This window comes from Sturnus vulgaris, chromosome 2 (assembly GCF_052056855.1).
Source record: "Sturnus vulgaris isolate bStuVul1 chromosome 2, bStuVul1.hap1, whole genome shotgun sequence".
In the NCBI taxonomy this organism is placed as follows: domain Eukaryota; kingdom Metazoa; phylum Chordata; class Aves; order Passeriformes; family Sturnidae; genus Sturnus; species Sturnus vulgaris.
The window spans coordinates 72114976-72187064 of record NC_142244.1 but is presented as its reverse complement, the minus strand read 5'-3'; the positions used below and the strand labels follow the sequence as shown (position 1 = coordinate 72187064).

Here is a 72089-nt window from a genome sequence, read left to right as displayed (position 1 = left end):
ATTTCTAGAAATCATAAGTAAGGAGGCTTTGGTCCAATTAGGAGAAACATTCTCGCTTTTAAATGTTTGTCCAAAATGAGACACAGCTCAGAACTTTAAGAATTTAGCTCACTATTGTTCTTTGGAGGTCTGATTCATGAATCAATGAGTGCTATACAAAGACTCCTTTTGATTTTAGCAGACTTCAGATCAATCCCCATGTGAAATGCAGGAGACATCATATCAGCTCATAACGAAATGGCGATAAGCATCCGGATACATTCACCTTATTTGCAGGAAGATAATACGCCTATGTTTGACATATTGAAATTGAATACTGTGACATTTTAGACTCTATGGTTCAAATAATTTTCTCTTATCAGAGTTTCTCTACTGTAAGCTAGGTCTTGATGGTTATTGTTCTTTTGTTCCCTACACCATTTATAAGAGACCAGTTCATGGGTCTATGCTCTTGATAATCTCATTCACCCCTCGTGGCATCATTCTATGGGTTGTTGGAAAGAAACATTCTGGCTTCATTGAATGCAGATTCTCTATGAAAATTTGCAGAATCATGTAAAGAGAAAGTAGAAACAAAATGGTCCTTTTCTTTCTCCACAAGTGCAAACACTTATGGACCAAAACAAGATCCCAGTGGTCATCTCCACTAATGTCAGTGGGTAAGTTGGATATGGAGTACACCTAGGAATGGCAGGACACAGAGAGGGGGGAAACAATACATCTATGCCAGGTTGACTGAGGTTTACTAATTGCAGAAGTTCTTATTGAGCTGTGCTTGAAGTAGCATACAGACAGTAACATTTTACATCCCAATCCCTAAATCACGCTTTAACTCATGCCCATGGGGCTCATTCTGTACATTACTGCTGCAACAGAAAGCATCTCATAACAGCCCAACTCTCTGAAACAGACAGAGACCTGAAAGATCAATGGAAAAGGCCCTTAAAAGTCCTGGGAGTGCTCCTTGCTTTTGACGAGACCGCTTACACACAGTTTAAGGGACAGTAGGTCTGGTTACTGTAAAATTAGTTCATAATAAAGCACCATATGCAAATGCATAAAGACTGGAAAAATGACTCCTATCCTTCAATTCATATTAGTGACTATGTTTTCTTCAAAGAATGAGGTTTGGCAATTGTTTAATTTTTAACATTAGAAGCAATATGTAATTTCTTATTGAAGTTGCTTGCTCTAGAGTATTTGTTTATCTGTAGCTCTGAACAAGAACTAACCCCCAAAACTATCATTTTTCTTTAACTGTGGTTGGCTTGAGTATTCAGAGTCCTTGAAACATAGTTCACTGCTGTGTGAGTATCTAAAGAGATCTTAATACTTTATAGATGTTACCACATATAGCTTTTCTTTCTCCTTTGTTTTGAATGAGACTCAACAAAGTGTAGTTTAAGAAAACAAAATGTACCTGGGTCATTTCTTTTCCATGGCAGTATTCCAAGTCAAGACAGCTATTGCTTTTTAGTTTCTCAGATACTTGCTAGGCACTAACTGTTCATATGCTATTACTGAAATGAGAAAAAAAAGAAAGCATAAAATGAAATATGCATATGGTTGTCTTTTAAAATCCTTAGTATTCCTGCTAGACCCAAATTCATTGAGTAAATGGCAAGACAATTTTCATTATAAGAAGTAATTTATTTGTAAACCATTCAAGTCATTCCTCCAGGTTTTGTTGTGTGTATGCGTGTCTGATTTTGTTCAGGTTTTTTGGGGTTTCTTTGTTTGTTTTCAGAAGAGAAAATGTCAAGAATAGACCACTATTTGCTTATTTAAATGTTGGAGTCTTCATACACTGTAATTCTAATTTGTTTCTCTCATTAAAAAAAAAAAAAAAAAAAAAAAAAAGACTTTTCACTGTGCACTAGTTAAAAATTCAATTACATAAGCTAGAAAATTAGAGGTTTCCCTTTGGCTGGGTACAGATGACCACAATTACAGACCATGTAAACTCTTCCTATCCTTCCTGTACTAACCAAATTTATGTTTACTCCCACTTTCAAAAGAGAAATCTGTCACAGACTGTACAAAGAGTTACCAAGACTGCCATGACAAGCTTTATGTGTGTGTGATGTGTGAAATACAGGTCAGACTGAAAAAAGTGGCAATACTTTTTAGGATTATTACTAATAAGAGAGATGAAGTAATAAAGGAATTTATGCATAAAATAGCCATGTTCAGCTTGATCTAATTGTGATTATTATTACTCCACTCCTGGAATCTCTCTGCAGGACAGCCCTGAAGCAGATGCTTCATTTGAAGTGTGTGCTTGTCCTTGTGAAATCAATGAACATAATAAGCATGTGCTTAAATTCAGTCATAACATTAAGTGTTAATCTGAAAGGGACAGATTTCAGTGCAAACCTCAGCATTTTCCGAATCAAGTCCAGGCTATGTTTTAACAGAAGAAATGTTTTCATGACTGTGAGTAAGATTTGTAGGAATAAATAATGGATTTTATTAGATTAATTGTTTGAGCTTCTCTGCCCAAAAGCCAAACTGCTCTTTAATTAATAGTAAACAAACTATTGCTGCAAATATAAAAAAGAGCAATGGGACCTGTTTTTCTTATACAACAGACTTACTTCTTACTGTGCTAACTGTTGGGACAACCCACAGAGGCAAGCTTCTTATTTTTCTGCACATATTCCCAATTGACTGCTGTCCAGGTGTTTCTCAGATGACCCAGAAAGCAAGCTTTATATTATTATTATGTCATACTCCATTAAACTTGATTTCTGAGACAGAGGTAGTGTGTGTGGGCTTCATATCTGGTGCTTCTAAATCTCATCATTTAATATGTACACTGAACCTTTCTATTGGAATATTTTACACAATGAACAAAAGAATGCCATTTGCAAAAAGCATAAAAACCTATTTCTACTGTATGCTATTCCATCCTCTCTTATCTAGCCACTTTATCCACATGGATTTCTTCCAGAAGATAAATCTTTCAATCAGGATTTCTTTATGAGCTGCAGCCCTTGTATTGTGAGGTGTATATCAAAATTTCAAGACAAATTCTGTTCTCTTGATTTTGGTAAACAGTACAAAAGCTTTAAAAACATGAAACCTTAGATGTCTATTCATTCGAGTTAGAAAAACCTTTTGTAATTTTTTTTCTGCTCAAGACAAGTGAACAAGGCTACTCTGTGTATTACCCTAAATATATAGAAAGTCCCATATATTAGATCAAATTAATGCACTAGAAAGAGTTTAGACTGGCCATAAAGGCTGTTTTAAATCAATTTCTGATGTATCTTTTTAATTTATTTATTCATTACACTGTTATGTGAGAGTGCACAAAGGATGCTCTCTTAAAAGCTGTACGAAAAATAGTCATAATGAATCTTAAATCTCCCTTAATGAAGCTAAATGTAAGGGCCATTATTGTTTACATTCAGGTACACATACCTCCTGTATCTTTCTTTGAAATTTTCTCCCTCCTTTCTCCCAACCAGATTTGTTCTGCCATTTCCAGAGTTCTGCTTTGTTGTTACCAATCAAGACTAGCTACTACAGCTGGATAAAAATAATATTTTTCATTCTATTAGAAATTCACATATTTTTGTCTTGTAAACTCTTCATTTTCATGTATTTAAAATAAACCAGAAACCTCTACAAAATCCAAACTACCAAGCCTATCTGGAAATAGTTGTACATACCTCGTATTTGCATTACGTATCTAAACTTAAATATTTAATTTTAACAAAAAGTCTGATATAAAATACACCCCTCTACTTTTCTAGAGCATTGCATACAAACTGATGTTATTTCCAGTTGTGTCAGGTGGGCTGTGCTAGCTGTCCATGCAATGGCTACACTCAACAAGCCCACATCTCATCATTCACACTTCTGTTCAGGATCTCTGACAAAATCCCACAGGGCAACAAGATCTTCAAGGATCTCTGTTTCCCTTTGTGTGCTTCATGAAGGTTTGAGTTATTTCCCCTCTCATCTCAAATTTAACTTGGAAGGTGTAACTGACAGCCAAACCACCTGAAATGCCAGGCTCAGAACAAAACCAAGGTGTGCCCTAAAGTCTGTGTGCCTCACCTTTTGTCCCAGCTGTGGAACAGTGGGAGTCAGTTCAACAGTGTTTCTGCAAAGAGAATAACAACCAATCAGACAATAGAGGAAATGGTGAGGAAATCTGTTTGACCTGTTCTTCAATGGGTTGTGACAAAGGTAAATATAATTTATTTTAATTTTCTTTTAACAACTGAACCTTGAAAAGGAGTATTCATATTGTATCCTAATATGAAATTAGTCATGCTTAAATGAACAGGAGGAGGTTTTTTTCGCAATTAAGCAAATTCTTTAGCTACGCTAAAATTTTAGGTTTTATAAACCTTGCAGAATTTGGTCTCAGACTAAATCTGACACATGCTGACAAGTGCCCCTTGGAGCTGTGTTTTAACATGAAAGCCTTTGTCTACAACAAAAAAACCTCAGGAATTACTAAAAATCTAATTGTGTATCTGTCCAAAGTGCAAAAATTTTCCGCACAATGCAATTACTTAATTATGGCGTTTTAATTTTATTAAAGATGGCAAGTTTATTATGGTGCTTACAGTAAGCCACAGCAGAAGGATATCGACTCTTTGAAAGATCTTTCAAAATTATGTAAACATCACTTTATTTGCAGTGCACAGGCCAATCTTTCCTATTAATGAAAGATTCCTTTACCAATTTCCCATAGTAAAGTACTTTATGGTATTTTCTAAATGAACTGAGCAACATCAGCTTTCAATGAAACAGTGTTATTTTGAAACCTTAGGAACTTTTTTTTCATATTCCACATGGGAGCTGATTTAAGAACTGCTCTTTTAAGAGCTATGTCTTTCTTAATATTTTAACAAGTTTAAAGACCTCCTGGGGTGTTCTGTAATATTGAAGTCACTTCAAGAAAATGTTCTTGTTTCAGTTTTAGAGTTACTCAGGCAGCTTTGTGAAATCTTACTGAGCTGAAGCAAGGTGAGTAGTGTCTGTTTCATTCCTTTACACACTTATCTCCGCTAACTATTTTTTTTTCTTTCCACCTTCTTTTCCAAAGTTGTATATTTTAGTACTCATCCAGTTTTAAGAGTTAATTATTGAGCCTAACATTTCCTTTCCTAATCAGGTCCTGTTGAAATTCTCATCAATGTCAGTGGACCTAGACAAGTAATTCTGCTTGTGCTCTGAGTTAAGATGACAAATATCCAACCTCAACTTGTAAACAAGTGGCTACTGTCTTTCTTTTATCCCTTTCCATGTCCAGATTGTGTAAGAAAGTTGTTGTATAGGAGGGAAATTTCAAAACAAATGATGTACAATCCAATTTACATGATGACGAAGGGGGGAAAAAAAAAGAAAAATATCTCGGTGATGTGTTTATTGCAAAATATTTTAATATCAGGTGTTCAGATCACTAGAGAAGATACATTAATAATTGGTTTGCACACCATAGTCACTTATCTTTACACAAAACTTAGTGGAAAATTATTATGAAGACTTTTTTGCAAATATATTGATCAGGTGTACCTGACTGTATGAAAAACATGATGTAGTCACTCATATGCAGTGTGTTCTCAGACTTGAAATCATAAAAAAGTGTTAAACTTTTGCTCTGTGTTACAGAGCACAATAATTCATTTCTTATGTGAACTTTCTAAACTGGGTCCTTTTATATGTCTAAAGTAAAATTGTATCAGGCATATTCATCAGATTTTCTAATCAGAAAACACATATGAAGTGAAAATTTTAACTCACCTCTTGGAAAATAGAAGGACCAGTGCTGTTAAGAAACAATGTTCTCTCAATTATGAGAACAAATATAGAAACATAGGAATTACCCAACTCTGATATGGACTGTATTGAGTTTTTCACCTCATAGATACAACAAGGAAGTGAGTTAACTACTCTGGCAAATATACTTTTTTTCTTCCTCCTAAATATAAACTGGAAGAAATTCTGGAAGCATAGATCCAAGAGGGACAGGAAATTACTGTGATATTTAGATTAACTGTACGGAAGTGAATTTCTTTGTTTAAGGCTACTTGCTGAAAGAATACACCTGGCAGCCCACTCTCGTTCAGGTGAGTGCCTGCACTCAGAGACAAGGTCTGATCCACTGTCAGAGTATGTGAACAGCATTTGAGCCAAGTGAGTGTCACAAACTCAGAAAAAATTTCTTAGACTTTACTCATGATTCAATAACGAGCCACTGTGCATCAGATTATTGGTGTCATATGTACAGCAAGAACTGCAACCTAGTCTTTCACAAATGTATTCATGTATTGCTCTACAGTCGTTTTTGTAGCTATATGTAAACTTCATCTCTTGCTACTTTTCACAGCATATTTTTTGGCTTTTCACTCAGGCCATCTTTTTTGCCAACCTTCATGGAGTGTGTCTTTGCTCCCACTGGAGCCACACTCTTAAATTTATTCTGTACAGGACTTCACACACATATGTAAGTGTGGTAGGGTATTTATTTGGTGTATATATAGTTTATATCTGTCTGTGCCTGTACATGAAGATGTGTGTGTGTTTGATGTGTGTACTGTGTATACGTATTTACATTGTGCTGGTGCACACCAGGAACTCACTGCTGAATGTAGCTTAGGCTAGTGAGGACACACACTCAGCCAGGAAGAGACATAATCTGAGGTGATATAACATGTAATTCTATGAAAACCAATTAGCAATCAAATATAGAGGCAAATCACATCAGCTTTTTTTTTTTTTCTGGCAGGAACAATGTTTTGGCAAATGCACAAGAAAACAAAACCTTCTGGTCACTGCTTCTGAATTATTTCCCACCCATTCCTCTCTTTTAGCAGAGCTGAACCAGGACATTTATTGGGTTCCAAACTCTTGAAATAAATAGATGTTACAACATTTCTTTTACTGACAAATTCATTCTCTTCAGCTCAAGCCTCCCAACCAACAAACATCAGCCCCTCCTCATGCAAGTCCAAAGCCCTTGCAAGAAACACTCAACCACTTGTTGAGCCCACTAGCTGAATTCTCTATACTAAGTAGAAACTACTATCAACGGCTCCCTGAAAATATTTACACAGAATGATACAGGAACATAAGTACTGGTTTATCCAATTATATTTCTATGTTGAATTTAATATAATGACAGATGCTTTTTGCTGTTGCAGACTGAGTAATAACTTGTCTTTACCATCTAGGTCATAATGATACCTATTTATTGGCTGACAGAGGCTAAACCAATCCATGCCAACCACCAAAAAGCATTTAAGTGAATCCCAATGAAGTCTGGAATATTCAATTCTAGATAAAGTCATTTTTAGACATAAGAGCCTATGCAATCTTTCCTTCCCAGAGATAAAAATGTCTCACACTGGAGGAGCAGACAGGTACACAAGCTCTCCATCATCAACAATGTTTATTACCAGTTGCTTCAGTGGTAGAAGCAAAAAACCTCAGAATGCCCTGTTACAAGTTATTCTTGGTCCTGAGAAAGCTTTATTTTAATATCCCATAGTTAGAGTTTGGCTATTGTCCATAAGTATGAAGCCATACTTGCCTTCCGAAACATCTTTAATTGATTTTATTTTTGGACACCTACTCTTAGAAAGTAATATCTGGCAGTCTAAGCCTAGTGATAGAACCATTGACAGTGGCTTCAAATAATAGAACTCTTTCTTCCCCACAGGTCATTAGATGCCAAGAATATGTGAATGACCAATTTAATTAAAGAAAACTCAGTACTACGTTCCAGTACCCACAACTCAGCCAGTGAAACCAGGAAATTAGGGCTATGTCCTGGCCTGCAAAGCACAAGATTTTGCATGCTGCCTCTATCCTTCACACTCATGGTGAATGATCTAGCTTGAAAAAATTTTACCTTGACAGGATGTCTGCTGTAATTGTAAAAAAAAAAAAATTCAGAGCAATTGCAAAAAAATCCAGAGCAATTTTTTAAAAATTCAGAACAATTGGAAAAAAAAATTCAGAGCAATTGCATTCAATGCCAGAGTCAGGCACAATTCTCATTTGGTTGTGTTTCAGGATTATGAATAAGAATTTCCTTAAGTTCCAGTTAAGTCAGTAGAGAAGCCCGACCTTTCAGGTAGGACTCTCAATGTGGACAGAGCCTTAAAGGATTGTGCAGCAAAAAGTCTCTTCTGTCTTTTCACAACCCATAGAAAGAAGAGCCATAATTATAAGAAATTTGCAGAAAGGAATCCATTTCAAGGGAAGACTTAAAAGTCTAAGGAGAAAAGACGCCTAGAAAAAGCAGAGACTAAGACATGTGTGGATGCAAATGTGCAGCAAATTCACCATTTTGATGCTATTGGTTATCAACTACAGATGCAGGTTTCCATTTCTGTGATCAGCATAAGAGAGTAGTAATTTATGGGAGGAGCTTCAGGAGGTTGGAAGAGGCCTCAGGTAAATCAACGGAATGCCCAGTGACTGAAGGGGAAGCTGGCTTCAAGGATGCTATAATTTCTTAGAAGATTCTTGAGGAAGAAAAGTCTTCTGGTTGCTGGTGGAGAACAATTAGGACATTAATGCCTTAAAAACGTTGTAGATGCAGCATAAATTGATGGGGACAAAATATGGAAAGAATAAATTTTCCCACTCTTCCCTTTTTCACCCATCCCACCCAGATGTCTGTCCATCTATGTAATTTTCTCTTTCTTTTCCCCAGTCATCTTCACACCCTGGTCCTTGCTATCAATATTTGTAGGGTCAATCTGCATGATTGATAGCTACCATTTGTCCTCTTCCTTTGAGTCATGAAAAGTCTTAAGAATGAGGCATTGTCCCAACTAAGGTGCAAAATAGCCATTTTGAAGGGCCCTTAAATAGCATTAATCACAAAAAGCCAAAGCAAATGTTCCAGGAGAAACTCGCGTCACAGTTTCCTGGCTGTGCCAAAAATCTCCAAACTGCTGCTACAATAAATGGAGCATTTACTTCTAATGTATTATTTTGTGTGCAGGGAGGAAGAAATGCCAGTCGTTCTTTAAATTATTTTTTACCGAATTCCCAAAGTAAATTCATCTAGTTAATAAAAAAAAAAAAAAAAAAAAAAAAAAAAAGGCAGGAAGTCATTTATCTTCCTTCTTGATTACATATCTTCTATTAAAAGGGAAAGATAGAACTACAAGTTGACCTAAGTCAAGTACATCTGTTATTTTCTTGCCATATACTATTGCTCTGGTTTATGTTCAGTTTGGTAGAGTTCCAAAGATCATTCCAGAGAAAATTTTAGAGAAAAACACACTTATAATCTGTGTATGTTGATTGCAGGGAGATGGGAGAAAGGGACATATTGTTTTGAGAAATTATAAGCTTGCCTTTATTCCTGATGCTTGTTGGATGTAATGAGGACTTACTTTCTATGTTAGCATTTTCCCATTCTTAATTTGCTGTGTGAATAGCTGATTATTTGTGCTAATTTTATCACCACTTTGCATTAATAAAACTCAGCATATGTTCCATAATATTCCCTGGGGAAGGTGCTTACAGCATTGACTAGTAAACATGAATGTAACAAAGAATTGAAGACAACCAATTACTTTTGGAGTTTTTCTCTCTCTCTCTTTTCTTTTTTTAAATTCGTCAGTAAAAAGAGGAAAACAAGAAATTTGGCATTGAAAACTGAGACTTCAAATTTCTTATTTTTTAGGGGGAACAAAAGCTGTCATTAAAAGATTAGATGAAGGAGTCGACTTTCTCAGCTAAAAGAACTATAAAATTTCAAATAGCTTAACCCATCATCTCTCTACTTTTCAGAAAGAAAATATGGAAGTTGTTAGTTCATCTGTAATACAAATGAAACATAAGTTTCCATTTATGATAAGTAAAAGATTAATTTTTCTTTTCTGCTTTTAATTCTTCTGTAATTCTTTTCCTATTGAGACTGTCCAAGGCCAATTGTCCACATTCAACTGAATATAACTTTTATAAAGTTATAAAGTCATAAATACAAGAGTGTTTTGGTTTTTTCCCAGGAGAATAAGCGAAGAACACAAAGGAAAACTCTGATATTATATATGTCAATCTCAAAAACCAAATTTTCCAAACAATTTATTTCTTTCTCTTTTTGCCTTCCCTTCCCTCCAAAAAACAGAAGGCTAGACAAAGCTTTGTCTAGAATGTATGTTCCTTTGAACTCATGTATATTTTATTAGCCAAAGATTGACAACATGCTTTGTCAATTGAATCTGAGGCATATCCCAATTTCTATCATAAGTCTCCTAAGGAAAAAAAAAAGGTGCAGAATCCTTCAAAAGCCACTCATAGTATTTTCATGTTGGAAAATGCAGTGTTTTCCTCTCTGTATCAGTAGATCCCAGATTATTTTCCCCAAGGTTATAAAAATGCAAGTCAGAACTCAGCCTGGCATCTCTGCTATAAAAGTCATTCAGATTCTGTTAGTATAATACTGTGCCACTATGTCACCTCGATGCAATGACTAACCCAGGGTATTTTCTTCATTTTTTCTGGATATTTCTGGACAGATAATGTGTAATTATCACATTCTCTTCCAGCATTTTAATGTATTTTTATCAAAGAAAGTTATGACAGGTTGATATATCCATGTGCTTTTTACTTATCTGTACTCTTTTCCATAGTGAAATGTCATTCCCAATTCATGGTTTGAAGCTTCTGGAGAGAAAAAAATTAGCTCAGTCAAAGCTCAAACATAATGGAGTAATCAGAAAGAAAAAAGCTAATGGTTATAGCCAAAGCCATTTATTTTGTTCCCCTAAGCAATACTGCAGGCTCAGTTGCATTAAGCAAGGTTAAATCAAATAGTCATGGTGTCTGTATGTTCAATTATGCATAGCCCAAGCCAGAGACTCCTTCTGAGCCAATCTTCCACAAAGCTGTGCCAGTTTACATCTGTCAGAATCTGGACATGCCTTAAATCTACCCAGATCTCCCAGGTATCTCTCTCTTTGTGGTTTTTTTTTGTTTGTTTTGTTTTTCGGGGGGGGGCGGGTTGGGGTTTGTTTTTTGGGGTTTGGGTTTTTTTTTTTTGGTTGTTGTTTTTTATTTTCAGCTGCAGACCATGTTATAAAAAATAATACCTGAATAATATGATGATCCAAAGACAATATTTTTTCTTAAAATAGCTTGAATGTGATTTTTATAGTATCTTATATCACAGTTTAAACTACTCTTTTCTAAGCCTTTAGTGCTCTCATACTCTCATATATATGAAGAATGGGTTACTTTCCATGTTACATCTCTGGGCTTGTTCTTTGTTCAATGTCTTTGGGTGTCTGACAAGAGTCCAACTGCCACAGCTTGGAGCAAAAAGGCAAAAAGGCTCAGCTATGGAAATTTTTATAGGACAGGTATTTTTAAAGAAATAATTTTAGGTGGTTATTTACATGGGAAGTTAAAATATGTCAATAAATTTATTGAAACTGTTTTATAGGTCTCAAATCAGACACAATACATTTTATCACCTGAAGAATTAATAAAAATTATTATATTAAAGTAAGTTAATTAATTAAGCAGTTTGACTTTATATATGTCAAACACCTAATAACAACTATATCACAATAGCATGATTTATCTTAAAAACAGATAGACAAACAGGACTAAGAGGAGAGTCTTTTTATACTCTTAAAATTTGAAGGGAGCAAATTATGGAAAGATGTCTCAATAACCACCTCTCAATCTGATGTTCAGATCTCAGCTTTAATCTACCAGTGATAGTGTAATAGTTTGAATTGTAATTTAATTGCTCATATAATAAATATTTTACAATCATCACATATTTCAAGATAAAATAATCTTGTAGTTACACCACTTAAAAAGGCACTTGTTCAAAATAAAGAACTGAAACTTTTCCTTATGTGTTTCTTTTTTCTGCATTTTGCTTGTTTCAAAATTCCAAATTTCATCAAAGCAGCTTTGTTACAAAATTATAAAGGTCTCATTAAAAAAATAAGTTATTTTTAATTTCTTGAGATATCTAATTACAAGGCTGAAGAAGAAGAAAACATTTTATTTCAAATTTCTAGTTAAATATCCACATATAATATTTATCCATTCATTCATTTGACTTAAGCTATGCATTCATATAAAACCATCCATGGGCTATGCTGTGTAGCATGCAAAAATCACCTGGACAGTTACTTTAGCAAGGATATACCCTCATTTTGTCTCAAGGGTTAATACACATTCTACTTTATTTTCTCTGATTGTTTCCCCTAAAGAGGACTTGACTATTAATTTCTCCATGCATTTCATATACATACCTGGGTAAAAAGGATAGTTGGGGTTTTCTAATTCTACTTCAATAAGATAACTATAATTCCAAATGCATATTGTGTATTGTGTGTTAATCGGATGCCTTTTGCTACTAAAGGAATGAGATCTGACCCCAAGAAACTTTAGGCTTTCCACTGGAAGCACCTTTGTATGGCAAAGGTATCTTACTGCCTTGGGAAAATATTGTTATTAAACTCATAATAGGGATTAAAAGTTTGAAAACACATATCTTTTTTACATTTTGCTATGTCCAGTTTGACATGCACTTTTAAGATAAACTTTCAACAACATTCATCTTGAATTATGAAACTTATTATTTGTTGCTCTTTAATTACTAATGCTACTCAATTTCATTAATATTACTATTAAACTCTCCTCTGCAACATAATTAATACATAAACTTATTGATGAATCTTACATTCTGTTTGCCCTCTTTTAATTAATTTTTAGAAGTCACACTTTACAACTGTCAAAATGAAAGATGAGTCTGAACCACGCTCCTGGACCCTAAAGAGAAAATTCCTTGGCATCACCTCCTTTGCCCACCACTGCTAATGAGCACTACACAGCAGTGCATGGAACAGGATTACTAAAAGATTACTGATATATTCTACCTTTCCTTAGTGTGATGACCCTCGTTATTTTCCTGGAACCCATAAGATCATGCCTCTGGAAGCAAGCTGTTGCCAAAAGCACTTAGTCTCCAAATGCTGCCAATGTGCAGTTTACATCTCTGTTCTGTCCTGGATACCACAATGGCTGAAAACCTTTCTTGCATGAGCATGTGGAAAAACAAAATAGTCAAAGTATTTTGAAATCTATTTTCCTGCTAATTTCAAGTTTCTGTTCTTTTTTAATAATGGCATAGTCCTCTAAGTACTTTCACAGTCATGATTAAAAGAAAAGAAGAAATTATAATCTTCTACAGCTGTCAACTGCATGTGGCTTCTCACCTGTAAATTCTCTTGACTAGCAGCTTTGTCACTGGGCGGGTTATAAGTAGACACTTGAGACAGGAAAACAGAGAACAAGAGAGAATATTCCTTACTCTTACAGGAATTTTTTTCCAAGACCATCATTATTAATAAAACTCTGGGACCTGTAGACCAGGGGAATATCTTAAATTTTGGGTTAATAATGTTGTTTCTATTCCAAGACCAATTTATGGACATTTCATTTTTGAGAAAATGCAGTTAAAAAAAATCAAGTTGGCATAATCTTTGATAATTCCTCTTGGTTTTGCATTATGATATCTTGTGGCATGTCACCAACATCATTCAGTTTCCCTAAACTCTGCAAAAAACTTTAGCAATCAAGAGGATTTGGAGTACAGTCAAGCCACAGAAGGTCATATTTCCTGGTGGAATCACACCCAATCAGTCTGCAACACTCAATATTTTAACAGCCCTATCAGTGCTACCAATTCAAAGGCAATTCTGACTATAGCACAACTTAAAGACAAGAGTGAAAAAATATTTTAGTAACGGAAAATGAGAAATTTATCCAGGATAATTTTATATACTATAATTTTAATGGTCTAATTTTAGATCTAAACCAATAAATTATCCACTACTACTATTAAAATAATCACACATATACACTTAGGTAAAATAACTAGCACTCTTCTTTTTTTAGAAAATTGACTGCTCCAATAAATTGACAAACAGAAGAGCTGGTGTAGTAAAAGAGAACACAGAGATTTAAAGTCTAACATCAAAATATCGCAAGTTCCATGCTTGCTTCCTTCACTTTACCATTTTGGTAAAGTGTGCTTAATTTTCAATCATAAGAACTTTTCCCCTTCTGCTAATTCTTTTCAAAATGCAATAGTCAGCACATGGCTATGGATTGACAAAAGTGCTGAGGTGTAGGACCACAGCAAGTATGGAATGAGTGGTGTACCCCACATACTGTGCCTGCATCTAGAAGCCATCAAATGGAGAAAATGTGGAATTTTGAGAACAAATAGGATGACTGTGCTTGATCCTTCCCAGGAGACAGAAGCCTTTGCTCTGCCTCACTGTCCTCCAGTTGGGAGTGACAGGAGGGGCCTGGTCCCTGATGTGTATCCTGTCCCACTTTCTGAGAACATACACAGAAAAGGTGTCCGTGTGCTAAAATATCCCTGTTCAGCTTTGTTGATGCGCCTGCTATGATACAAACCAGTTATTTTACAGAAACATAAGCTCAGTCCATATTTATCTTCAGATTATGCACTGTTACACACTGCCTAGCAATCTGAACATCTTCAGTGCTGCCCTGGTTTTGGCTGGGGTAGAGTGGCTGCATTTTGGATTTGTGCTGAGCATGGGGTTGATAATGCAGAACTGGTTTTGTTATTGCTGAGCAGGACTTATATAGAGCCAAGGCCTCTGCAGCTTTTCCTACTGCCATATGGATGAGGAAATTTGGGTTGCATGGGAAGTTGAGAGGAAACGCAGCCAGGACAGGTGACCCCAGTCAACCAAAGGGGTATTCCAGACAATATGTTACCATGCTCAGTATATAAAGTGGAGGGAAGAAGGAGGAGAAGAGGGGGCTTTGGAGTTACAGTGTTTGTCTTCCCAAATGCCCAGGTCTTCTGGACATGGCTGAACACCTGCTTATCCATGGGAAGCAGTAAATTAATTCCTCCTTTTACTTTGCTTTTATGCACAGTTTTTGTTTTTCCAATTAAATTGTCTTTATCTCCGCCCATGGTTTCTCTAGCTTTTATCCTCTGATAGTGTCCTCAGTCCTGCTGGTGGAGGAGTGAGCGAGAGGTAATTGTTTGTTGGCTGGGGTTAAACCACAACAAATGTAAAAATAAAGTGATAGAAAGTGTGATCTTTAGGAGCCCTGCAAACCCATAGAGAAAGGGCAGTGTATAGATGTGCCAGTTAATTGATCTCAGTATGTTATTCAGGAGGATATAGAGATGAGGAGGAAGAACACTGAAAGACTGTGTTAATGCTGCTACAGGGGAAGTAACAAAGGATGAAAAAGGATAAAATTCATATCCCATGCCTTGATAGTCAACAAGAGAAGAAATATATTCTATCAGTCCAAGCAGTCCTAGCTCTTAGAACCTTCCACCATTCCCAGTAGCTTCCTTCATAGCACAGATTGCCTTACTTTCCTTCATCTCTGCTTGTTCAGCATTTTCAAACTACTGTGTTTGACCAGACAAACCTTTGTTCCACTTCATACTCAATCTTTGCCTCATATCCAGAGTCCTGAGCCATTTTCAACAGGTGTATGAAAGATAAAGATGAAAAAAGGACAGTAGAAAGTTTTGGTAAACATGCAAAGCTTGAAAAATCAGTCACAGATACCAAATTATTTGTACCATATTACAAAAAACTAAAGCCATTATGTAGATAGATGCTTCCACAGACCCAGTCTTGAATCAGATTTCTCTCTATTTGGCCTGGTTTCCAGGGCAGCCAATAAATAGCCATAGCTGTACTCAAGCTATTCTGCTCTGTGCCCCATGCATTGCTACCAACAGAGACACATTTTTCCACATAAACACCATCAGGCTGCAGCTAGGCCAATGGCTTGTAGTCAGCCCCCACTTTCTTTGGAAAAGCTCTCTGCCTGTGGGGAACACAATATGCAGCAATATAATCAAAGTCAGTGAAATTCAAATGATTCTGGTTTGTCTTGTTTTTCCATCAGGCACATTCTGACTGGTAAAAATTAAAAGTTTATTGACAGTCCCACTGAAACAAGTACTCAAGTGAGTTAAAAAATTCTAACAAACAAAAACAATAATATTAAATGTTTGATAATAAATATAAAGGAAAAGGGTCCGTTGTCTTTGAGTAATGACTTTGGATGCTTGAGTCATGACTTATATACAGAGCCTGAGAAAAGTGTCATTGCAGAAGACTACAGAAAGAACCCTTGCTGTGAACATCTTGCAGGTTTCCTGGAACCAGGCAGTTGTCAGAAAAGTGATAATGCTAAGAGAACACAGAAACTATAATGATCCAGAAGTAATTGAAAAAGAAAACTGAAGAATAAATCATAATAGTAGTACTAACATCCAAAAACTCTTCCTTGTTTTCCAGAGTAATTAGGTGGATCATTTTCAGAATTCTTTAATTTAGAAGTTGCATAGAGACATTTTTATATGCAAAGGTCATAATTGGGAAAGCATTATAAATCTTCTAAATACAACGATGAAAATAAAAGTGAATTTACTTGTATATAATAATATGATATGATTTATGTACACAAGTAACTGATGGTAAGAGAGCCTGGTAGTCTATCTCAAAGAGCTGCAACTTTATACAAAGAAGAAACTGCATTTTAACTGAAGACAAAACGTGGTGGGAGTCATTTTACAGCAAGAATAATTTTCTTAGTAAGAGAAAGAATGACACATTGTATTTACTGTCACTCATGCTTCATTTAAAACACTGACAAAAAATACATATTCCATGATTTAAGAGTCTGCCAGTTCATAAGTTGCCACAATGTTAAGTTTTTGTGGTCTTACAGTGATGTTTTTAAACATGTAGTTGTGTCATAAGTGATAATCCAGGAAATCCAGACTGTTTCTATTTGTTTATTTTTTATAAGTTAGACTGATTATAATCCTGTCTTTGTGCCATCAACTCTACATCAGACAATCATAGATCATAATGCAGTATTCAGTGCCACAGTTTGCACTGAGGATTAATGCTTTTGGTACCCTGGAACAAAACAATGGTTGAATGGGACTTCTCTTTACATTTTACTTTTCGTTTGAGGGAGGGTGACTGCAGTCTCTTCTGTTTAAAAGTCTAAACCAGGCCTTTAAATTCAAGATAGAAGGGGAAATGTGTTATGTCATTTAACCAAATACCATATATTTCTCCCCCCAGAAAAGTATTTGGCTTTATCTACTGAACTCTTACCTCTGATAGCAGTTGTTGTCTTGGCATTGTGCTGTAGTAAAGAAAAAGAGAGAAAGAAAATAGAAAATAAATAAGAGGGGTAATTAAAAGGGGGGGGAAGAAAAGAAAAAAAGGGGAAAGGAAGAGAGCATAAAAAAGAAAAGAAAAAGAAGGAAAAAAGAAAAAAAAAAGAAAAAGAAAAAAGAAAAAGAAAAAGAAAAAGAAAAAGAAAAAGAAAAAGAAAAAGAAAAAGAAAAAGAAAAAGAAAAAGAAAAAGAAAAAGATGAAAAAGAATCAATATTTGTAAATGTTTTAGACATGTAGTTTATGCATTGGTGAATGGTTCTTTATACATTATATTTATGGGATATTTGGTTTGTTTTGTGATTTTGTTTCAACTTTTAAGGAGTGCCGTTAATGTGATTAATTAACAAGAATTTATTGGCTAAAAAATCTGCACAGCCAAACATATGTGATTTTTAAAATGTATTTTTTCAGGTGAAACTATAAAATAGGGTCCTAATTAAGCCCTGCTGTTTCCTGAGATTTTGTGTGCACTACTCTGGGAAGGAAAGTTACATGGAACTTTACTTGATCATGGAAGAAAAATCTGGAGAGTAAATTCAAGCATTCTATTCAGTTTTTAAATATAGTCTTCACTTGAGGGCTACAGTGAATTTATGCCCATGTTAAACATTAAAGCTCTGTTATGGGGCCAAATAAGGGGAAAACTCAAATCAGCTCAAACATCACGAGGGCAAAACTTCAGCACCACTGCAGCAGACACCACTAGCACATCTACATTTGCTCTGAAATGCTGTGACTGATCACAGAGTTTGTTATTTTTACATTCTATTACATGCATTCTCTTCCCATTACTTTGCTAAATTGGGAAGCTTATTTTCTATAATGTAAAACAATTTGTAATAAACATAGTGTATTATGAAAGGGATTGGAAGCTTTGGAATTTGCTTTTCCAGGGAACTGAAACTATACTATACTCCACTGAGATCTTAACCCACTTCAGAGGGAAGTTCTTTATAAAAACTGGGGGAGATGTTTAGCATAATCAATGATTTGTGCAAATTTCTGACAGAATCTGGTTTGTGTCTCTTGTGAGGTATCTGCATAGTTAAGACTCAGATATACAAGTACAAACATAGGCACTTGAACCCTGTCAAAAAGCACTGCCACTTTAACAAAGTGCCATAAATTACCATAGAATCAGCAGAAAATGATAAGTAGATATTCTGGAATTGCACAGAACCTTTTTTTACTTTTTCAGTAATTCAGGGAGAAACTATTCTATTCCCTTTTAGTAAAGGGGTCAACTTCAACTCACGTGTGTGTACTTGTAAGAAAAATAAGCTCACCAAAAAAATTTTTAAATAGATCTTTTAATGCAAACAGTAAAACATTCTTGTTGACATTTTCAGCTGTAAATCCTCTCTCAGTTATTTTTCACTGAAATACAGAAAAGGAGTCTGGATGAAAATAAATTGTGTACATGCAAATGTCCTTTTATATGTTCTTCTGCAGCCGAATACCTGACTCTTAAATGATTTAGGTTAGAAAAAGTGACCATGACTTGTGTTATTTGCACATCATTGCCTTTCCATTCTCCTTGCTCCATACATATCATATTTTGGGAAAATGCAAATTATTTCCATTTTCTTTCATGTACTTATTTCCATTTTATCCCTTCTACACAGAACTTCTAGATGTAGATTACATCCAGGATGCAGCTTTTGGCTTAGAAATTAACAGTCATATAGACTTCATATAGACATTCATCCCCTTCATTTTAATTTTCTTTTTTTAATATCTTTGTACCTGACATGACCCCATATAATCTAGGCAAGAATTCCTTCAGGTATCTCCCACTGTTCATAGTCCTCTTTATGCACCAAGGTAAACTCCAAAAATCCCACCCCTTGACTTTTCAAGTGTGTCATGCAAAATGCTGCCATCTTCTCTCAGCTTGAAGAATGGGACTTGTACAAGAGCACATCATTGAACAATAGCACTGTGACAGCCAGACACCCTCCTCCACAATGGTGTGCCTTGACTAAAATCTTTGCTGACCCCCCTTCAGCACAGTTAAAATTGCCATGTCATGGTAGCCATGTCAATGAAAGACATATTCCAATGAATAAAACATTAGGATGTACCTAGTCCATCCAGCTGCACTGGAGAGGTACACATAAACTGCTTTTGCTGGAAGTGATATCTGTAGCACATGAAAACACATTGAAGAAATTATTTTTCAGTGGATTTCTGAAATCCCTTTACCTGTTTACATCAGTAAATCTTTTAATAGCAAGCTTTTATAATGAGATCAGAAGGCATTTTGCACACCAAATGTCCTATAGAAATAAAATCCAACTTTAAAAATATTTTTCCAGTTGTCTTGTCTGCAAAAAGCCTTCAACGACTATGAAGGATGGTTTTTGCTTACGTTTCCCCCCCTTTCCAGCAGGTTTTAGGCCTTGGGGTATTGGTATCCAAGTAGTTAAAACTACATCAGCACTAATAGCTATGAGCTCATCTTGTATAAGCACATTTTTAGTTAAACACCGCAATCTTGGAAAAAAAATGTTAGTGTGCTTAAACAGCCTGGCTCAGAATAGCTCACAATATGACGCATACCACAGGAAATAAAGTGGTATGAGGCACCTACAAAATATTTTTCAAACAAGTCATTGAAGCTGTAAGCCCCATGCCTCAGCTTTAGGAAGTCACTTATTAAGAATCAACACCAGCCGTGCCAAGCTAAGCTCTTGCTCTTGGTGATTTTCCAATTGAATATTCAGGGCCCTGTCTCGGTCTTGTTTTCAGGGAAGTACATGCCTGGAATGTTAGCAAGCTATTTGCTGGAAAAAATGCCCACAACAGGCCCAATGTTGATCACATTAATGCATTTGAGTGGGTATAGAGTGCAAATGATTGAAAGTGCTTCCAGATCTTGGTTGCCGGGGACAAAGCAGGCTCTGTTCTCTGATCTGATGGTCATTTTTTTCAGTGGAGGATGTGGTGCAGGAAGAGGGAGCAGTGCCAATCTCTGTCTAATGGCTCCAAACAGGGCCTGGGCCTGGCTCTTTGGATGCTGATGAGTGGGAAATGAAACACAGATGGGTCAGATGGGTAAGGAGAGGGGGGATTACAGGTCAGGCCAAAGAGTTGGAATAAATTAAGTGCTTATGAGGTACAGAATGGCACATTGTTAAAGCAAACAGACAGGGGGAAAGCATTTCGGCCATTGTTAGGCACAGTGTGCAGAAAAAAATATCCCATCTTCCCAGACCCCTTTCACATATCACATCCTCATTGGGATTATCGCCTGCTTGATATAGGAATTGCTTTCTTTAGCATGGGTACTTCAAGGCTGTGGTGCTCTGCAGCACCTAAGAGGAGGTAATTTTCCAGTAAACACTTCAGACGTCATTTACTGGGAGGAATACTTTGGCTCATGCTCCTGATCATAAGATAGCCAGCTTCCAGAGATTTCCAACAAAAGGGGATGTAAACACATACAAATACTCCAGGGAAATTAAGTGACGGAGTATTTCATGCATTCTCAGACTGCTGGGTCCATGTTTGTGTCAATTGCTTTCGAATCTTTACATCTGTATGAAAGAAAATTATTTGGGTTAAAGGAACATTTCTAAAGGATTCTGGTTAAGAAATAAAACTGAGAGATTTTCCTGGAAACATGCAATAGCAATTTTACCTCTTATACAAAAGAAACTCCCTCACCACACTGATATAAAAAGTGTTTCTATTAAATAATATGGACAGAGGTTCACTGCACTTATTTTTGGCATCCCTATTCCCTACATAATAACCAAAAATGCATTGCCGAACTCTCAAACTCTCCATCTGCACACATGTAGGGGTACAGATTTAAAAACCATCACATTAATTAAACTTAAAAGAGAAAGCCATGCCCATGACTTGAAGTTTTCACCAGCTATTCTTCTTCAGTCCTCAAGTCCAGGTTCTTTCTTGACCTATGAGCATTTGTCCCTCCTGCAAAGATGATAAAGTAGGACAGGTAAAATAAATTATGGTCCTTCCACACAGCATGGCTAGAAATCAGGTGAGAGTCATCACAATGTGTTACACGTGTGTATCAAATTGAGATCAAAGCTATAAATTGTCTGTGCTAGTAACAGGATGGACAAAAGAAGTCCTGAATAACATGGAAGGAACCTCTTAAGTCCTTTTAGGCACAGAAAACTAGTTATCTCTTGAGCAGCACAAATGGCTGTATTTATGCATCTTCTCATCTTCCATCAGTTTTCACACCATGATCCACCTGAGGTGTTGCCCATGGGTAATATCATAGAATTTCTCACTATTTCTCACCTCAGTATTTCTTTTCTTTTCCTGCTTTCCTCCTTCCCAGATGATAGCACAGCCTTCTGTTTTACTTGTGCTGATGAGTGAGACAGAAGACATGTATGGAGAGGCCAACTGGAATGCCAGAGCAGATATTGTGGAGTTCACAGCTTTTTCATGGGTGGAAGCACTGAGGGCAGAAAAAGATATTAGACCATCTGGAGTGTTTGACCCTTAATCCATTGACCATTAGAAAACTTGAGTGAACTTTGTATTTTTAAGGCAATGTTTTATTGAATTTTGTTGAGGCTGATTCCAAGAAGTATTGTGAGTGGAGCATCAGGGGATCTAAAGAAACAGATATACTGATGGTCAGGATTATGCAGGAAATAATGCCCAAAAGAATTAAGGCAATATAAATAGAAATAATGGAGGAAGAAAATAAGAAACACAAATTTGTGAAAGTAAGAATAGAAACACAGTTATAAGAAACAATCTTCATATAGCAAAAAAAAAGCACAGTCTTCTGAGGGAGGAGAAAGGGAAGGCGGGGCATGGCAACATTCAGATGAGAAGCTTTCATGAAAGGTAGCCTGCTAGAAGGACAAGGTAGATAATTTCTAAAAATTGCTTTCTGAAATTCTCTGCTCCTTCCTGATCATGGGAGGGGGCTTAGATTTGGTGGGAAGAAGAACAGAGTAGGCACCAGACCCGTCTGAAAGACTGGTATTTACACAGTCAGAAGGGAACCAGGAGAGCTCAGGCTGGAATGCAGCATGCCTTGTGCTCCTATACAGTACCACACTGTCTGAGCTCTGCAGTGTTTCTCACAGCCAATGGGAACGATTTCTTTTCCTTTTAGTTACTCTTCTGAGCAAGTGTCAAGACATATAGCAAGACAACATGCAAACCCATGGATGTCTCTGTCTTTCAAATTTCTGTTCAATCTAAATAGCTATTTTCTAATTAACTGCAATAAGCCTTTTCTTCACCCAAACTTTTTAATTTAAAGCAGCATTTCCATTAGTTTCAGTCCTAGTTCAGATTGAAAGGAGATTCAATTTTAGAAAAAAATTGTAGGATGAAGAGACTACATCATATTTGCAAAGAATAAAAGTGTGAGAGTTAATTCAAAGCATGAGCCACTGCAAATGTGCTTTGCCATATCCCATCACTTCTTGAATTATTTAATACAAGCCCCTATTAGTAAGACACTTATATAACTTGCTTGCCTGACCCTGACCATATGACATCCCCACAAGTCATCACCTAGTACAGGGTGAATGGCTTTGCTGAACAACCCTGGCTGTGGTTATGCCCTGTCCAAGCAGGACATCCTTGGGCTTGGGTCATCTTTCAAGGTGGAAGGCAGAAGTGTCCATCTAGGTCGTCTTGCAGAAAGCACGCTCAGAAATGTGTGGACTGTAAGCAATTAAAAATTACAGAAGTTAAATTATGATCAGAAGAGCCCTAAGGCAGTGTAGACATAGGTACTGTAGTCTCAGAGAAGGCAAAATGTGCCCTCGTGATCCTACAAAGGAAGTTTTGGCAAAGAGATCTCCCTCATCATAGCATAGCATTAGGTGGTAGCCATCAGAATTACAGTGAGGGAAAGTGAGACCATTTTGCATGGTTGAAAATACAATGTGGGAATTGAAAAAAAAAAAAATTTCACCTTGCTTCGATATCTCCAACCTGCCTGTTCTTCTGGCACATAAGGACTTTTCTAGGATGAAACATGACTGAATTCTTCCTCACCTTTGAGGACAAAGTTTTCCTTACCGAGCTGGAAAGTTCAGTGTAGAAGGAAACCCACATCAGAGCTAAATTTGTCTACTGCTCAGAAGCACCTTTTGGTTTAACAATAAATGATATTGTTTATTATTAGGCAAAATATTATATCTCACTGGGAAGCTGCTGTTTGTATCGCTCTCAGGATTCTTTATGAAACCTTTCCAGTGGTTTCAAATGCTGTTAAGAAACCTAGACCTCAGAAATTAAAAAAGCTTTCAATCTTCCAGAGCAAATGTAGATTTAGCTTTAATATTTATTCATGATGAATTCATGATATTAAATAGGCAACCTCTAAATGACTCACTAAGATAATGAGAGGTATTAGGTACTTAGGGTGATGGAGCTACTTAGGTAATGAAGTGAAAGAACCTAGATGGAAAAATAGATCTGAGTCTCAAAACCAGTGGTTTGTAAGGAGTGTTTTTCTAAATAAGAAGGGTAACTCAGTATGTAAAAACAGCAATGGAAAGGGAATCTGGTCCAACTTATGCAAAAAAGCCTCACTCTTCAGTATTTGCTAATTCTCAACCCTGCCTCTCTGGCCTTTACTTTTAGAACAAGGCTTCTTTAACTCCTGCTGATGCAATAACTAAAAGCAGAGCTCAGCCTTAATGTCTGGTGTTAAACTGGTGCTGTGCTGCTAATGTGCTGCATTGTATGGCACTGCAAAGAGTAAGGCCCTCATGCAGTAAGCACCCTTACAGGAAATTATTCCATTATCTGATACATGTCGCAAAGGATTTCCTCCTATGTAAGACATTGACACAAATTGCTGAGCTACAAGATTTATCCATTTACTGTGCCACATTTTTCACAGGATTTTACCTTCTTGCACACAGACATTACTGTACAAACCTATTTCTGTACAAAGAAAATTCATTTAAAAATATAAAAAAATCAGTATAGCACTTATTCTGTCAAGAAGTGTTTTTCCTAGAGTGGGAGTTTCTTGAAGCAGATTTGGCTGAATACAGTACATTATGACCTTTGGAATAAAATGAAAAGCCTGTGGGACAATACTAGATTTTGGCAGGATACAGTTGTCGCTTTTCAGTTTTCACTTCAGCCACTGGCCAAACGCCACACCACAGCCTTGTTCTAACAGTGTAACTCACACCACAGCCATCGCCATCCCATGTCCTGAATGCCCTAGACCAACCACTACCTACTCTGAAATAAAACATTACCTAACATCTCTTGCTGCATATTTCTCATAGAATAGTAGTAGGGGTATTCTGAATGTACAAGTTGTAGATGCATCTGAAATATTCATGCAGTTCCACTTTTGCATCCTATGTCCAGGATCTCCACTCTCTGTTTGCCTTTTAATTTGTTGATATAGTGTTGCTGGATAGATTGTCTGGTGCAGAGAACTGTGAATAAAGAGAAAAAATCATATTTTTAAGGATTAATTTTACTTCTTTTACATGTTCATCTGGGTAACCGGCAATTTATGAAAATATCACCCCAAAGTTCTGAACCTACCATTCACTACAGAAACACAGAAAATGCATCCTTAGAAATTCCTAATAATCTTTGATCTCAAAATTATGCAACTATTCCACAGAACATACTCTGTCTCTGCCTGCTACTTTTCCCAAAAACATTTGGCTAATAACTTAATTCTGAGTTACTGTGGAACAAGTTCCGAGGATCTTACTCAGATTTTACTCAGATATGACTCACAGAATTTCTCTTGAAGGGACATGAGCTAGCCAGCTTATGTTAAACCAGAATGAAAATAATGGGATTTTCCTGGAGTTATTAACTTATTTTTCCCTTCCTTATTGTGGCACTTTGTTCTAGGTACATGGAAAAGGTTAGTAGTTTTCAGATATATGCAGTTTTGATGAAAAGCACTCAGTAAGGAAGTTCAAAAAATTGCTTTTGGAATCTCAGGCTTTCTGGAAGTGGAGTGTTCTTTATGTTCTGATAGATGTGTGAGGACCAGGAACCAGATGGCTGCAGGGAGATCATCAAGACCTTCAGCTTGAGAAAAAAGCAGATGCCAGTTACTGACTTCAGGATTTGCTAGGCATACCAGGACATCCATTGTTTTCCTCACCAGACAAAATCTACCATCCAACCTGAGAAATGGCAGGAAAAAGGGATCAGGTACAGGTTTGTTCTTCCAATGCCACATCCAGTATGTTTGGTCTTTTCTCATACTTTGCTGAAGATGATACATGTAATTGTTGGCTTGCTGACATTTTCTAACTTAAATTAATTCCAGAAAATTAATCAGTTGATTAATAACTAAAGGAAGTAGTAGATAGGACTTCAGCATCTGGCTGGTGGACAGGTGTCACATGCAAAAGATGTACAAATAGATGAGGATTAAGATGATAAAGATAAAAAAAACCCAAAAGTTTTTGTCTTAATATTGCAGAATAAAATTATGAACTCAAAACCTTTACATTTGGCAGAAGGGATTGATGGAAATCATTGGAGAGATATAAACAGGGAGGAAGGTTGAAGCTCAAAGTGCAAAATAAATACAAATCAAAGATATGATCAAATAATAAGGGATTTTCTCCCTATGATACATTTTCAGAAATGCTGATTATTAATATTGGAGAATAATAATGGGTTGTTACACCCTGTGTCTTTGAGGTTGCAGTACCAGAGGGACCAGGAGTCCATGAATGATTCTGTCAAGACTGATCAGATTCTAACATGTGGCAAAGTTAATTGTTGTTTCTCATATGGCCAAAAAAAGGGGTAGCAGCAGCAGTGAGCCACATTGTCAGTTGTGTAGCACCAGTTCTTTGCCAGCAAAGTTTCAGTAAAGTTCAGTTGCACTGGTATAAAACTGGTGTAAAACGTTGAAAGCCATGCCTAATATACCTACCTCTCTTGCTTGAAAATCAATAGTAGCAAGGTTTTCCAGACGTTGTAGTGCCTGTACAAGCTGCTTTTCTTGGACCACTCTTGGGCTGCACAGGATCACTGCAGAGGAGGAGGGGAGAGACTGTTCAGATCCACCCCGAGGCCTGAACTCTGTTCCCCAGTCAGCACCATGCTCTGATTTATAACCTGATCCAAGAATCTTACCTACAATGCAGCTATATCAACACCTGCATCCTGGGAAAACAAATACTTTTTAAGGTGAGATTGTTGGGTACAAATAAGCTGCAAAGCATAAAGCTGGCTCAGAGCCAGGCCCAACAAAGGGCATCAGGCACTGCAATGTTCAGTGTTGCTGGTTTCAGAATTAACTATTAAAAAGATCATTAAAATGACACGTAAAATCAGTCTGTTACTATGAGGTGCTAAGTGCTTCCATTGAAATGCTTTAAGAGAGTTGAGCCTTCTCTGCATCTTATAAGATTGGACCCATATTTTCCAAAAATGTGATTAAATTATGCAATTTTTTTTACATTTTGACAAATTAATTTCCTGAATAAGTGTTGGGTTCACAGAAGGGGCAGCATATGTTGCATTCCATTAAAAAATTGTACTAACCGTTTTTTCTTTTTCTTTTCCAGCTGATGTGCATGGTGTGCTGTGAACATCAAAAATTATTGTTAATTTATTTATAATTAAAAATAAGGAAATGAGGCTAAGCAGCAAGAAGCAAAAGTCTGGAAAGTGTGAAAGTTTGTTCTATATTCATTACTTACTATAGAAAGAAAGATATAGAAAGGTACTATTTTTGTTTCACTCGATAATCTCAAAGGGACACCAAATAAATTGAGGGTGACTGAACTATTAAAATTGCTTATTTAATGGCTTCTCTCTTACTTGGGGAAAAACTTTTCAGTCTGTTTAGACTGAAACAATCTAGGTGGAAAAATCTGGTCCCATAGATTTATTTTGGCGCGAGCTATAAACCCCTCTGCCTCAGCTGCTTCATTTTGATCTTAGTTACATTTCCATCAAGATGAACAGGACAACTTCAGTGGAGACTATCTCTAGCAGAGATTAGAAGGTAATTGTCCTCGTATGTAAAACTATTTCAGGCTCAATGGTTGTCTATCAGATAGGTATCTAACTATGTTTGGTTTTTACCATAATCCAAACAGTGATCATATCCCTAAAGTAGACATTCACTTAAATATTTCTCTCCTTAAGGAAATGCTTTGCTCTCTTTGCACAAACAAAATGCCTAAGCGGGCTTGGAGAAAGGATCTGGAGAAGCTCTTTACAGAGATGCTAATACAGGGTGGAAGGAAGATTGCTATGGAGTGAGGAAAGACAAGGAGACAAGCTGGATTTTTAGAACAGGGGAAGGCAATGAAAGGGACCCTAGGAAACAAGGGGCTGCTTTTCTAGCACCTGAAGTGGAGTTTTTCTTCTGGCTAAATTGGTGCATAATATTTTTCTGTATTTGGGGAATAGATGGCTCCTAGCTCAGGTTTCGTTTTATAAACATACTCTAATCTCAGCTGTTATTGTATCTTGTACTTATTTTATGCTTAGAAAAATTAGATGAGTTGTTTCAGAGAATCCCAAACATGAGTGCTAGACTTTCATTAGCCAAAGGACATGGATTTTACTAGGTGCTTACTAATAAGATGACTGACTAGTTTCACCAAAAGATCAAACAAGACCAAATATTTAATATGCTTCTATTCATAGGCTGGTTTTCCCAATCTGCAAAAACAGAAAGTGGAAGAGTTTTTCATATTGCTGAAATTACTATAATCACTGTTAGAGTTTATCTTTTCAAGTGCAGCCAGATTATCTCTTCAATCATAACCATTAATTTAAATACAATACATAGTGTCAGCTTTCCAAACTAAACTAAATGGAATTGTTTCAACGGAATGAGAATTCAGGAATTTTCCAAACCAGAAGGACAGTATGGAAATACAACATCGAAATCTGGAAAGTTAGTGAGATTTAGCTTAGTAGGAAATATCTTATTACCAGAGGGAGGTTTAAAATCGCTTCAGTAAAATAGAAGTGCAGGAGTCATTTCTCTTTTAAATAATATGCCACAGTCAGTAGTCACGAAAAAGATGATTTATTGCAGGATTCTATGCCTAAGTTTTAGGTGTTTAACTGCAAGTGTGTGCTTACGTGCTTTTCCAAATAGATGCGTATTTAAGCAAGTGCATAAATTCAGAATTGAACTAGTGCCTTGAAGGTCTAAAAGGATACCCCTCAAGCTTGGATTTATCTACCTACTTTCAACAACTTAGCATAGACATACCTAAAATTGGAGCCTTGTCATCCTACTCTCTACTGAGAGATTTATTGAATATAGATGGAGTTTGGGGCGATGTAGCCTTCACAGTTAAATTCTTAGGTTCAGTGGGATGAATCTAGCTCAGTCCTGAACTGAATCTAATCTAAATAAATGGTCTTCCTGCTTTCAAGACACTTCACTGGGAAATGTGGGAGGAGACTGAGTCCACAGTATGATATGAAATCACCTAAAAAATATGAAACCAGCACTAAGATGATACAATCACCAACAGTTAAAATATTTGTCTGGAAAATGAGAAAACAGGAATAAAATATTCTACGTGAGGGGATTCAAAACTTCCTGCTTTTTGTTGCTCAGATTATGGTCTCAGCCACTGCAGTAAAGGACTTGGCAAGCCAGGATAAGATCACAACACATTGTTCCTCATGAAGCTCTGTCATTATTCAGAGAAGAATTCAATGTTTATAGGTCAAAGAGAAAATAAGGAGATATATTGTTATTGTGTTGCTCTGTGATTGCAACAGTCATCTGCAAAGGAAGTTGTAAGTTCTCATCCTTGCTGGTCATGCTCATTATGCTTTTTAAAAGTTAGTGAGACTTTAATGGAAAATAGTAGTAATGGAAATGCTGCTATCCTGACTTGTGCATTCACTGCATTGTTGCTCATATGTTGTACAATTTTTTCAATAGCAACATGTCACAAAAGGGTTTGTATCTAAGCATGACTTAACTATCTACATCTAAAAATTAGGAAACTAAAATTCCTGTAAGCTGCAAATGGAAATTTTCATGTTTGACTTGGACGTGAGTTAAATGTTACATCGCTTGTAAATCTGCTCACTGATTATCATATGGGTATCACATGTTAAAGAAATAAGAACTTATCAGAATGCACCATGTGAATGTTGGCATAGTGCAACAGTCAGAACCTGTGTCAAACCTGTAGCTCTGGAAAACTGGGATGTAGCTGGATAAAGTTGAAACAGACCAATCATTCTGTGTCTCTCAGATATGAGTGACAGTCAAGACAATGAAATTCAGAAAGCAATCTTCTCTTTTACAACACATGGTTCTGAATGGTTTTCAGTCAGCTAAGGTAATTAGAAACCTAAGATTCACTGAAACATGTATCTCATCTAAGAGATGATGCAGGAGGAGGGAAAAACCAACAGAACAATTTGTGTCTGATCTGAGACTAAAAAGCTTGCAATATTAGCTGGCAACTCCCTGATAGAAAACAGGTCACATGAACATGGAGGAAAAGGTGAGGGGGAATAAAGAAAGCATGATCCATAAGATGAATCTAGAAGTCATTATTAGCAAAACAGCTGACATTTGACAAGCAACAAAAACTTTAACTTAAGAATGAAATTTCCCAAAGACATTGTCTGACACTTTAGTGCGAGGTTTCAAACCACTATAAGAAAAGGAAGTAAGAATAGGAAAATTGCTGAATGAGCCAAAAAAACAACAGCTCATACACAAATGAAAGATCCTCTTACCCTAAAACAGATGATGATGTTTATTGCTCTGGAAGTAACAAAAAAGAGCTACTAGTGTGTATTCATTTGCTAGCCATTTAGATTAAAAAAGAGACAAATCTCTGCCTGTTTTAAGTTCTGAAGATATCTTTCAATCTATCTATATATAAAATGTGACAACTTTCCTCTGCCTATGAGAGGAGACATATTGGGGAACATGGATAATGCCAAATAGCTTTCAACAGGGTGCCCTAAGAAAAACAGAAGGTATTTGTTCACACTCAACAGTCCCTTTGAGAAATATTGTTTCTGCAGACTACCATTTGGGCTCTTTCCAACCCCTGAGGGGTTTGACTGCAAAATATAACATTTTTGTTGGTAGGGAGGATACAAAAAAACTATAAACATGATGTTTAACTATGAGAAGAAAAAGTTGTATGGCATAACCAGAAGCTTTGGAAAACATGGATCAGCTGAGATAAATCTGAACAAGCAGAAATGTAGCTTCTGTGGGAAGACAATAATATATGTGTGTAAGACAGTAAGTGGCAGGTCACATCAGAGTTGAGGCTTTCAATAGCAGGCATGTTTCACTAGATGCGAAATTGATACAAAATGATTTGAAAATATGATTCATGTATAGACTATTGTTCTAACAGCCTAAATTGGCTACCTGGGTATGTTACAATAAAAAGTTATTCAACATGAGAAACTGAAGCAAATAAGCTCTGATCCTGAAATATTATGACATGAGGAGCAACATTAAATTCTTAGAAAATGCTGCAAATGGGCTACTGACTTGGTCTTCATGTAACAGCACAGCTGAAACTGGCAACCAGTGTTTTATCCATCACAGATTCTAACAAAGAACAATTTTTCATCTGCTCAAATCTTTGGCCTTGATCAGTGGTGGAAAAATTTTCATGCTTTTGTTCATGTGAGGGTTCTAGCTGCTTAAACTGTCTGTAAAGTTGTTCTCAAGGCTAGAAAGTGGCCTAGAAATACTCATCCTAAAAGGGAATATTCTTTCAGTTAAAAATGGCTGACTTTCACAACAGTCTGACAATCACCAGCACCCTTTCCAGAGGACTCAACAGAAGTGATGGGATCACCATTCATCAAAAAAATTGCTTATCCATCTCTTTATTTGAAAGTGTGCAATCTCTATTTGAAATTGAAAGAAGGTCACTGGTGACTTGACAGTATAAAAGGCAATTATGGCAAAAGACACATATCCTTTATCACCAAATATGGTTCAGTGTCTGGCCATACTTTGTGAAAATAATACCGTAACGGAGGGGGAAATTACCATGAACAGAAGTAGTGAGTAATGCCAGCACAATGTCTGGCAATCTTAAGAAATTGGTACCTTAAAAGAGGCATGCAGAAACTGTGACATGTTTTCCACCTGTCTGAAAGGGGAGAATTCAGACATCTTGCAGGTAATTATCCCAACAGTTGAGGCATAAGACGTGAAAGTAAAAAAAAAACAAGAGTAGTGCTATCTTCTGAAAGCAATGATCTTTATTACTTAGAGAGCCTCAGTGAGCCTTAACTGCCTCACAGTCCAGCTGAACATCCTCAGAGATTTTAATTATTTGATTAATTACTTGTATGTGCAAAAGTGTATTAAGTAACACTTTTTTTTAAGTGATCTTATTCCACACCTTGACTTCACAGACACCAGGCCTTTAAAAGTCTGTGAGTAGTGTACTGTGAAGTTCTCAACATTGTTTGGCAAAGGCAGTTAGACCCAAGTACAGAAAAAATGGATTTTATGAAACCTTCAAGTCAGAAATTCACAATAGTGTTCACTGTGTGTGAGCGAATAAAAAAAACTTTGTATTTGGATCCTTTGGGGATGTCAAAAATGAGTTTATCTGCCTTTCAGTCCCTGTTACATCAGCAACATACATCTATGAAATATACCATTACATGATTTTTCGTCTTGGGATGCAGTACCTCCCCAAACACCCTCTGGAGGAATTGAGTGGTCTCTAGAAAGACTTTGTACAATGTCCTCTTTTCCAGCAAAACAAATATATAGCCCCAAAATACTCAGTTTGTCCTCTGAATTATGAAGGGTTAATCTGAGGAGTTTGCCTCTCTGATCTTCTTTGTTTCAAAGATTAAGCACTATGCTGTGTTTTGCTTGGGTCTTCTGTACGTGAGGGGTATGTGGGCAATGGGAACACATCCCAGTAAAGGAAGCATGTGCGTCAATCAGGAAAGAAGGAATATGGAGAAACTTAACCAAAAAAGCACAGGAGTGCCAAATCCTTACTCAACTACTTTGTTCTCCTTGTTAACTATCACTGCATCAGAGCTAAGTGGAAGCTGACAAATACAAACTGTTGTTTTGGTATAAACATAATTTCAGCTTTTACCATTTTCCTTTGCTTGGTTCCTGTCACATTACAGCAATACGTGTTCATCGTGAACCAGGTGTTCACACAGGGAAAAAGAGGCAGAAAGTCTTGCAAGTCCTAGGGCTGCGGGGACTTTAAGAATAAAAGGCATAACTTTTCAGATTTTATACATTCTAAAACCTTTCACAAACATAGCTAACACTATCGCACAAATACTTTCACTTCCTCTCAGCATCATTTTACAGCTTTCAGCTTATGGAAATATTTGTCCAAGTTTGGTTCAAATAGTCCTTCAGAAACTTTTTAATAGTCTAATGAAATCCTGAGAGGAGGGGGTGGGCAGGCTATTACTCCAATCCCTGTTGTTAAAAAACACCTTTTGTGTGGAATTTGTGTGAATCCCTCCCCAGAGGTGCAGAATGCAATAAAGATAAGAAGGACTACACCTTGCAGCACAGATCCGTGGGGCTGTATGAAAAGGGCTGCACACTTGCCAGCTGTCTGCTCTGGTCTCTTTCTGGAGAACAGCTGGAAATGCATTCTCCAGAGATTGCATCTGGCTGGATTCCTCTGCACTCAAATCCCATTGATCTGGTTCCGTCCTAGCCCTCTGTACTTGCAGTTCAAAGAACAGCGAGGTCTGTAAAGAAATTATTGCCATATTGTTCAATCGGCCACAGTGAGCAATATATAGGATTATAATTAGGAACACATTAAGGAAAACAGCTCACTGGAGATAAGCTGTTTGACTGCATACACTTTTTGATGAGGGCTTAGTGCCAATCCCAGAATAAAAAAGATTAAATGTTTGTTACCAATTCTTTTGAACTGCTGGCAGAACATGTGGTAAAGCATTTTTGATTCAAATTAAAAGCATCCTAGGATAAAAATAACCCTGTTCTGTTAGACCTTTCCAAGTGAAACCATTTGTAAGCTGATTTATTGTCTTTTCCTTCACCTCCTTCCACCAGCATGATTAACATATGCATTTCTGAATCACATGTAAGCCTGGACAGGTATTTGTCTTGTTACACATCTGTGGAACAAATGCCAATACAAATTGTATACAGAACAGATGTAGATTTTCAAAGTCTCGGTAAATTGTATTTGACCAAGTGCAGAGATAAAAGTTTTATTTATCAAACAAGTTTTATTGTTTCTTTCCGGTGGAGACATTTCTATGAGGAGTCAGCAGTCTGCAGGTGACAGTATTGATGCAGACCCACGGTAGATAAGGCAGACAGGTTTATAATCAGTGAAAAACCTGTAGGAAGTAAAACACTACCAAAGAAGAAAGCAGATACCCACTAATATCCTTATGAAATGCTTATCACTGCATTTTGTGGTGTTTATTTTTTATATCTGGGAGATATTATTTTTAGAATTCTTTTTTCAGTCTCTAAAAGATTTTAAACTGGCACCAAGTGTACCAGAGAGACTGGAATTTGACAGATTCATGCTATGTTCATGGAGCCTCCCACATAAAGACAGGTTTATGATGTTACTCCATGTAAATCACCAGGGCTGAGGGAAAGAGCTACATTCTCACTTACATCCTCCTGCACATAGAAATACCATATTTTACATCGTTTTTGAGCTCCATTTTTAGTAAGCTGCCTAAAGATATGCAATTGGTTAGGTACTGATTGCCTGGACTGTAAAATATATGAAATAACATTAACAGAAATATCCACAGACTGTTCAGCTCTGTTGAAGAAACAGAGGTTGGGAAAAAAAGTCAGGAAATTTGTAACAAGTAGATGGATTTAGGAGGCTAAAAACATAAAGTGATCGTACATTCAGAACATATTTCTTCTTTTGGGAAATCCAGTCTAATAATACTAAATGCTTTTAAGCAGTACTATTTTTACCAGATGTGGAACTTCATGGAATTTCTTCAATTCCCATCTATTTGGGATTTAGAGAATTTGTGCTAGGTCTAACATATCATAGGAACACATTTGTACTGAGTGAGGAACACTCATTTCACACATGATGTAGTCAGGAGATGGCAGCCTGTTGTGGGGACAGACTTCCAGGAGGTTGCTGACCAAAACTGCCGATTGCTTTGACAGAATCAACTCTTATTCATTACTTTCTCAAGGAAAATCCAATTTAATTCTTTAGGAGATTTCACTCAAAGGATGCATCCAAAGGACTGCAGAAACTGACATGTATTTTCTGAAGTCTGACAGGTTTTTTGAGATCACTGAAAGTTGCAGTAGATGACATGAAATTATTTTAAGATGTGAAATAGAATATATGGGACTTAAATTGAACAGGAGACATTGGCATTAGAGAAATATTTACTGTAGTAGATGCTTATGGTAATCATACTCAAGCTTTAGGCCAAAGCTTTTGTTAATTACTGGCAGAGCAGAGTCAAGCTTGGTAAGGATCTCAAGAGCAACAAAACAGGGTGTATCAGCCTGGGGCCTGGCCTGGGTCCCAAAGGCAGAGAAGGACTGCTTTGGTAGCAGAATTCAGGAATTAAGACCCATCCTACCATAGGAGCCTGTGCTTCCTTGGCCAAGAGGCATTCCTTTGCCTGGAGGTGGGATTCTGATTCTCCATTTCCTGCTTCTGTCTTTTTCAAAGAAAGCCTTAGTTACGTGCTCCCCAGGTTTACCCACACATTTCCTTTGAAGGTACAATCAACCCATGCTGCAGTTCTTATCAAAAGCCTGTGTCTGCTGGGATGTGTTAAGAGAAAAAGTCATCCAGACTCACTGATTTGATTTACCTGGCAAACTAGCGTTAGTCATGTTTTGGGGGATAGAAAGAGATGTAATTTGATTAGAAAGAAATGTAATATTAAAACGTTCATATGCCATATATCCAGTAGGACAGTAAAAGGAATAATGAAAATCAAATTCAACAGCCTCTGTTACTGTGGCTGCAATGGTAATATTGCTGCAAGATGATGATAACAAAAAAGTTTAGATGTGACTCTGGCAAAAAGGATTAAAAAATAAAAGCCAGGGAAAAAAAAAGAGGAGAGTGACTTCTTAAAGAAGGAAAATAAGAACAGAGAAGAGAGCTAGCACTTACCCAGTGAAGCCCTTCTGAAAATTATAATTTTAGAATTATAGTTTAGAATGGATTTTTTTTTTATTTGATAATTTTTTTAAAAACAAATGAGGAGTAGCTTTAGAATGGAGAGTAGAATAATTTTTTTTCACTTAAGAATGGCAAAATGTTGTTTTAAAATTAAAATTAATTTATTATCTCCAATGCTAAAGTGCCAAAAATAATTTTGTAAGCTAATTTTTTTCTTAGATACACAGCAGAAAGCACACATTGAATGTACTGCACAGGGAAAGTTAAATAATTACTCCTTTTTATAAAAACAACTAACTGAAAAGTTAATATATTTTTGGGTCCTCTTGTTCTTTTTTTCATCTCTGAAATCCTTTCTTTCTCTCCTCATCACCTAGAAAATGTCCCAAAATAAGATTTATTTATTCATTCTCAGTTTTAGAATACTTGGCACTACTCCTATTCTTCAGAGAACCAGCTAAAAAGCAAAATAAAACACCTTCAAAGAAACCACATCACACATTTTTTTCTCTTGGCTTCTAAAGAGGAAGATACATACCTGCCTACCTGAGGAGCCTGATTATCCATTGTCTTGCTTGTATACATGCTCACTCAAAATTATCCAAAGGAATTGCAAGATGAGAGCCAGACACCACTAGTTTGGGTTTCCATTTGGCACCCAATTTGCACCGTCTTTCCAAAGGAACAAAGAGCTATAGACTTGCAACAATAAAGGTGTAACTTCACAAGTGTTTTCTTCACAAACATTGCTCTCTCCCAGACTCTCCCTATGTCTCCATCTTCCCTTCAGCATAGCACTCCTTGGCCATGAGTGAGCACACCCCACTCCCCAAGGGGCTCTTCCTGCAGACTCACAGACCAGACCACCTGCGAGGCCAGGACAGGCACACAGGGCAGCAGCCGGCTCTGGGGATGCAGGAGGAGGGTGCATTAACACTGCTGCTGGCTACCCTGCTTCTGCATGCAAGCTGACTTCTATTTATACTGAAAGAGATTTTGTACTGGGATCTGCTGTCCTTCCAGTGAAAAACTCTAGCCAAAGCACAGCTGTCATGAGTAGCAAGTCTCCTCAAAGGCCATTAGTAGTAAAAGAGAGCTAAGGAAAATGTCTCCCAGCCTCATTTCTATTGTCCCACAATGCCGATGGAACTTGCCCACTGAGAATGAGCTGCATTTAGATGGCTGTTGTGGAAATTGTGGATAAGACTGCTGGTTGATAAAGCAGATGGTGGGCTTCTTGGACATGTCTTTTATCATATAACACATATTAGACTTCAGCAAGTGAGCAAACAGTCCTAACCAAATGAAGAACAAATACTAGAAAAATCTAGACTACTTGGAAAGCATACTTAGAATGTTTTGTGCACAGTGACACTTGGCCAGTGTTTGCCTGGAGAGGTCTCACACTGTGTAACTTTGATTTACAATTAGCTTGATTTACAATTTTTCTCACCAACATTTCCTACCCTTTCTCTTTCTTAAGAGAATTTGTAGGTTTTTATTCAAATGCCACAGAGATGTCACTTCATGCCACAGTAACTGCATCTCTTACTTGAGAAAGTTTCTGCTCTTGTTCATTGCTGTACAAATTGTGTTCTCCACAAGATTCCATTAACCTTATATGAGTCAACTATAAAGTTGTTCAGACTCTAAAATAGATGCAGCCATAAAAAGGTGCTTAATCTAAGAAAATAGGGAGCACTTCTGAGCCAAGTTTGTATTATGCTTAGTGTTCCTTTGTGTGTTTAGGATAGCACAACCATCAAAGGACATGTTTACAGACAAGGCAGAGGACCTCAGGAGTCCAAGCAGGGAGGTTATGTGCACATCCATAGACACTAATTTACTGAATCTATGCTGTGCAAAGGGACACAGTTTCAGAACTCTCCTCACATAAGAGCCTCCATGAAAACCATGGGCACACATGCATGCTTTTGGCCTGGTCTCCCTGCAGCTCCTGCCTGCCTGAGGCTGGCAAGCACCCAGCAAAAGCCAGGGTTTAACTTAGCTCCTCTCCAAAGCAAAGAATGGCATCTTCAGTGGCATGTATTCAAGAAAATCTTGGGAGGCAGAGCATTTCTGGGGTGGTGTGGCACAATTTCCTTCCTGTTTCCTTTTTGCTCCCAAATGCAACTAATTTGCTGTAGGCTTTCACCAGCATTGAGCCACTTCCCTGTCATCTCCATCACAGTTACTGTTAGTCAGTAACAAAAGACCATGGCCCCTCTTCCTTCCCAGTCCATCATGTCCCACTTGATCTCTGTCCACCTGGCCTCAGCAGATCACTGGCTGAGGAGCACTGACTCTTTCCCTTGGGTAATCCAAACCATTGTCCAGCATCAAGTTAATGAAGGAGATTATGGAAAAATTTTTCTTCATATTAAGTGCTCGTTGAAAATCAGTGGAATATGGTTAATACTATGCAATGCAACTGTAAGAATTTACTAAAACATGAAGTCCTGAAATAAAATTCTTACTGCATGGAACCCAGATCGAATTGTCCGAGTCTTTCCAAAAACAGCCTCAAGACAATGTTGTTAAGAGAAGATACCCAGAATATGATAAATAAATAACTTCTAAAAATTGTTTGAATGAAAAAATTCAATGCATCTGCAGGAAATGGTTCAGATAATTTGGAGAAGCCCCAGCCTTGCTGACTAGAAGTCTTGGCAAGTTTCAGGATCTTTTCATATTATTGTTGGCAGGCCACTGCCTACAACCATGATACCTTCTATTGCTGGGGTACCACACTTCAGGAAGTTTTGTTATGGCTAATTAAGCAGCAGGCACAGCAAAGCCTGTTTATTCTTTATTTTACAGTAGCATTAATAGGGAAATAAGCATGTGAATTGAACTTACCAATTGGCTCAGCAGTTTCTCATATCTCAGAAAATTGCAAACAGCCTGTTCTCATTTCTTATTGACTTTGTAATCTTTCATTTGAATCAGAGAGCATAGTATCTATTCCATATAAGAAATTTAATATATTTAAAGAAATTATTTGCTTGATATAAGTTTCATTTTAAAGTATATACTTTGCAGATGTAATTTTCATGGAATAATTTACCCAGAATTCAAAACAACCATTAGACATTCTGTCTTTCAAAAGACATTTGGTACATTATTCACATTGTTAATAATAGCACAAATATAAAAATCTATAATAGAGAGGGAACCTGTGTGATTGCTCTGTACTGGTGAATATGCAAAGTCTACATATGCATTTAATTTCCAAGCAGATAATTCCATATTACATATGAAAGTCTTGATTGTATCAGGAAAAACTTTGGCCTAGTCTAAAATACTGTTTTGCTAAAATGGGAATGATAAGCTGTCATTAAAGTCTATGAAGTGAAAAAACTTTTTATATTACAGGGTGGATGTTATGGTAGCTGTTTAATTAAAATATATCTCATGGGGCTCATTAACTTTCTATATTATTGTTTGGACAAGGAAAAGAGACTGATAGAGCATAGCAAATTGACTGCACCAAAAAAATGTGTTTACTGTTCTTTTAATTTTGCTTATGTCATGACCCTCATGCACAAGATGTACTGCAGCAATTAAAGCATTCACAGGTACAGCAGGCCATATTATGTTTTTCCAGTTTATCAACATTATGCAGGAAGATGTTTCATCATGATTCTCACTGTGTGCTGTGGAAATCCTCTAAGAATTCTCATTCTCATTTCATTTGTCTACACATTTGCCATTACCAGATAAACTAAGATGCTGCAGTTGTATCAAAAAATTGATGAAAAAATGTGACATATTGCATTATGAAGGCTTGCTGTTCCCTGTCATTACTCTCAAATGTAGTTGTTCCAGATGCATCTATAGTAGAAGATTAAATATCACTTGTAGAGTTTTTTCCATTTTTATTTCTAAAATATTTTACCATCAAAGACAGAGGGCCTACATTCACATTATCTGCTGGGAATGGCTGTGTCTGCTCCCAAACTATGCCAAGAAAATGTTTGGTGTAGTCCTAAGTGGAATAGACTAAAATCACACCATGTGCTGTTTAAATAATAAAATTACAGATGACTGAATTCCAGTAGCCAGGTTCATTCCTTGGCATTACTTAATTTACAATTAGACATAAAACCATCAAAGAAGACTATACCTAACCTAGATGTACAGTTTATCAGTGGAGATGCTTTTACTTGGGCTAATGCCACCATGTTGCTTTCATAGCCAAAGAGTAAAGTACATACTCCTAAAGAATAATTGATTTGACATAATTTAACTGTCCATATTAGAGTGAGATTAACCATTCTTTTTCCCTCCCTAATGTTAAAGAGGACTCAGGTGACTAATTCAAATGTAAATGTCTACCAGAGATCAGGTGTTTTTCTCCAGAGGACCCTCCAGAGAATCCATTTTTGCTGCAAGGAGGTAATGCTGATTCCTTCTCAGCCTCTTCTTTTCCCTCAGAAGCTTATGCTTGCATTTTGTTTTGGGCAGCACTATGACAAAAAGCACTGCCTGAAAGTACTTTTGTTTGTATTGCTATGTAATTACTAATAATTAAATCTGTCTGGAAGTTACACAAAAGCCCTCTATCCCTGGATTTCCAGTCAGTCTATGCCACAAGATGAGAAACCAGATATGTTAACAGAGCAACTCAAACCCTTCCAAAGCTGTCAACTTTCCTGAAAAATATATCACAGGCAATTAGGAAAAAGATTAAAGCTCAAGGGATGCCATTCAATCAATTTCCAACTGATAATGCAAAATCACAAATCATTCAGTGGCATATAACTGCTGGGGATCAACTTGATTCTATTGCTGGGAATATGCTTTGACTGATCAAAATGTTAAGTCTGCATTGTCAGCTCACTTCTTGCAAGGCTCCTCAAACATGTTCAAACAGCATGTGTAAACTTTATTCATTATTTATCTTGCAGTAAAGAGTGCAGTTTTATGTAAACTTACGAAAAGAAATAGTGATATTTTCATTCCCCAAAAGCTTCCAAATTAAAGGCAGACAAAAACAAAGTGTCTGGCAAGGAGTAGGAGAATGTAACTGTAGAGATATTTGGATGAATACTGCACTAGATGCACTTATAGTTTTTAATGTGCTGAGTTTAACACTGTGTTATTTCAAGTTTACACGTCTGTAAATCTGTAAAATCTGTAGAATTCAATGGTATAAAAAGAAAAAAGTTACAATAATCAATCTGTACCTTGAGACATAAACATCTGTACTTTTATGTGTGATCTGTGAGGAGATTATCTGCTTTTTCAGAGGTACAGTTAGAGGAGTTGCTCATTCTTGATTTCAAAAGGTTTCTAGCATACCCTTGCTAGCATGCTCTGTAAGATTTCAAAAAAAAATACTCAGGCCGTATTTTTCCATTCTTAAGATTTTTTGAAAGAAAGTCATTCAAGCACGAGACAAAAATATGAGTGGTAGTATAATAGCAATTAAAAAAAATCATTAAAAAGCAGAAGAAATAAGCATTTTCTCACTATATAAACTCCAAAGCAGTTTTTCACCAAACATATAAATGGGATTCATTTCCCCCTCTTTTTTTTTTCTCACAAGAATGTAATAATACATTTTCAGTTAATTTTTTAACTATGGGACAAAATCTGTACGTTTAAAATTGCCGACTGGTTTGGGCTTTACCTTACAGAACCATGAGTACTTAATTTTAAGGGATCAAATCCCTAATGTCCTCTAACAGCCAGGAATACTACTGAAAGTTTCAAAATAATTGAGAAAGGGATCACACAGACTGGATTTCTCCTTGTAATCCTACCTACAGAGAAAGTGAAGTTCCTTTCTGAAAAAGAACAATCTAAGAGGACTAAGGTGCAGTAAAATACAACAGGTTATTTCCATTCTCAACTACAGTAAAAGATGTGCAAAAGACAAGAAAGGCAGCTTGCTCACAGAGAAGGTGGAGTGACAGGCATGTAATAATGGAAAGTTTACTTTGTTCTGATCTTTATAAAACACTTTCCAGAAGTATATAGACAATACCCAGCTAAGCATAAGAGAACATGGAGTTCAGTGAGAAGAGCATTCTGAGTTAGGTTCTCACTTATATTAAACTCTAGACTTGAGAAATGCCTATACCTTTAAGGAAGCCTCAAGCCAAGTAATAGCACTACTTAGGAATGAAGCATGTTTGAATCTTGTCTCTCTCATATTCATAGAAGGATCTTTTTACAGTTGAGATAAAAAACTACATGCACCTGGAATTTACAGCTTGAAACCTCCCAGACTTGGAGGTAAGAATGAGGTTCTCCTCATTATGCATCTGGAAAGTTTCTTTTTAAGCACATGGGTAGAGGAACAAGTTGTGCTCAGACTTCTGCAGAGCTGTTTAGCAGTTAGAGAACCAGATGTGTAAGACCTTTTCCCTCATTTTCAGAAAAAAAACAGTCCCACAGCTCCCACCTCCTTGGAAAATACCTTCACCACCACAGAGCCTTAAGCTGAAAGTTTTCCACTCTGCAGAGGAAAATGGGGCCATTGGGAAAATAAGCAAGAAGAAAGCTGATTCTCTTATTTAGTGATGAGCATAGTGCTTTCAGAAAATAAAAATATTTTAGATTCTCTTTATATACACCATATGGGTTCAGTATTCATTAAGATATTATTGACCAAAACACAAAGTTAAAGTCAGAGCTTCAGACAGTCCACTTATCCTCACGGGAAGTCTATGGAATCATTTGCTCCTGAGTAATCTTCTTCTCTGTCCTAAGTCTGGGGAGTTAAAAGTGGATTCATCACTCCTTGCAGTGCAGCAGCTTAAAGATAGTTGAGGAGGACTGGAATAACATCTAGTTGTTAGCTGGGCACAAGTATTGTTGAGCAGAGCTCAGTATGGAGGCCGATTCTATTCAATATCTGTTTCCAGTTCTGGGTCCCCAAATTTAGGAAGAGCATTGAGGTGCTAGAGCAGGTCCAGAGAAGGGCATTGAAGGTGGTGAAGGGTCTGGAGCACAAGTCTTATGAGGAGCAGCTGGAGAAAAGGACACTCAGAGGGGACCTTATCACTCTCTATAGCTACCTGAAAGGAGGCTGTAACCAGGTGAGAGGGGCAGTCTCTTCCCCCTGGAACTAGGGGCAGGATGAGAGGAAGTGGCCTCAAGTTGTGTCAGAGGTGGTTTCAACTGGATATTAGGAAAAATTTCTTCACAGAAAGACTTACAAAGCACTGGGAGAGAGTGACCAGGAAAATGGTGGAGTCACCATCCCTGGAGGTATCTGAAAGATGCATAGATATGGTATCTGGAGACGTGGTTTAGTAGTGGATTTTGCAGTGTTGGGTTAATGGTTGGACTAGATCTTAGAGGTCTTCTCCTACCTAAACAATTCTACAGTTCTAAGATTCTGTGATGTCTGTGCTTTAAGTTTATTGAGCTGTTTCACCACTTGATGAATTAACACATCCAACTCTTCATTAGTCCCATCTACAAGATCTTGCAAGTGTGTAGATCAACAACATGAGATGAAGACCATCTGAAAGTCTGCTGGACATATTTGGTTTTGCCTATATTTTATCTGCATTAATCTTAATTGCTGTATATATTTCTTAATTTACCTAATTTACCTTAATTTATTGGCCATAATGCCAATGTCACTGCTTCTGGATGACACAAAGCACTATTCTCTTTCTGTCACTTTCATTTTTTGTTCAGTCAAAATCCTTCTCTCACCATTGAGAACTCATATGTAACTTTGCTTTCACTAAATCTTAAGGACTAATTTTCATAAGGTTCTCCAGACCTATTTTTTTGTTAACAGACTGTCTAGCCTGTGTTTGCTCTCATATTTAATTTAAAATAAGTCGTACCTGGATTCAAAGATATCTGTTGCAGTTAGAATTTCCATTATCTCTTTGCTATGTACTAAAACAAAACTGATAAAAGCATTACCTCCTGTTGTTTCTGTGACTCGGAAAGAAAGGTTTGAGCCTTCAAATCCAGCTATATCAGGATCTTATCAATATAAAATACAAATATTTTTCAGACCCTTTATGTTAAAGTACATTTCCCATAATAATACAATTATGATGATATTTCTATATCCTAAATCACTAAGGAAACTTGTATCCATGTATAAATCCAGTCTGGAATCGCATCAGATTTCTGTCATAAACTATCACTACCAATAACAATTTTTAGATTTATTTGGCAGGTGGGAAGTTGGGTTTAAATCGGCTTAAACTTGGATTTGCAAACTTGATGTTAGATGCAAAATCAGATAGTCTTGAGAGATTTATACATATATATATATATGTATGTATGTGTGTGTGTGTGTGTGTTTATATATATATATATATATATATATATATATATATATATATATATATATATATATATAGGGGGGGCTGATTTTTTGGGGCTGTTTTGGTTTGGTTTGGTTTGTATAAAAATTCGCAAGAAAGGTAAGTCTGTAGCATTTTCTGTTTCTACTTACTGGCTTGGCTTGATTCAGGAATTTTAAAAGTGTCTACAGAACAAAAACCAGACAAGAAATTTTATGTCAGCTTTTTTCAAAATCCAAGTACTGATTCATTGGAAACACACTTTGATTTTTGCACAGTTGTTTAAGTCAGTTCTTCTTTTCTTTAAACTTGTTTGCCCATTCCAAATTTAACAAAGACTCTCTCAGTAGTGCCATCAGGGAGAGGGGTCTCTGGCAGTTTCAACTTTGGTGGTAAAATTAGTAGATAGAGCTTGCTAAAAAAATCTGGCACTCACCAACCTACACCGACCACATGTGATAAATTTTCAGCAAATACCCTTTAGCATGATGAACCTAGACTGAATAGGTTTTTTCCACCATTGTGAAGACAAGGGGAAAATGCTTAGTGACAAATGACATGGAAGTCTTCGGGACAGATTCACCCACAATTGTGATTAGAGAATTTAAAAGCTCCAGATTTTAAGACACCATAACAAAAACAGCTATTCTCTTATGTAACTAGACAATAGCACTTTTGAGTAAATTAAGCCTTTAAAGCCACACTCAAGGTTATTTTAAGCATCCCTTCATTTTGCACATAAAATAACTTGCAATACTGAGGTTGGTATACAGCTATTGTTATTGCATTGCTGCTTTCCAATATTGAGATATTGTATCCATACACACTAAAGATGGAACTCCACATTTGAATATTTTGAGAGGTCAACTATAAAAATACAAAACCCCATTTAAACGATGTCTAGATTTTCATGGCAATAGAGATATTAATAATTTTTTACTTGGCTCTGATGCCAGAAGAATGACTTCATTAGAGAAATGAGGCATTCAGCCTCCATGGTGACTATATTTAGACCTACTCTTGCTGCTCTACATGAGAAACAAGAGTACAGCAGAATTTTTCACTGATACCATTGTATGTTCAAATAGCTATTTTGTCTCCAGACTGCTCCTTTTGAATGCAGTTAGAAGTTCCTACACACTTGGTCAAATACAAAATTATTATCATTAACTTGGCTGTGAAATATCACAGGAAATATTAATTGCAGACTTCCTGTAATCATGATGGCTTTGAAGCAACTGAAGGCACAAATAAATCCTAAAGCTGCAAATACCATATTTTTTTTTCCTGCCTATTTTTCATAATAGCAAATTTTTGCTCTTTCTTTATCATAAGATTTGGTTAATCTTTTCATGCATTTTTATCCTGGCTTCCAGGTAGATGCTTGCCAAACCTAAAATTGCTGCAAAATAGCTTGGCCACCTGCATCCAAATTGCAAAACTCCTAGAGGTGATGATTGAGGGGTGTGGGAGTACTGCTATCTGTCTCCAACTCCATCCTTAGTTTGGCGTGCCTGCTTAAATTCTGTTGCAAATGGGATTATTCAGAGTTTAAAATCGAGCATATGCTTAAGTATTTTGGCAAATTGTAGAATCATCTGTGGAACTCACTCCACATATTAACAGCAGACCTGAAAATATCCAGTTGGACAGTTTTTTTTTTATTTTAGTGTATGAGAAAATATTGATTCTGTCTAACCTCTTTTTTCAATTTGAGTTTGCAGGAAAAAATTTTATAGTTCGTCACTTGATGGGAATGCTAAGGATGAGATAAAAATCAACCTCTTTTCCAGCTGCTGGAAAGAGTTAGGTGTTTTGGATTAATCAGTGAAGTGACAGTGTGAAATGTACGATGAAAATAATCGATATGTTTCTCCAAGTGTCTCTTCTTAGCCATCTCTAGCACCTGTGCTGTATCTTAAGACTTCATTGATTGAGGTCAGATCACTGGCATATTTTTCTGTGGATAAATACAAACACAGTTTTTCTTGTTAACCCCTAAATCCTAATAGCATGGACAGAGAAGATTCCAGCCACAGCAGTCTCCTCATGACTTAGAGATTTTGGTCCACAACACACAACATCTCTATTTTTGTTCATTCAATGTTATTCAGCCTTGAAATATTGAGAGAAATTCTGTTGAAACAAGTGTCTTGTATTCATGGAAAAAAAATTCTAATGGAAGTCTATGAACAAATTGGAAAGGGTTTTCATCAACAATTGGGAAGATAAACATCTGAAACAACATATTTGTCAGCAGACTGACTTTTATTTTATTTTTGCAAAGACTGGAACATAAAAGTTAGAGTACAATACAAAGCACAATATGGACACCCAAAGAGAAAGGAAAAGGAAATCCATGTCTGGCTAGCAGATATCCCTTCTTCCATTCACCAATCCTTAACTTTAAAAAGACCACAGAACACTTCCTTGTCAAGGGGAGGGACACACTCTAGTTCTCTCTTGTTACCAGTGACAGGACCAGAGGTAATGGCCTTAAGTTGTGTCAGGGAAGGTTTAGGGTCTTAGACTGGGTGTTAGAAACACAGTTCTTCACTCAGAGGGTTGCTGAGCACTGAGATGAGCACCACAAGGAAGTGGTCACAGCATAAAGCCTGTCTGAATTAAAGAAGTTTTTGGACAATAATCTCAGGCACACAGGGATCGTCCTGTGCAGGGATAGGAGTTGGACTTGAAGATTCTTGTGGGTCCCTTACAATGCAGAAACTTCTGTGAATCTGTGGCACTGTACCTGGGGTTCATGCACTTGTCACTCTGCTGACACATCCAGTATTTTTTTCGTTTCCTTCCCTCCCCTCCTCTTATCTCCCCTCTCTACCACTCCCCTCCCCAATTCCAACTTCAGGCACAAAGATCCATAAAAGTTCCATATATTGGTCATTGGTAGCTTTCTGGAGGGAAATTACAGTTAGAAGATTTAGAAAGGTTGGAATGCCAGTCTACGGTGTAGAGTACAAAGGTGGTGGTAAGTGTTTGTGGTTGTTGTCTGCTACTAGTGACTTAAATGTTACTTTTCTGACTTCTCTATGTTCTTCTGCTATGTAGCTATCTGTGAGGAAATTTCACCCAACTGACAGTTAAGGTTATGTGTACCAACATTGTTTGGTATCATCACAATGACAGAAATTATCAAAATTGCATAGGAGTAGATCCCTCTGTCTTTCCACAGTTATTTATATAGAGAGATCAAGTTAGCTCCTTTCAGTCTTGTAGACTGCACTTCTGAGCTCAAGTTTTAGACTTTGTATCGAGCACTGTGTGAAAATACATCTTGCAGCCAAATCTTCAAATAAGCTGAAGTCATAAAGAAAATATCAGGCACGGCAGTTGCGAGGCACAGGAGCGCTACACATGCGATGAATGCGCGGTGCCCCGGCCGGGGGGAGCGGCGGTAGGGTGTTCTCAGCGGAGGGCTAGCGCCGCTGAAATCTGCTTCCCTTGGCCCCCCGCCAGCAGCCCGGGCTGGCCAAAGTCAGAGCGCGATGTAAGGCCTGTCTGTTCGGCAGGGCGGCTGAAATGCCGTTGGATTATTCCTAGCAATAGGATACGGTTCGGGGAGCTGTGGGTACTTTTTTTTTTTTTTTATTTTAATTTTATTTTGTTGTTTATAAGATCCTTGATTGTAAAGAGATCTGTCTTTTTCTGATGTTTAAGGTTGTCATTCAGGAAGTGCAGGGCAGATGCACGATAATGAGAGGCCAATATTAATTAATTAGATTTGCTTCCTTTTCAATCAGGCACTGCATACTTGAATGAGAGCACAATAAAATCATGCTCTAAATCATAGATTAAGGATGACTATTTCCTTCTTAGTAGAGAGCACAATTTTTAATCAACTGTCCTTGATTTTGAATACAGACCATCCTCTCAGACACGTCACCTTGCATTTAGCAAATTAATTGCACATTTTCCAATTTGAAGTTATCTGAGTTCTTGCCAATTTGTGCTGGGATTACTTCCTGAGCTACAGACAGTTTAGGAGGTTTTTGTTGTTGTTGTTGTTTTAAAACCTGCTGTGCTGGAGGGAAATGAAGTCTTGACTTTGATGTTCTTAGTGCCTTTACAGCTGTAGAGTTGGACCATCTGTGCCTCCTCAGGTTTCCTCAGGGAAGAGCAGTGGGATATAGCTAGAAGCCTTCAGGGATGAGATGTCTCTGGGTGAAAATGTGTGGCTGAGGAGTCTCACAGCCATCAGATCCTGGCTGCCAAGGCATTGCCTGTAAGGGGTATTGGAATTATTTCAAATTGTCCTGAGCTAATTTATAGCCTGCTTTGTTGCCTTGATTGCAAGAGCAACTAGATAGTTAAAAGCAGGATTTCCCCAATTTTGTTCTTGGGGTAAGATACTCAGCCTCTTTTGAACTTAATTTATGGCCATATGAGAAGGTGTGTCCTCTGTTTTCTGAATTGTCTTTGTTACTGAAAAGAGCAACTAGTGAAGCCTGGTTTCCTACAGCTTTGTGTCTTGTGTTCCATTCACAAGGAATATCCCTATTTACTTTGCAAATCCTCAACTTTCAGACCTGCTGGAAAGGAAAGAGCATCATTTGTTATGGCTGAACCACGTATGTGTTGGTCGTCTGGTTATTGAAACAAGTGCTTCTCGGTCAGATAGTAGCTGCATCTTGATTTTTGCATATCCATAAGGGAAAGAAAAGAGATCTCTCTGTACATTCTCCTTATGTGGGACCCTAAGGGACTCTCCTTCCCAAACAATTGGTTACTGCTGATTAAACTCATAGAAATTGTATCAAAAAGTGGCCAATAAGTTTTTACAGTTTTAGAGGGGCTGATAATAAACAGAAATGGAAGGCTATTCAGACAATGTAATAATGCACATCTTGCTTTTTTGGGAAACAAGGGGGAAAATAGTTCTAAAGCCAGACATTCACATAGTCTGGCCAAAAACTTTTGAGGAAAACTTTTAATGGATACAAGGTACAGATTTAAAAATAAAATAAAATAAAATAAAACAAAAGCAGATTACTTATCATCGTGTCTTCTGACAAGAAGAAAGAAGAAATAAAAGTGGAAAATTTTAATCAAGTCTTTTTTTCTTTATACATTGTATATTCATTGTTTATACATAGAAATATAAATGCAGAATCATACTTTGTGTGAGTCTATCATAGAATGAATCATTGATAGCATTCAAAACTGAGGTTGGGGTTTTTTAAATTCAAGGATTCAACTATTTGCAAGCACAGACTTATGCTATCCAAAATTATAGTCTTTTCTCTTTAGAAAACAACTTTTTAAAATTTAAAAATAAACTTAATTCTTGAGTGATTGAGTTAAAATATAAATTTTAAGAAATATGCTATTATATTTAATGTTTAGGGGGTTTTTCTAATAAATTACCTTAGTAACACCCTAGTACTTGATTTGGTGCTCACCAAAGGGACACAGTGGCCCTTTTAAATTAAAAGAGCAAAACTTTGTAAGGCCAGAAGGGATCATTAGGCTGATTTATGTCACACAACTGCATAACACAGAGCATGGAATTTTAACAAGTACTTTTGTCATGAAGTCCATGACTATAGTCTGAAAGTGTACCTTTTAGACCTAAACTTGATTTAAGCACTATAAGTGCCACAGGATCCAGAACTTCCTAGGAAGAGTGTAGCAGAGGTTATTTTATTCAGCCTCTATTTTGCAACCATGACAAATCTTTTTCTGGTGAGATATGTGCAGACTCTACTTTTTAAATTACCCACTTCACCAGACATTTTCGAAGCAGATGGCCAAGAAAAGATGAGGTTTTGCAAGAAGGAGTGGGAAACAAACCAGAAAATGTAGAGCATGAGAAAGGGAGAGACTGTCAAAGATAGTGTATGCTAAGACTCTTATGAAGATAAGCAAGGAGGAGGAATACGACCATTGCAGTTACTTTCCACTGTTCTGGGGAGGAACAACTGTTGTAAATCCAATTCAGCAAGCCAATCCTTTTCACAGGCTTTGCTCTACTGATAAGCAAACACTTGAAGAAGCCCAAAACATCTGAACAACTACATCACCCAGGCAACACCAGGAGTGGGTGAGGCAAATAAGAAATGAGCCATTGTTAAAGAATAGGCCTAGTTTAATCTGGAACAACAAACTCTGGAATGCACAAAGTATACTTTTTTTCCATGATATAACTTGTGAGGGGGAATTAAGATAATTTAAAATTTATTCACTTCCAAAGATTAAAATAAGTTTGGATTTCTTGAAAATTTCATGTTAATTGTCACGAATTCTAGCTTTAATACCCTTACTTTCAGGATCACCTGGCCACAATTTCATCAATCGACGGTTCCTCAGTTCAAAAATGGCATTTTTAAAACAGAAATACTCCAGACAAATATGTCAATTGTCTAAATAACCAGGCTGGCTGTGTGGCAGTTCACCTACTCTGTGCTTCCTGGGCTGTTGGTGTAAGTGCCCATTTGGGTGCAACTCAATGCCGTGCCCCAAGCTGTGATGTTCTGTTCTATATCTACAATGTGTGGTTATCAAACCAGCATATCTTAGATGTGCAACTGGAATTTTTTTGAAAGATGCCATTTCGATTTGTCTACATTTTATTTGTCATATAATTTCAAATATTATAATATTTCAAACTTATAGTTCTGAATTTTTTTAACCATGATAATAAACTTGTGTCCAGTCCATTCCTAAGACTAATAGAGTAAATAGAAATTTTACTGCTTTGGGGGTTTTCTTGGCCTTAAAATGCTGCTATAAACTGTCAGCTTCCATTCCATTTTAACCTTACTTTTGATAAAGAAATAGAAATATGAGAAACTAGAGAGATGAAAGACAGAGAAAGTGGGCTATATATTAGCTGTGTGCAAAATATTCTTCTTTTTTAATGCCAAAGATTGATGTTCTAGGATAAATCCAAGTAGAAGTAACATAGTCCAAGCACTGAAAATTGCTATTAATTTACCAACCTTATATCCTTTTACAAATAATTCAAAATTTTCTCAGTCTGGATCTATTTCTATTATAGCTCTGAAGCACTGAGCTCCCTCTTGTGACTAGCACCTGAACATTATTCTGATTTTGGGACACATATCCTGCACATACTCTTGAGAGAAGCAGATCTGTTCAGATACCAGATTCCGTCAGACCAACCCTACTTACATCTAATAATGTCTTTTAAAAATATCTACAGGGGCTATCTGGAAAAATACAAACTTAATCTTCCCCATTTTTGAGCTCACCCTTTGCACAGCTGATTTTTCAAAGTGAAAGGAAGCATGTCTCCTCAAAAGTCTGCATATCTAATGCCGAATCTGTGTCTTCATGAAAATTATTTGATCACTCCTCAGTGACTTATTATGCAATAAATACAATATAGTGACCAGTAACCAAATGAAGACTAAATATAAATTTACCAACCATAGAGCCAGGAAATACAATCCATCATATCTGACAGCAATTTCCTTTCAGAGTTGTAAGGCTGTATTTCTTTATTTACACTTGGTGATGAAGGTATAATGGTTCATTAGCATAGGCACAGTCATTTCTGTGTCATGATCTGTGTTGCCTTTGTATAGCTTATTCCAAGATGGTGTTAAGGAATAACATTCACAGCTGCATAGCTATGAATACAGTATGTTCAATAACTGTCAACTTTCATTTGATACAGACATATTGGAAGAAATGTTTTGTATAGAAATGGCACTCTTAGTAGAAGAGTGAATATGAGGAAAAGTATGAAAGGTACAGAACAAGAGGAATTCAGGCCAACATGCCCTTCTTTAACTTTCTGACATGGAACATGAGTTCTTTGAGACTATTTCTTGGTAGATGAGAAAGAATAAGTAGCACACCCCCTTCACATATAAATTTAAAATTATGTGGTCATAGCTGGGAAAAAAATCTGTGAATAATCCAATCTATATGTTTCAAATAATTTCCACTTCCTTGCACAAAAAAAAGAGCTTTAAAGGGTTAAATATTTTATGCTTTCAGGCAAAAAGAGAAACAAAAGAACAATTAAAAGGTATCTTGCTTAATAGAATTATTCCTAAGAACATTCATTTTCACCTCTTCTAAGTTCTAATATTAACTAGTACCAAAACCTTCAGACTGCCATTTTTAACATACTCAGTTATGCAATTCCCATCATCTGACAGTGTAAAAATAGGATTAGGCTTACAGTTACTACCATTGCAAAGGGTCTCAAATTTAACATTGAATATAAATCTCCTATTTTCTCAGACTATTGCAAAATCAATTTTGTTACATCTAATGTACAGGTAATCACATGTCTCTGTGACAAAGCAAGTGTCTTTTCTAATCTTGTTATCCACAGATGCAGTAATATATTTTTCCAGGCAATAGAAAAACACATATCCTGAACTCTACAGTCCTTACTCATACTAGTCTACTGCTGAAGTGGACTGGAGCTTTGAACAGTGTAGAGTTACAGCTTAATGAATGCTAGTTCTTCTGTACAGGAGAAATTCGTATGCTTTCATACTCTCTCAGCTTCATTTCCTTCCAAGGCTCATTAATTTTTAAAAGAGCCAGCTTTCTTACCCTTGCCTCCTAGTAGGTGGTGTTGCACTACCATAAATATAAGGGTATTTATAATTTTAGCTGGAAGAAGAGTATGATAAAGCTCAATTGCACAGCCGAAGAGGTTTGGCTAAGTATCCACATCAGCTCTAAGGAAAAGCTTCAACACATTTCATGGTGGTCACTGGGTTGCTAATTTGGCCATATAACGTTTCTTTTATTGGGCAGAAAGCAGCATGATTGTTATTTCTAGGACCCTAGCAATTTGTCTGGACTCAGATGCTGTGCCTGCCACAACCCAATCATACAGTGAAGAGAGAAATGGTCTTTTTCAGAATTCTACGTTTATCCCACTGCAACTTAGGGACTCATTCAGCAAAGTGGAGCAAGTAATACATAATGCATTCATTCTGAGGTGTTCAAATTATTGAATGTGGAGAGGTTGAATGTTGTTGCTAAAGCAGTCAAAGGAGACAAGTGGAAACAGCTGCAAACAGTCATGAATAGCCCAAAAGTCCAGGTCCACAAGCAAAATCTTAAATATCACTTAATCACCTTTCTCTTCAGTTCCTCATCCTCATAGCAATGCTCTCAGTCTTCAGACTTGGTATTGTTGACACTCCCCTTCAAGTCAGTAAAAAGTATTTTCCCCCCTGTTCAGTCATTATCCTCTGCTCCTTGAGTAGTTTTATGGCCTGCTGTCTAAATGACATATTACAATACTTTATCTTTACAGAGTGAGATACAGCTCCCACTATATGGTGTATTTCTATCACTTACTTTCTTTGATTTTTCTGTTCATTCTTCATCTTCTTAAAGAGAGCAAACTAAATTTCAGAGTGAAAATGAGAATGTAACCATCTGACTGATGAGTGGAAGGCCCTTTAAAACCTGCCAAAATCTTGGAAAAACTATTTTATTTCCTTTTCTATCCTACTGCCATGTCGTTATCTGAAAAATATTTCACAGGCTCTTTGATTCAGTATACTTTGTCAAAAGCTTGAATTCTACAAATGCAATTAGTATTACCGATCACAAGGTCCTCATTAAACAGACTAACATACTAAGCTGAGTTTTGTTTGAGCAAAATTAGGGAAGGATTGCAGCATTAACAAGTTTTTTTTCCGTGCTCCTTCGGGAGAATGCTGCTGCGAGTGCTTCAGTGTGACACAATACATGGTCAATAATAATCCTTGGCTTGGCTAGGTGACCAACCCAAAATTTGCTCACTGAAGAGAATCTCAAAAAACTTTACCTGAGTATAGTTAAGCCAAAAAAATATATTTACTGGAAGTTACTACTCCTCGAAAGATGCCTACCAACTTGTGTGAAGTCAAAAAAAGTTTGATTCAAATTTGAATCCTCATAGGGATCATTGCATCTCTAAGCAACCTTCATGCTGATAAAGGGAGGAAAGAAGGAAGGGAATTTCTTGCTTCCCACTGCATTCATAAGTGTGTTACATGCACAAGATCAATTCTTGTGCCAACAGAGTGGCCTTGAACTTTTAAAAATATTAGATACAGAACAATTTATTATTGGGCCTTTTGAAAGAGCTGAAAACCTTCAGTCATGGAAAGATTCATGAGCATGAGTTGCAAAACTTATTTCTGACAAAGGTCCTGAAAAACAATTGATCATTTGGTAGCTAATCCTAAAAACACCTCCAGCCCATTATTGCTGATTTGTCACCTTGAAGGCCCCATTTACTGTCATTTATCATTTTGATTTTATTCATAGTGTTCAAACTCCTGGCACTGCACAGCTGTAGGGTGAAGATTTGCTAACAAGAAGGTCCAGAAGGTAATCTCTCACTGTGGTTAATGAAAGTAGAAGAGAATAAAGAGGAAAGGAAAGGTTGTATCCCTGATCCATTATCAAGTTCATATCACACAGATACTGGAACCTAAAATTTCTGTTGTCAGGGTGAAAGTTACTGAAAGATGTTTGTGTAGGCTCCTTTCACGTCACACTTGTTTACACTGCTCTGCTCTATAGAAAGGATTTAAATGTCAGTTGAGTGAGATAATTGCACTAATTTAGCACATCTAAGATTCTTGGATACAGTCTTTTCAATAAGAAATAGCCATGGATTCAATGAAAAGCAAAATGTTTCTCACTTTGCTTTGGAGACTTTTTCTTAGGCTGTCTCTGATGGCTGTCTCAGAATATCTCATGGTTTAGTGGATAGAGACCCCACTAAGGACCTGTGGTGGAAGAAGAGCTCCAGACTGAACAGAAGATAAGAATTTGAATACTTCAATGGGCATGTGAATGCTCATTGTTAGCAGAAGGCAACTAAAAGCGTCAGTGCTTTTCCCAGTGTCAAACTCTACAGCTGTGACATCCAGGCACATTGTTCCCTGTTTCACCTAAGCATACCTCCTCAGACAGACCATCTCCTTTTGACAGGATTACAGTTAGAAACTCACAGGCTTTTTTTTTTTTCTGGGCTTCAATCATTGTGTTTGTTTTTGAGGAGCACCCCAGCTCCACAAATGTCCTCCTCCTTAGGCTTGCCCTGCTTGCCTGGGCAGCAGAAAAACAGGTTCAATCACCCCAGCATTGAGGAAGGAAGGCATGGTGCCCAGGTCTCTTTCCCAAGCACTCCTACTGCTGGGTTATTACACAGAGAGTGGGCAGCATCACCTGCAGTGCCTTTTCTGCCTGTACTGTACAAGGACACACTAAGCTCTGCTTTACTTTTGCAAAAAGACTTGAGATAGGCAGCTGCTCTCAAGAAAGGACCTAGCGTTTGGCTGGATACAGGTAGCTGTTGAATACCATGGCAAAAACCTATCAGCTTTAGAAAGGGCTATGACAACTTTAAGTCAGTGATCTTAGATATTTCTTCCTGCAAATGCTGTTTTGAAGCACCTATCCCTTACTCCAGACTGTTTAGGAAGCCTAACTCAATGAATGATCATTTTATTTTCATTCAGAAACCAGGACAAGATTCAGAGAGGTTTTAAAGCTCATTCTCTAATGACACTGAGACTCAGATAATTCCTTAAATACCTGTCTTTATTGAATGTACCTCTTAACCCCAAGGGACATAGGAACACAAATTCCTCTGGGCCTTTTTTAAAAATTCCCCTCCCTTTCCTGTCTGAATGGGATCCATTCTCCTAAAGAGGGGCTGGTTTTTTGAAAATCTCATCCATAAAATGCTCGTTATTGTGGAAAACTTTGCACAGCCGTCGGAGAGAGTTTTCAGTCGTGTAAGCCAAGCCAAACTGAATGTGGCAGGGTTCATTCGGAGCACTACCCCTGAGTATATTTTTCAGTAAGTAGGTAAATTAGCCGCGCACGCATGCACGGCACAGCTTCCTTCCGAACATTCAGCTGTCATTAAACCCTCTGCTGCTATTTAAAAACGTCTAAGCTCGAACGATGGGCAGCTTTCAAGGACTCATAACTCACCCAAATCAAAACCAGTTTTCACAAAACTGCTCCAAGGCTTCTTGATGGAAAAGGTTTCCTCATTGAGTGCCATTGTTTCCAGTTCTTTCATCCTGCTAGGTGTCTAAAAGAGAAAGTCACAAGAATTTGTATTTGTATAAGAACTTTCACTCTCTCATTCAAAAATATAGCACTGAGGATAAGCTTAGCAGGAATAAGAAGGATTAAGCATTTATGTGGATAATGAGAACATCCATGATTACATCAGTGGGGTGAATAGGATGAAAACACTGTGGCGACCAGCCCTCTCCTGGAATCTTTTAACATTTGTTTAAAAATTTTATAGGAGAAAAACTCCTATAATGGTGTAAACAAAGGGAGTGGGTTAATCAGACATGGATTAAATTAAAGTCACCCACCTAAACACATTGATTGTAGAGATTAAAAGCACCATCACCTTTCATCTATCTTGTTTACCTCCCAAGCACCCTCTGGCTTTTGTGTGGCATTTTGGTTTCCATGGCCACTGAAGGTTCCTTCCTATAATCAAAAACGACCTCCTGTTATAAAAGACTCAGAGTCTTTGCTCAGCAGGCCATTTCCCCCTTTTATTATTCTTTTCTCTTGCCTTCAGGGAAAGCTTTGTGTGAGCAGGACAGAGCACTTGGTTGGTTGGCAGTTGACCTCAGCTGCACACAATGAGCTCTGAGTGCTACCTGAAATGTGTGACAAAGAGGGAAGGGTCACTGGCTTAGAGCATTACAAGGGCATGGGCAAGCAACTGTGATGACACTTGCCAAATGTTAGCATTCACCTAATTCAGGAGGGTCCCTGCTGATTGACAGCTCCTCACTCTTCAGCAGCTAAAGACAGAAAATACACAAGTTCATTAATTAATAACCCTGCTAGACTCCAAAGATATAAAGGTTAAAAGAGAAAAAAAACAAAAACAACCAACAACAATAAACCATAACAAAAAAAAAAAAAAATCCACAAAGAAAGCAGCTTGGTAGGAGGGAGCCAGCTCAGGATGAAATATGTACAAAGTATATAAATATATATATTTTTAAGAGCACGCCTCACTAGTTTAAAGCCATTTTAATAGCCTACAGGCAAAATTTGTCATGGTATGTAGCTGAGTGCTGTGCTTGCTTAAAATGCTTTTGACAATGTGAGGAAAGCCTTTAAGCATTTGATGAAGGTAAGTTAGTTAGCAGAGCTTGGAAGCCAGTTTGCAGGTTCCAAGATAATTCCTCGGGATCCAATTAAACTGTTGAATTTTACATTCATTCCATTTTTCTAATGCTTTTAGTTAAGGGGATTTCTCCCATACATAACCCGCTCACACGTACCCCATACTCCCAAACCAATGATTTTAAACACAGTTCTATGTGACTTTTTAGCTGGTTTCACCCTTTGATTGTTGAAGTGTGTTACTCTATTAAAGGGAAAAAAAAAAAAAAAAAAGCTTTGAGCACATTTTTCTTTCCTGGCTACAGCAACAGGGAGATTTAATGCTGTATATCATAGCTGATTGCAGAGGTTATATGAGAGGAGCACCTGTGGATAGTTGCTAAAGACAGCAAAATGTTGACAATTTCTTATATCAGCTACTTGCTGTGCTGCTCAAAAGTGCTGTAGGATACCACAAAAAAGGATATGAGAGCAACAAAACTTCTCTTGCATATGGGTACTCACACTGAGGGAAACCCATCATTATCAGAACTATCAAATTTTCAACAAATACTATTCAAAAATTAGTTTATCTGGTAGTCTAGTGTAAGAATTCTTATGATAAAAAAAAAGAAGCAAATGTGGAAGTTCAAGGCACTTCAATAAATACTATTTTTACATTTGAGCACAGCAGATCCTGTAGTGTAACATCTTTTCTGACATTTTCCATCACATTTGTATCTTTCCTGACATTTTCCATCACATTTGTATCTTTCTTTGACATGAGCATTAGTGCTTTAGTCATAACAAATAATATATTCAGCAGTCTGACTTAAAAGAAATTGAAATCTGTCTTGTAAAGTGATCTTGAAATCATGCAATATGTCAAAAGCTGTGATGCAACATTGTATTATATGTTTTATACTTCTTTTCGCTCAGTCTAATTTAATAGCTTTTAGCAGAGTGAATTCTATCAAAAATCATGACAGAATTAAGACATTTACAGGCACTAATCCATCAAAGAACATTTGAAATTCAGCACTGTAACTTGTCTTCGTGTTTGAAACTTTTATAGAATAAATACACAATAGCAACATGACCAGTGAATCTTTCTGCAGTGAATGCTGCAGTTCATCTGGGAGCAGACACTTTCACTCCTCGCTTGTGATGAGCATAAATTGGTCTTGTAGCTGAGAACATTTCTCCTGACACAGGGTATTGAGGACAGAGATTTCTGCCAGGAACTCCACGCTGCTGTTCATGCGGCTTTCATCTTTGGAATGTTATGTTCAGATCTGCTTTAGATCACAAAAGAGCTGTGAATTTCTCCACACTAGTAGAAACCCCATAGCAGTATGGCATAAGCAGAATTTCAAGAAGAAAAGAATTCTCTTGAAAAAGATTTCATTACCAAAAGAGAGTTTTGGGGTTTTTTTTGGTTTTGTTTTTTTTTTTTTGCAAGATTGAATGACAGTATAAAGAAATATGTGACAAGAATAACTGAATGGATTAAGTTTAAGCATGCTGCAATGTGTACTTTCTTTTCCCTACAGAGCAGAGAAAAGACAGAAGGAAGTAAGGCCAAAGAGGCATCTTGTTCTAACATGGTTAAAATAGCTTAGTCTTAATTTTTTCATACTAAAACTCTCATGAAGTTCATAAAAGAAATTCAGAATATGTCATTATAAAGTGGGTATAAATGAGGCTTGTCAAAACCAGTGTAATTACTTAGGAGTTCACTGCCTTAAATAGCATCCAACAACATTGTTGAAATGATCCCCACACAGTGGGGATGATGTTAACCAAAGACCCTGTTAAATTTCTCTTGAAAAGCTACCACTGACATCAGTGGACTTGGAATGCCCTTTAAATAATAATCAGTTACCTATCACCAATAAACATTAGCTAAGTTCTGCTTCTTGCACCTTATTTCTGGATTCCCTTGTAGTTACATTTTCAAATATCCGGCAGGTATTTTTCATGCAAAATAAGAATTCTTGTGAATCCTTTGTTCTAAATTATCTTCCCACAGACAGTCACTCCACTTCCAGAGCCTTCAAAACCAGCTAAGCTAGATCACCCGAATGCAAATTCAGCTTTAAAGGAATAACGTTATACACATCTGGAGGAAAGGTCATTTAGCAGATTGATTTGGTCACTGAACATTTTCCCTGCTGCCATCTTAAGACTTATACCTCTAATCGATTGCACTCCCTGCTCCATGACCCCCGGCAATACTGCTCTTCATTCCAGTGGCAACAGTTCCCAGTCGGCTTCTCAGGCTGTGTATTGTATGCATTGTGAACAAAGCTCCTGGCAAGGGGCAGTATTCTTCCCCTATCTCATCTCTATCATCTTCAAGTCATCTCTTTAAAGGAAATAAACTGCAGGTGTGTATGCTTCCCCCTCCCCTCTTTCCCTTCACTTCTCAGAAAGGTCAATAAATGGGATTAAAATTCTCTCACTGCACATCAGACTCTCAAAGTGAGGGCAAAGTGCACATGTGAAAGGGCAAGTGGGCATGCACACACTCACATCCACGTGCACAGGAATAGCCCTGCACTTGTGGAATGTACCTCTTCACATTTGTGCCTATAATAGATGTTGGGAGGGGCCATGAAATCTACTCTCTGCTACACTGAAAGCAAGATTTAGAAAACAGCACAGTGGGATTGCCATCTTGATCCAGGCTTTCAGATCCCATAAATTAAATTTATCAAACAATAAATAACACAAAGCAGATAAGAATATAATTTCTACTGAATTCAAGAGAATAAGACAAACATTTTGACTTAGCATTCTACAGTAATTTCAATTAAAAAAAAAACAAACCCAAAACATTAAAACAATCATTTATTTCAAATAAAGAGGAAAGAGAAGAAACATAAAAAATATACAGGCATTTCATTTTTCTAATGATATACTCTTTCTCCTCTGTTGGGTAGAATATATGCAGACAAGCACATAAAGTCTTAGAGAAAAAAATGAGTCAAGAATCAGAGATACATCTTTCAAATTCAATCAACAGTTCCCCACATCAAAATTTCCGTTAATGTTTAATTTAAAGGTTTACCTCAGGGAGAATTAGTTTATTTCACAAAGTCATGTAATTCTATTAAAATCAATGGGACTATATGTATTAGTAAAATAGAGTCTGATTAAAAGTTTCATTCTAACTTTGGCCTATTCTAGCTTAAGAGCATTATAAGAAATATTTTTTAAATAAATACTTTCTTTCTAAATCATGATAATGTAGTTTTCATGAAGAAATTTTATGAGCAGATTTTGAGCTAGGGAACAGAAGATTGAAACATTTTTACAGAACCAAGACTGGCAAAAATGTAATTTACTTATATGCTCGACAAAACCTCCTGGCTTATTGGCAGGGCTGCCCTTTGACAATGTCCAAGTCATGCAGCTGAGATTCTTGGAATGGTTTGAAATATACACCAAGAGGAGCATTGTGGAGGAGATTGATGTCAGGCTACTACCAAAGAAATACACCTTCCAGAAAAGTCCAGGGTAACACCAAAGCTTTTTCCCGGGTTCCAGAAAAAAAACATACTGAGTTGTCCCTCAAGCAGGAAGCTGTTGAGCTGCACTGTGAATACAAGAGATTGTAGTACAGAAGCTGGCACCATGGGCTTGGAGAGGTTTGCAGGACTGAAAGAGGTGACTTAAATTTATCCTTTAGTGTATGCACAGAGGTATTTGTCACAGAGCCACAAGGTTCTAGAACTACAGTTCAGTTCATGTGGAAACCTTGCTTAACACTCCCAGTATCTAAGAAGTGCAAGCTAAGGTAAGGAACTATAATGTATTACATATTCCTTTCCTGAGGAAAGGGATCAATATGCCACCATCTCTCAAGTAGTTATCACCTTCATCTTATTTCTCATCAGCAGATGGGAAATGAAAGCCTGATCTGTCAGCATGTAGGTAATTTTTTTCCCTTTGGAGTTTCCTTCCAAGTCTGACATTTTTCAAAGGTATTTATAGGCGGCAGATTTATCTTTCAAACCTTCATTGTCTAAGTAGCAGTGGGATTTCTATATTGCATCACTCAGCACCCCTTTGAGATGGCATGCAAAGCACTGGAAGTGGAAACACCTTCATTTTCTTCCAGCCAAAAAGTGCAACAGAAAGATTACCGAAGAGGCTGATTATTGCTCACATAAGAGGTTTATGTTTTCCATGTATTTGTCCAGCTTAAAAGACATAATTTACTCTTTTTCAGAGCATGGTCCTCTCTTGCAAGCCGAAATTCCTGTCTGCTAGAGAAGGCTTCTAGCCATGAGGACAAGGTCTTCTTCCCCATTATTTTCTTATGGCAGTCTCATTCCCATGCCCACTGCTGAAGAATCAGTCCACAGAGGAAGCACCAGGGAGCTAAGTCTCTTTTATGCATCTGAAAGGTTTATTGAAGTTTCAAATCATCCACCTCAGGACTCATAGAGTTGATCTCACAAGGTATGAAACGGTGAGAGTTATCTGCTTTGTGGAGAAAAGTGGCATAGACTTTGGGTAGCTAACCAGGATTCTTTTGTCACTAAACAGGTTTTATGCTGGAATTAAGTACATCTTAAGGCTGAATTTGTCAACAAGGAATACAATTTCGTTTTTCCAAGTATGTTGTACACATGCATAGATTTGAATATCATGTGCAAATTTGATTCTCTGTAGAGGGATACCAACAACTTACTTGAGACTGGCTTCCTAGACAGGAAATAAATCTGTGGTAGACAGCTCAGCCCACTGACTCTTATACCACGCTATTCAAACCAAAGCTATCCTACCATCCAAACAGAGAATATTGACTGTCACACAATTGCTAGTATGAATCTACTGGCTGCTTTTGGGATGTCCAATATGGTGATAAACCTACCATCTTCACCAGTGAGTCTGCAATCCGCCCTTGTTTAAAAAAAAAAAAAAAAAAAAAAAAAAAAAAAAAAAGACAAAGGGTCTACTGCGCTGCATCAGAACACTGTCAGCAGTTCAAGTGAGCTGATCCTTCCCCTCTGTTTTGCACTGGAGAAACACATATGAAGTGTCTCAAAACAGCCTCAAACTTTCTTTGATTCTAGGTGATTCTATTTTCTACTTACCTGGGTACAATGGGCTTCTTCTCAACATCTTCTCCAGTACATATGGGCAAAAGGCATTTGTTAGTCTCCCTAACCTCCTAAAGTTTGAGTGCTTTTTCCAGTATATTTTTTTATCACTACAAATGAAACTTGAAAATGGGAAGACGAAGTGTATCCTACCAGGCAATGACTCCCATTTCCGTTTTCAATTTACCATATGACGTGTATAGTTTCATGAAACTCAGTCTGTCTAGAGGGCATGGGCTCTATCTTTGCTTCATTTGCTCCCCAAACTAGCTAGCCACTAATGTGGGCAGTCCTGCCACACAATGAACCTCCCGACCAACTGCACAGGTGTGAAAGCAAACAGTTGCAAAAAGTTATCTGGGCAGGGCGAGAGTTGTCCCAAAAGAAACTATAACTTCACTTTGAGGCAGCCAGGTATTTTCCCTTCTCTCCAGTGTTCTAAATGCTATTTGGAAGGATTGGTACCAGGGGCTGAATTCTCATCATGTAGAACTGTCCTCTGCATGGGATTTATTTGTGGTATTTTTAAACCAGGCAGGAAGATGGAAATCAGCATCACAGGACATAGTTGAAAGATGTGGTTCCCTTCCAAATTCATTGAATGATTCTTTATTTACTACAAAATCTTCCTGCTCCAACACTCTTCATGCCTTTGAGTCACCGATATTTTTTGAGGGGAATGCAGGTAATTTGATATTAAACTTTGTATAAAGAATATTAAAAAGATTAAAAACATTAAATTCAAATCTGATAAGGAATTCAAATCCTTGTGTAATATTTTTAAATTAAATTTTCAATGAAATTCCTTGTAGGAAAATTAGCATGGTATCTTACAGACAAGAATCTCTGATGACTCTATAAACTAATTAAGTCCCTTTTAAGTGTTTAAATATTGTTATAGCAATTTTTCTGGAAGATAATCTGATTTTGATTATGCCAAAGCCAAAGAAAATTCAAAACCCTGAGATATGGTCTTTTCTAAATCCCACTTGTAATTAGTAGTTTACAGGTGAAATTGAAAGGTCAGACTTACAACACATTTTAAAGCAGCATTTAATATTTTCAGGAGCTCTGGGAAAAATCCTGTCAGTATCAGGGACTGGTGATTCAGATTTCTTTGGGATCATCCAGATAACTTATTTTATTAGCCACATGCTTTCTTGTTTGCGTTAGATAGACTATGCAACAGCTTTTTATTCTGTGAAAATGACCTTTGATTATTATGCCAAAAATCTGAAATTTAAAAACAAAATCCATCCAAAGGAAATGTCTCTCCAGTTCCACTGTACTGTCTAGAAAAGGATGTCCATGTTCCTTTAGACAAAGGACATTTTGTTCTTAAACGACTGCATTTAAAGGAAAACAGCAGTAATCCAAACAGCAATCCAATCATTTGAATCCAAAGGCAACTTCTAGCTCTCGATCTTCACTGCAGAGGCACCTGTCTCTAGGGTGTAGTAATTTTTGGTTTTTCTTTTTTTTTTCCCCTGGGTTACAGTCACAATTTCAGATACACTTTTCTCACAACTTTCACTTTTGAGTTTAGCTGAACCTCTGTTCAGTGTGCTGTGTTCTGCAAATCCTAGCCCTTGGCATTACTGCCTCCTCTTCATGGGCCACAAAACTTGGTTTCCTAACTTATGGTTGTGTGCACCCCTCTCATTTCACCAATGACAATGTTGCAGTGAGTGACACCATTTCTGAGTTCTTCCCAACTCCATGTTCCTAAATCCTTTTGATACAATGTTTCAAGCCACTTTTAAAAATATCAACTAGTCTCCAGAAACACTTAGGTGCTCTTGAAGACTCCATCTCTAGATCATGAGATCATGATAAATCAAATGTTCTGAAAAACAAAAAAAAAAAAAAAAAAAAGTCAGAAACATCTAACATTTTGGAAAGAAAAAAATATAAAGAAAAACAAGAAAAATATAAAGAAAAAGAAAGAAAAAGAAAAAGAGGAAAAAAAAAAAGAAAAAAAAGAAAAAGAAAAAGAAAAAGAAAAAGAAAAAGAAAAAGAAAAAGAAAAAGAATGCATGTTGCTAATTCTAAAACTTTGTTTATAAATTTTTAATAATAATATTGTAAGAATTAGAATTATAGCAAACATGTATTGTTTGTATTGCAATAAAAAATAAAATATCATGTACCACATTTGCAACTTAATCATCTGTTTAAAAAAAAATTCTCCTGAATCTACAGGAAAATCAATCACCTGATAATGGTAAAGACATTCCTGTGTGTCAGCATGAAAGTATGATATGTTTCCAGATGCATTTTCCTTGGGTAAAAGAGAAAAATACAACCATTTTCACAGCACTTTGCCTTGCTGGACCAAATTTATCTCTGTTGTAGCCTGGTGATGTCAACAGAGTTACAGTGTGGATGAATACAGGTCATTGTTTGTGAAGTTGGCAGTGAGTGCATGTGTGGGAGGAGAAAAATGAGATCTTCTAACCCATATTTGCAGAAAAAACATGAGTATGAGTTTAGACACATACTCCTATTAAAACTGCACCATAATTTTGCCGCTGGAAGTTTCAAAACAAATGGGCTCCAAATGAAACAGAATGAGGGCGTTTCTCCAAGCTATTTCCTGCGCTGCTGTCAGTGCTACTGCATGACAGTGTGACCACGTGGTGTTGGGCTTGGGACGTAGAAAATGGCCACAAGGCTTTTCTTAATGGTTTCCAGACCATGAGTTCCAGCTAAGCTAGGTGTCCGATTTCTGCCCAGAACTTACCTGGCACTAATTATAAGAAAAAAAAAAATCCACGTGGATCTCTTGGCTATGTTTGATGCTTGGTACCCTGGGGAGAAGCTTAAGTGCCATGTTGATTATCAGGTTTTCTTCAGTATAAAGATTCTTCTAAGTTCTAAATCCCATTATCTGAAAAAAGACCCAAGCAATGCAGAAGGCTACAGCACAAGTTTTCTTCGTGTTCCAATACTGTGTAACTTAGGCATTTGCTGTGCACCTCTGCTGGTCCAACTTTCAGGGACTGGCCCCAGGTGTGCTAAAGGGCAGGGCCTCCTAGGAGATCCCACTACTAAGCTACAGAGATGCTCATGACCTGCTTGACTTGTAGATATGCACTGTTTTTTGCTTTGAGTTTTCATTGCCAAGTCAGAAACCAATGTATTTAACTACACATCCAGAGCTTTGGGAAGCACCAGATATTTCTGGATGGATACCTGCAGTGCAAGGCAAACTACAGCAGAACGAGTGTCTGACTGACACCCAGTCAGACCAAAACCTGTTCCTTTAGGACAACTGAAAGGTTGCTGTGTTATCTCCTCCACCCAAGCTCTGTCCCCCACTTTTCCAGCTCCTTAGTGCTTTGCAGAATTCCTCCCCATGAGCAGCAAACCAGAGCAGAGAGTCCTGAAAAAGAACACCTATTGCTTAGAAGAGACCATTGTCTGAACTCGTCACTGTACATGGGACTGAAAAGAGCCACTGGGCCTGGCATTTTGGAAGAAATGTAGCTTTCTCTGTCAATCATTCCTTCAAAATTGAGTCACTTGTATAGAACTGCTGTGATTTTTGGACCATATCTAATGCTTCATAATAGCCTTTGGCATCAAGAATAAGCATATTTTCCTTATCTGCTAGAAAGAGTAAATGAAAATGAAAAATATGCAGATTGGAGGTGGACCTTGATGTGCATTAGAGTATGCTGGTTCATGCCAAGATAGTTTAAAACTACTCTTCCATTTCTGAATTTATATAAAGAAAAAACAAAACAAAACAAAACAAAAAAGCTCCAGAAATCCAGAAACATATATTTTTTATGTGTCCTGCTCAAACTTCTGCTAAGGCAATTTGGGATTTCGGGTAGTATGAAATTCCTGTCCACGGCCCAGTAGTAGGAAGTGTAAAGGAAAACATTTCCAGCAGCCATACTTACTTTTCATAGCTCATACATACCTTACCTGCACTCTTACCCCGTGTAGGGCACCCACCTCCTTCAATCCCAGGAGAGCATCCCCTGCTTCCTGCTCCCCCGCTTAAGAAACAGTAAACAGTAAATTTGTTTATGGCCTCCATTTTATTAATAGTGGCAATCAAAGGAACTTTTATGGATATGCTTTGTTCGCTTCAGCTCTTGCTTTGTCTTCCAAGTTGGGAACCCCCACAGGACACTCATAAATGGACAAATTTACAATCTAGCCTGTGTAAAGTGCCCACAGCAGCATCTACATCGAAGTTGTCTTTGTGCTCATGCACCAGCTGTGATGCCAGAGGGCATGGGGTCAGAGCATAGGGCTTCCTCTGGCTTTCTACAAACTGGGATCAGCCAACCTTCATTTATCTGTGGTTAAGGACTTGTTTTGGTTTCTCAGATCATGACTCCACAGAGCTGTGTGGATATTTTTAATCGAAAGACAAAGCACTTCCTCTTCCAAACTTGGTGCCTGCAAGGAACATAACAAACTAATCATTCAGAATAATTAATTCTGTCAGAAAAATCTCTACAATTCTTACTAACGCTGAGTGTTTTGTAATCCTAATGAAAGGAAAAACCTGTCACTGTGATAATTTTCGATTGACCCATTTTCTTCAGTGGTTGGGGAGAGGGGAATGTTGTTTGTTTTTATCTCTAAGGACCATAAGCATGAAAATGATATCCGTAAATCTTACATTTCTGCCTTGCATTTCCAACTTGCCCTTCAAAGGAAACATTAGCTAGTCCAAAGAGCCAAGTAAGATTGTCAGATTGGTCATTTGTATATGCACAGCAGAGTGTCTTTCAGTTACCTGTGACTTTAGTTTCAAAATATTCCCAGGATAGGGAAACATTCGTTTTCTCCATTTCTAAATGGGAATCTGAGATGGAGAAAATATGAGCAGCTTGCCAAGGCCATGGAGGTAGTCCTTGCAAAGTGAAGGACTGGAATCCAAATTGTGAGTGCTTTAGCCTTAGCACTTAAAAGCACACCCTCCCTGTGGGTTTTAATGTAATACAAGAAGCTTAGGATTGAAAAACCATTTCTAAAGCCAGGTTTTATGAGAAAGTGTGGAAAGCAAAATATTAGTTTCCTACGTTTGCCTAATATTGTAAACGCCTAATTGCCAACTTCAGTGAGGTAGCTCCAAACAAACAAAACAAAACAAACAAAAAAAAAAGCACTTAAAAGGGAAAATGCCTGAAGTTTTAGAGGTCTTTTTCATATTGTCATGCTTTGAGGTCATCTATTTCTTCTATATTTGACAGCTGAACGTTAAATGTGGCAGACACTTGCATTTCTCATTACTGAAGACAGAACGGTATAGGAAATTTGTTCTTTAATATGCAGCCTTTTATTTCTAGGTCACTAATTTGAATCGATTCCTGATCAATGGTGACTGAAAGGCATTCATATCCGGCAGCTGTTCTGTGGTCTGTGCTAAATGAGGGGACATCTTAGTTATTTCCCAGCAGTAGCCCCTCTCTCTCAGTACCAGAACAAGCTGGCAGTTTTCACAGAGATGCTATGGCCTGATTGCACATGGCACTTGCAAATATCCGAAAAGTGATTAACCTATTTTTGCTCTGTTTTGTATGACGTGCATTTGTTTTTCAAGTAAGCCATATTTTTTTTATGGTAAGCTTTTTATATATTAAATGGGATCATCTTGCTGCTTTTGTATAAATACATTCTGCCTGCATTCAACACCGTGACTGCTGTTGTGATGCTACCAGCAGTGGTAAGAAATTGATTCTTTATATCCACCATGAAGACTGCCAAAACAAGTGTAGGTAGTTTCTGCGAGTGGGATTTATAGCCTTTCACTTCAATTATGTACATATTGTCTCTTTGGCCTAAATGAACCAGCTAGACTGCCACCGTACTCCAAATCTCTTCTTTAAAAAATACGTTCACAGAAGCTTTGTCCATATCAAGCAGAGGCATTAGTTTCTTACAGAATTCCACCTTAAATCTGAAACATTGTTTACACTCCCTTCTGTAATAGCTGCAGAAACCCTCTATTACTCTACAAAATAAATTAGCTTTGTTTTTAAGGATCCATATATATATTGTCTTGCAGATATGGTTCAGATAGACAAGTATAACTGCTATATTCTTACTTTCCAGAACTCACCAGACTCCTGGTGAGTTGTTGAAGATAATTAAATGCAGTGGAGTTTGTTGCTGTTTTTTTACCCCAAAATTTCTCTGACCACTCTGACATAACCTCCCAAAAGATTGACATAACACATACAATGGACAATACTTTTTTTCCCAAAATATCTCTGCTTTAAACAATGCCTTCCACAAATTGCTTTCTGTCTCTGGCAGTGTGTGGAAGAATAATCATTCACCCACCCACAAAAAAATTCTAGCCTTTAATACCATCCTTTTTTCCCTTTCTCCAAACATGTTAATACCTGCTGAGCAGAAACTACACTAAAAGTCTTAATAACTGTCTACTGACACTAGTTCCCCAATATAATGAGTTGTTGAGTTTTTCTTTTAGCATTTTGATAACAATATCATGTAGCCAAATTGTCTGGTAGCATTAAAACTCGTCAGAGGAAGTGTATAACTTGGCTGCAAAAATTCACTGAAACTTGGCATAAAGGATTTTTAGACCAGAACAAAGTTTTTTTCACAAAACATTAAATTCTTCTTTCAGATTCTTTCCATGATCTAAAAAGAAACTTTAAATGTTTTTAAAGAGACAAGTTGCAAGCCAGTAAACGGTGATGTGTCTAACTACACTTGTGAGAAGAAAAAAGAGGGAATGGAAAAAGAAACTTATACAGGCTTCTAGATTTCATGTACAAACAAGTTTATGTTTAAGTAGCATTTTAAGGAATTTCATAGGCATTTAGTTCACAGCCTCAAAGTTCCTTCAAGATATTGCACATGAAATAAACTTCATTATATGTTTTGGATTTTCTATTTTTCTTAATGCCACATTTTTTACAGTCTTGAGGGTTGTTAAGGGGAGGTGTATGGTGATTATTCGTCTCTGTAGGTGAACAGAAAAACTAAAATAGAGAGAAATCTCTTTTTTTAATCCATTATACCCATATAATCATGGGTTCTCTATGCTTAGAGTCAATGGAATTACTCTTTATTTAGCTTTATTTAACCAAGAAGGTTATTACAAATAATTATTATTTGCATTACTGAACCAAACTAAGTGCAGTGGAGCACTTAGTCAGGAATGAGACCACATTGGTTTAGGCATTTTACAATGAGAACAAAAAAAGGAAGATTTCAGGAGTCTGCTTACACTAGATGGAATCAGACAGCCTGATGGGAGACCTGAAGGAAACTGCAGTAGTACTTTTTGAGGTCAGGAAACAAAGTAGGTTTGCATGAGTCTGTGGAGATTTCCTCCCACTCCTAGGTGGAGAGAAAGATGAAAAATTGAAAATGCATGGCTGAAAATTGGAAAGGAGATAAAGGAAATTGATAACACAAGCCTAATGGAGGTGGCAGTCAGCCTTTTAGTACTGATTACAGTGTCCTTTAAATGGGAATAGGGAAAGGTGATTCATTTGTTATAGCAGAGAAGGAGGAGACAGTGAAAAGAGACAAACAGAATTATGACAGACTCAGGGCAACAGATGGGGATAACGATCTTGACAGCAGCAGTCCAAATAGATATGATGAGAGCATGGTTGCAGCTGTCAGGAACAAAAGCAGAGGATACTACAGTAAGTGAGATATGTGGTTGCAACACCACAACTAGTCTGGATATGAGTTTTAGTTATTTGGATGAGAAAAAATGTCCTGTGCATGTGACATAATGCAAAAATAATTAGCAAGTCATAAATATATTCTGGAAATGAGGACCCCTGGAGACACACCCTATAGAGGATGTCAGTATAGAGCTAAGTGTCAGGCCAGGAGGTTTGGTTGTTCACTAGGATCAAAAAGGAGAGGGGCACACTGGAGATGTAGGTGTAATTGCTATGGTCCTGAAGGTTGTGGACTGATCGATGAAAAGGAGAGGGAGAGAGAAGGAGACAGTGCAGAGGAAGGGGGAAGAGTAACAGAGAGGTGAGTCCCAGGCTGGAAGGCAGCTTTTGGCACTCTCTTCATACCAAGCACCATTTCAGCCTCATGCCCCTCAAGTGGTATTTATGCACAGACTGGGTGCAGTACCCCTCATCTCATCCATAGCAGTTACATATGCACACAGGTGGCAAAATCTGCTCCTCCACGCTCTGAAAGACTGATCATGAAATGTTTAATTCACTTTAAGACTTTGGGGTTTTTTTAAATGTTTCTGGGTGTATCTATATGTCCTGAATATTACTTCCTGGCATAGCTTTGGATTTTGTTCAATTTCTTGTGCCCTAGCTCCACTGATTTCTCATTGTTGAGACTGCTCAGAATTAGCACATTAACCCTTAAAATTCTGATTCAGAATATGTCATTCCATTAAAAATCCAGCATTTTAAACCATCTGATTTTAACCAGCTGTATCTTTATTGATGGACTATATTACATCAATAAATTTTAAAAAAGCAATGTGTTTTAAGCATGCCAAGGATGCTGAAATTTCAGGTTACATTTAGCTAAGTTCATTTGGAATTTCCAGTTCTAGACAGTCCTATCAGTCCTTCTGTTTTTTTCTCTACTTATCCAGAGATGTTTCCTTTCCTCAAGTGGATTTTAAATATCTAGGTTTTGCATTTGCTTATAAATGCAGGTGGATTATTCATAGAATGCTACCACTTTGCCACCCAAATGTGTCAAAACAAAATATTTTTAAGCCAGATGTTCATATATGCGTACATTTTTCCTGACTCATACAGGAAGAATATTCTTTTAACATGCCTGGCTGGTATCCTTCATGTACACCGATATATACACTGGAGTTCTAAATATATGCTTGTTCCTAAAGAATAAAAAATCTTCCTCTGCCTCATATCTATAAAAGGGCTTTTATTTATTAAAGTCACATTTATTCTAATGTCTTAGGGATTTGTGGGTTTTAATCTTTCACTGTTTTTTCAGTTATTCTCTTAGTAAAATCCCTTTTTTTTTTTTTTCTTTGCATGTGATAAATCAAGTTACTTTTTCACTCTGGACTCCATTATGGGATCACAGTAGCTATACAAACCACACAGAGTTAAGCAAACAAAGGAATTTTTTCATTTTCTCTTTCATTCAATAAAGTTCCATTTTCTGTCACCCTGGAACCTTTTGACCTGCGTCCTAATGGCACTGGTCACTCAAGGGCAAAAGTTCAGCTGTAGGTTAAGTCTGTGTGTGTTTGCACTGGGCAGGGAGACAGTGGGTCCTTGCTTCTTGTTGCCTGCCCCCAGCCCTGCCATCACTCCCCAAACGCCGGCCTCACCCCTGCTGAGCTCTCCCTGCTCCAGACCTCCCTCTGTGAAGGAGGTAAGGAGGGCTGGGAGTCAGCTTCCCCCCAGCTTTTTGTTTTTCTTGCAGCTGTCAACAAAAAAACACTGCCTTATTTTCTTGCTCTGGGGGTGAGAAGGCAAGAGAGAACGCTCCAGCAGGGACAGCACAGGCAGTGCTGACTGCCTACAGCCACTCGTGCCTATCACTGCTTCATCCTTTGCCTCTAGAAGTTGCCTCTGTTTCTGAGAGAAAATATGGACCTCTTACTTGTTCTCAGCACTGCTGGCACAAATTGTCTCAGGATATTGTTTCTTGCTGTAAATGGGGAGTTCCCTATTATGCACTTTACAGTGTGATTTTTTCAAGGCACTCTGGATGTAAATGATGCCTCAGGTGCACTCACCTCTCCCAACACCCTCCAGTGGGCTTTTCCAGGTGACCTACTGAGACATTTCTACAAGTCATTGGAACCATGTGTGACCTGGAGACACACTGCTAGACATATTATTCCCCTCCAAATCACTGACTCTGACATGTTGCCCTCTCTTTCATAAAAATATGGCACTGCCCAGTTTAATAGTTCCTCCAAGGCAGTTCCTCTCAGCCTCCTCTTGGTTGCCAGGCCCTGAGCTCTTCAGGAAGCCCTTTCTTCATCACCAGACAGCAAGCCACCAGTCAGCCAGTGAAGTCACACATACCCTATACACATTTTTGAAAAGGTGATTTGCCTGAGAGATGCAGTGTAGAAAAAGCTTGCATCAATTTTGGAGGAGTTTCTTCCCTCCTTGGCACAGGAGACTGGTGAACAGGGTATCACTGAGACCATTTCTGGCTCTGTAGACAAGCAGGAGCAGGACAAACTGTGTGCTGAGTGGCTAAGATAGTTTATCCTCTGCAAGGGGGACAGGTAAAGTCTTGGGTATACTT

At 37.3% G+C, this 72089-nt stretch overlaps 1 long non-coding RNA gene across 1 annotated transcript; it reads right to left on the bottom strand.

Annotated features, from left to right (window-relative positions):
* Positions 1–18563: 18563 nt before the first annotated feature.
* On the bottom strand, positions 18564–56445 carry LOC148224847 (uncharacterized). The gene is made up of 7 exons (XR_015801974.1): positions 55980–56445; positions 55582–55684; positions 26739–26778; positions 26125–26222; positions 24461–24646; positions 21507–21669; positions 18564–21167 (listed from the first exon to the last, which is right to left on the bottom strand). It is a non-coding gene; the product is annotated as an uncharacterized LOC148224847 (long non-coding RNA).
* Between the last annotated feature and the right edge of the window lie 15644 nt (positions 56446–72089).